The sequence below is a fragment of the Hippichthys cyanospilos genome, chromosome 14 (genome assembly GCF_059441005.1).
Source record: "Hippichthys cyanospilos isolate Australia breed blue-spotted pipefish chromosome 14, RoL_Hcya_1.0, whole genome shotgun sequence".
NCBI classification, from domain to species: domain Eukaryota; kingdom Metazoa; phylum Chordata; class Actinopteri; order Syngnathiformes; family Syngnathidae; genus Hippichthys; species Hippichthys cyanospilos.
This window is the reverse complement of record NC_142382.1, coordinates 5,949,170-6,021,258: the sequence shown is the minus strand read 5'-3', so window position 1 is coordinate 6,021,258 and position 72,089 is coordinate 5,949,170. Positions and strand designations below refer to the sequence as shown.

Here is a 72,089-nt window from a genome sequence, read left to right as displayed (position 1 = left end):
AGAAGGGGGGAGGAGAACAGAAAAAAAAAAGGAGAGGAGTCTCGATAACTAGAAAGCAGAGACGGAAATATGTAGTGACAGAAATGCAAAGAGAAATTATTTGAGACTGGTTCTATTTGGACTGGTTATAATAATAAAGAATGATATACGTACAGTAATACAATAAAGATTACATTGTTGTTTTGATTGGAAATCAGGGAAAAAAATGTATATATTTATAATATGCTCTATGGGTCCCCCCTAGTCTCAGTTCTGTGTTCTGATTACATCAATCATTTCTGAGCCTCCTATACACTGGCATTTGAAAATAAATCAACAAAAAATTGTTAACATTATCAATAAATAAAGGTATCAATAAATAAATTAAAAGGAATGAATGAGGGCTCCCATGTAGGGTGCGGAGGACCCCAGGAAAACGGGTTTGTTTTTGCCATGTGAAGTGTAATTGCAATTAAAAAAATGATTTTTTTAAAAATAGTTTCAGGTACTTTTTTCGATTTTAGACTAAGCTGTAACCCGTATAAACGCCGGGAAAAAAATGAACAGTTGTTGAAAGTTTATTTATATTGCTTTTTTCTTTTGTTAATGTTTAAAAGGATACAGGTTTAGGTAGACACAATTTTTTAGAGGTAATAATCATTTTACAAGTGGGGGCAGGGGGCAAAAAGTTTTCACTTTCCAAGGGGGGGCTTGGCAAAATAGGTCTTTGGGATTGAATGAGTTAATATTGAGTTTGTGGTGTATAAAATAAGTAATATAATCCACCTATATTCATTCAAAACAGCAGGCGACCATTTTGCCATTTTGTCAAGGTACCCGAACCTTGAGCAACTGTGATGATCAATTAATAGTAAGTGTCAAAATGGCCGCCCTGCGAGGTGGGATTTTGTTGGTTCCTTCATACGCCACAAACAATATTAAATCCAAATTTAGACAATTGGTGCAGCACAGAAGACATTATTGTAAAGAATTGTTTTTTACTTGATTTCCTCTTTTAGACCTTTGTAATGATAGTGTTGCATTTAAGGATACCCCTTTAAATTGGGAAGGTTCGAGTTGGGCGAAAAAAGAAATCCAGAATCATATACATATTTATCTATCTTTTTTTATTATTGCATTAATTTAGTGATTCCAAGTGCCTTCCCATAGCACATAATGATTTGTAACGACTACTTTAAAATAAGCCGTTTTCTCGAAGTTCAATAAAATGCATGAAGTGCTCTGGAAATAAGAAATTGCTTCAATTATATAAATAAAGGAAATTATGACATTTTGCTGGAGGTCGAAGTTTGTTGTGATGACCTAGGACCACAAATGCTTTAAGTTCAGAACTGAGGACAATCCAAGTGGGATAAATCTGACCCCACGTTCTTTGAATGCAGCACAAGTGTCCCTTTCAGATGGCAAAATGGCCGCCCCCTTAGATGGACAAAAGCAGGTGGATTTTTCATCTTAATTCATATTCCACAAAGGCAATATTGTTCAGAGTATCGTGTTTAGACCAGTAAGGCCTCAAAGAACATAATTATTATAAAGATTAATTTTTTACTTGATTTCTCCTTTAAATTACTTCATACTGTACAAGATGGCAGCATGGTGCCTCAGTGGTTCCAATGCCTAACAGTTCTTGGTTTGAATCTCACTTCCATCTGTAAAATTATCGGCAAAAAAAATGTGTTTTTGATATGGTTTCTATTTTGCAAATTCTCACTTATCATGGGTCACTCCGGTACACGTACTCAGGTTCACTAAAATGCAAAATAACACAAGCACACACATGCATAACAAGCTACCTTTTGATCACAAGTGACAAGTGTATGGCAGCGAGCCAGAGGGCAGCTAGTCTACATTTACTTGGTGGTCTTACGTGTCAAACGGACCGGCTCCTCAAAGGCACGAATCCCGTCAACCACTCTCAAAATACAACGGAATATTATTTACAAGCGGTTAAAAACTCAAAGTGTGTATTGCCTCGATTTCAATCAAAACTACTGCCAACAAGCACACACTGTGATTTCATTCTCAGCTCTTTAAATGTAAGTAAACAAAACTTGCAGGTAGTTTTCAAGCGAGGTGTGAACATGCAAGTTTGTGGCCCGCCTGGCTCGGCAGGTTGATTGATTTGACAGACAGCGTTGGACTTTCACGATGTCTGTGTTTGTTACGTGCCGGCCCGCTGTCCCTTGCTTGTATTGGTGTTGACATTTATGAGACGTGTTAGAAGGGGCCTCCAGTAGGCCTCACTAATGGGGAGGGGAGGGGGGGGCGTGGTTGGTAGGAGGTAGCGCAGCCTGATACTGCCATCCAGAGGCCCTGCTTGGTAATGCATGATGGGAAACCGCTTTAGTGCTGCATATTTGAGATGACTCTCAAACTGGGGCCCATTGTCGCAAAATCATACCCAGGGGTGTGCAAAAAGGAGTTGCAATAAAAGGTGCAGACCTTCTGTAAATATGATGTAAAAATAAAACAAACATTATGCGTTAATTACTCTTCCTTACCTTAGATTTTAAATCGTTAAAATGGTCTGAGTAGATGAATTAAGCTAAATCGCCAGTCTTTTTTTTACCACAGACACACATGCACCTTACAAAACCTGCACAGTGCAGGAAAGCTGCTAATAATATTTTGTTTACAGTTTTTTCACTCAATCTTCTCCGTAATATGCTCAGAATGTAAGTCTATTCATGTATTAGTGGTTTGTTATTACTTCCCTTATTGCTCTATTACTGTATTTTTTTATGTTTGTTTTATTGCCTACCTTATTATTTGCTCAATTATCGAATGTAGTCTGCTCAGGGAAGTGAACAGAATAAGAATTTCATCGTGTGGTATTACTATGCATATGACAGTAACACTTGAATGTTGAATATTGTTACACCAAATATCTCATCAAACTATGCTTCGCTCACCAAGTTCCATAAGTTATAGTCTGTGTTTGTTGCGATGTTTAATTACCCAGTAATAGAGAGAGATATATAGATACATGTCCTGTTTACTTCCTGCGGCAGCTGAACGCAGATAACTTTTGCAACCAAACTAAGAGGAACGTCATTGGTATAAAGACAAAAATGGTCATTTTGTAAATTTAGCTTAAAAATGTGCTCAAACTCAGCATTTCAGAGAAAAACACTTTGCTCTTTACCTCCACTGGGCCGCACAATTGCTGCTAGTGTAGGCAGAGTTAAACCTCTAAATGAAATGTTTTGAGAATTGTTTAACCCTTGTGCAATATTTTGACCATTTTTTTCTAAAGCAGTATTTTAAGTCAAGGGATGGAACACTCCTGGTAGCGTGGTAGCAAAGGGGAAGTTAACTAAGCCAAGTTAAACTTTGACATGTCGCCATCTGGGTGAAATTTCAGCTCCTTTCAATGCTTTCTCTTTGATGTGAAATGCCTTGAATGTAAAGTTCAAAGTATTGGACAAATGACCACATAAGGGTTAATGAGATGACTAGAACAAAAACTACCTGAGTCCGATTTGATGAAAAAATGTTCAAAAATAGGATTAATCCTGATTAATAATGGAACATTTTGTGATTCGTTTTATTAATCAATAATTTGACAATGCTCATATATATGAATGGGCAAAAATTGGCCAAAAATGTGTCAATATCAAAAAATTATCTGTAAATAACTAGTCAATCATTTTTTTAAAGATATTTTGTCTTTTTTTTGTGGGGATGGGGCTTTCTCAACTGTATGCTTTATTTGACAGTTCCAATCATCCGTTGCCACATTTTTAGGGCTGCCATGTGTAGAATATATTTTTTTTTTTTTTAATGAGAAGCCACAACAGCTCATGTCTTTTTCGCAGCACGCTCCGCTGAAATGTGGTCTGTCGAGATGGGATTTGCCCTTTTTGAAGAACGGAGCCGAGACGCTTTCCTTTGTGTGTATCAAATCAAACCCTAAAACCAAAACACCCATAAGACTAACCTGAAAGGGTTCCAATAGAAAGGGCCCTACGTATATGATGCTTTACACATCCCTCAGCCTTTGTTCCGCCGCACTCCACGCTTGCCGTGATTATGCACGTCTCGCGCGAGGGGCGCTGCCGAGTAGCGTCTGGAGAATGCAAAGTGACGCTCTCAAACGAACAACCTAGGGACAAAACACGGATTCGGCGAGACTGCTCGCCTTGTAGTGGCTCGGCGCAGACGCGCTCGCTATTTAGCGCGCAGGCAACGGGGTCCGGTGGGATGTGTAGCTATGTGTTTATCACAGGATGAGCTTGCTCGTTTTATGTGGCGCCTTTTTCACACCCTGATCCCCCCTTTTCCTGCCCTAGTGTAGTTGAAGGTTCACAAAGTGAGAACTTGGGCTTCTTTTTCTTTGTCTCCAAGCGTTAAAACGAGACATGCTTACAGTAGCGGGAATGTAACTGGGAGGTGATGAAATCATAATCTAAACTGTAGTTTGTCCATGCTTTTAATCTGCACATCAATGGCATTTTACATCAAAGGGAAAAGCATTGAAAGGAGACACTAGGGAGCTGAAATTTCACCCAGATGGTGACAATATGTCAAAGTTCCACACGGCAAGACCACTTAGTTATCACAATACCTGGACTGTGCTATCCCTTGGCTAAAATACTGCAATGATGTGCAAGAAAGTACTGCAGAAGGGTTAACCTTGCAGCAATATGTTGCAAATTATGGTTATTACTTTATTTTTTTAGGATATAAAAGAATGAGCTGAAATCAATCAATTCTAAAAATGATTTTGATTCAAAGTCCAGCCCTTTTTGTTGTTGTTTGTCTATATTTTTACCCGTTCGTGCTACCATAGTAAGTCCGAGTGTGCTCAGTAGAGGACATCCTGGACTTTCTTTCCCTTGATGTCTCTTGTGTTTGGCTGGAATTTAGTTAAATCTGCTGAGACAAAATGGACAAAACAGTGCATACAATTGAAGAAGTTGAGCCACAGAAAAAATAAGTAAACGTGTCCTTTGTTTCTACTACATTGAAGCAAAACACTGTAGTAGTAAATATCTCTATCGTGCTGCAAACCTTGTACAATCCCAACATATCATTGTCACCCTCTAGCGGACACTTGGCAGCATTTCAACGAATTTGGGGCTAAACAAAATCATCTGTGGGAGGAAACTGAAGTCAATCAAATTGAATATCTATTTTTTTTTGTCGCTATACAAGTACTGAAAACAAAAATAGCTTTTCTTATTTATGGTCATGTCAACCTTAAGGTGCTTAATTCCTAAAACAGTCAAGCACAATTTTTCTAAAGAGTTGCTTTGTCTTTAGTCTAAATTCAGTAAGAGGCCCCAAAGGCAAGCTGCGAGTAAAAATAGAATTTAATATTAATAATGAGATGCTTTTGAATAATATTAACTGTAAAAAAAAAAAAAAAAACACAATTTCAGAACTAAAGTATTCCCTTGTTTATCACGGGAGTTATGTTCCCAAAAATACTTGCAGTAACCGGCTTATAAACTTTCCTAATTTCTGGTGACAATATTTTTTTAAATCACAATAATTAATGTGATTTAGAAAACAGATTTTTTTTCCTTGAGGTTAAAATATTTGAGGCAGCGATGCTCCTGTGTTAATGTTCCCAATCAATGCACTTTGATGCAATGTTTTTCTGTTTCAGACTTGTAACCTATATAAACACTATAAATAGTTGACATTTGTTGAAAATTGACTTATATTGCTTTTTTATTTGGTTAATGTTAAAAATGATACAATCTTAAGTATGCTTATACAACTTCTATAGATAATCTTATTTATAATCATCGTAGCGAGTGGCGTGGGGTGCAAAATGTTTTCTCTTTTCTAGGAGTAGTTTAACAAAAAAAAAATTGAAAAGCAAAGTTTTAGGCAACACCAAAAGTATGTAGTCGAAATGCAGTGACTCACCCATCAACAAAAGATATTTTTGAAAACTAAATGAAGTTTGTTTGCAATCATTGGGATGCCAGATGTTGATATTTGGCCAAGAAGCTCTAAACCGCTAGCATTACCGATCATGACGATGGTGTCACACATCTTTGCATTTACACATATAAATAACCTAAGAGCCGACTGTTTATTTTTCCTGCGGGGTGTGTTAAATGACAAATGACGCTGATCCCTCTGCGGTGACGGGATCAACGCTGATCAAAGCGACGGTAACTGGGCAGGCCTGGAGGAGACAAGTCAGTGCGCCGCGTTTTGGGTGGGGTACAACGAAGTTTCCTCAACATCTTTAAACATCTGTTTATCCACGATAAACTCAACTCATTTGCATGTTTGCAGCCATTTTGTCAGTTAAGCCTGTGTGTCATATGGCACTAAAGCATATCCTCGCTAAGTGGATGCTATGAATCAAGCATCACTTGTTGACAGTCAGAAAGGAAAGTAGATTTTGTGTGTGGTGGAGTGTCATATTTACGGTTTGGTGGTTAAATTATTTTTTAGAGGTGGTCATTTTCATTTACAGTCCCATCAGTACATGAGCCCTTTCTGTCGTTTTGTTCTATTGTTTTGGGAAGTTTACCTGAACTGTAATCGTCGGTCTGACAGCCAATTATTACCGGCGCTTCCGTCATCAATTACATCTCCGAAATCACCATCTGCTCAAGAAAAAATGTGGCCAAGAAAATAACAAATCACTATCATCCTAAATCAAAACCTAACCTGATGCAGTCTTCCCTTCAATCACTCAACTACACTTGAATTAGGTACACAAGCTTATAACAATAAACACTAAACACACATCACAATGCCCAGCATGCATCAAAATACTGCAATTACCCAAATATAAGAGGCACTTTTTTCCCAAAAATGTAGGCCAAAAGTATGAATGCATTTAAACAGAAACTTAAGGATTAGATTTTCTTTGTAATTCGACACCATTCCAGAAAGAATGATCTGACAGCTACATAAATCGAGTTTTGACTCACAGATGTGCATTTTTTAATGACCGTATTCTTACTTACAATTACTGTAATGGGACGAGCTAGAGGGCGGACATCATGGGCCGGGAATAGTTGGCTGTAAACTGCAATAGGCAATAACGCCCACTAGGGGGCATACACATCATGGTGCTTGATTGACTTCAAACTATGGAGCAATTTATTCCAAAACCATTTACAACATACACATTTAAACATGTCATCTGTCACATACGCTGCAAGTAAAAAGCAAGATGAGTTTAATTTATTAAATAATGGCTTTTGGGGGGGTCTTGTACAATTAAAGAATGAATGAATGATTCACGAAATTTTGAAGATTTAACTGGGCGATAAAGCATTATAATCGGTGTCAGAAGATAATTATAACAACGATGCATTAGTCAGTCTTATTTTCGAAATGTTTGAATACTGTATCAACCTATAATCGCTTTCCTTTTATTGGGGGGGGGGGGGGGGGGGGTAACAGACATTCGTTTGGTCAACACAAGCACAGGTGTTTTAACTCACCTCGTCATCGAGAATATTCCCCGTCGAGTCTTAAAAGCTTCTTAAAATGGATTAAAATGGTTTGAATATAGTCCTCACGTGCAACTTTGGTCAAGACTAAAAATATTAAAAATATTATACTTATGTGCAACATTGGACATGCGTAACTCCAGTCATTTTACTTTTTCGGTCGGATGTTCAACTGGCCTTTTTGTTTTAACGCCATCTGCTGGCGAGCTGTCGTAATGCTACGGAGAGCTAGGGGGACAAAAATATAAATAAATAAATGATTGGGAAAAAAAAACTAATATATTTAATTGAAGAAACAAATGGATTTAAAACGTATTTATATACTAAGCCATTTCAAAAGAGCAGCTCCGTATTTTAAATAATCAAATGACTATAACTAGGTATAGACTCTCTTGGGACAACTGAAGAAATACATGCTTTTCCTGAACCATTTTGTGTTTAATTAGATAGATAGATAGATAGATAGATAGATAGATAGATAGATAGATAGATAGATAGATAGATAGATAGATAGATAGATAGATAGATAGATAGATAGATAGATAGATAGATAGATAGATAGATAGATAGATAGGGACAGAAAATATCCTCTTATTCTAGCATGACCCACATAGATTGTTTAGTAGTTGTTAGGTTGGATAAATACTGTGCTCATGTAAATTATGTATTGTGTTTTTCATTCTGCGTTAAACGTATCACAACTGAACGGTTCTGGTTGTTTTAAAAGACACATTCGCCACTCGGCTCACCGAGCAGGCTTTTGCAGTTGAAGCATAAGGTTGGGTAAGTCACCACATTATCTTGGGTTCTGGTGTCCTAACTCAATTATTTATACTCCACTTTCCTCCCACCAAAAAGGCAAATACTCCAAAAATACAATAAAAAAAGACAAATTTATTATTGGCTTGTTGATGGTAAAAGTAGAAGTAGTAGTAGTAGTAGCAGCATTACTAGTAGTAGCAGCAGGAGTGGTATTATATTAAAATTTCAGGATTTAATAGGGAGAATTAGTGACCACAAGATGGTGCTGTTTTTTCTCTAGGGAGAATTAGTGACCACAAGATGGTGCTGTTTTTTCTCTAACTGTAGTTCAATCTTCAGCTACAGAGTGTCAGTGCACTCCAACGTAAGAGATTGGCTTATAAGTGATTCAAATTTCTCCTAGCAACATTACTTGCTTGTTCATTCACACTTATCCGTGATTACACGAGATCCTACACGAGCAAATCAATCCACAAGCGCACACAAATATTCTTCTATGCACATGTGTATCACCCGTACTTCAAACATCTTAAACAGTAATACAAGTGAACAAATTAGTTAAGCCATGTAAAAATTCATAATTGATCACCAAGGGGATAATGAGCAGACAAGATGCTGATACGTGTACTGTACCAGCAACAATTTGCCCAAAGAAGCACATATACTCACTGACCTGAAGTCTAACATAATGAGACACAGAGTCATTTTTGTGTGAATTTTTTTTGAGAAGCTAGTCTTGCCTATGCCAGATATCAAAAGGCCATGGCCCAAATCAATTGGCAGTGCAAGTCTCAAGATCGCCATGCAGGAAATTGGCTCTGAATGACAGCACTGTGAGCACGCTATCACTATCTCGTTCTCTGACACGCTTGGAAATCAAGAAAAAGACTGAAAAGAAGTGCTGACCGTCGGGGAAGTTTGTGGAAAGCAGTTTGTGCATTTATTTCATATTCTTCATACTCATCTTAAATTACATGTGAACACGGAATAGGGTAGCATGTGGAACAACTAATAGAATAATTATGAGGGCCAGCTTGTGATGCACTCTCAGAAATACTTATTCATTTTGTATGTGTACAATTGTCCATTTGAATTGAGAAATGACTTCATGGCGCCATTTTATGTGTGTACAATTGGAATCTTGGTGAAATTAATCCTTGTCCTACCAATTTAGATGCGTTGAATTAGCACGCTATGCTAATTTTGGTGTTATGTTAGCTTAAAGAATGCTTTGATTTTATTCTGGAAGCAGGGCTCCTCTCATTGTGTTCACCTTTTTGTTGTGCCAGATTGAATGCATCCTGGTTGATATGATGCAGATACTCAAAGTAAATAATAAAGTCAGTGATGTAACTAATAAGTAAAAGTAGTCTATGATCGTGTTACTTTTTCAAGGTAAGGCTGGTAACACTTGTCACTAGTGATGTTAATAGAGCGTGGTTGCCAACTATTGCAAGCTGTGCTTCACTTGTAACAGGTGGATGTCTTGCTTGTGAAGAAAAAAAATATAATCAAAAATATAACCAAGAATATTGATCAGAATACCGAGATAAGCAGATTAAGGCCTCCTTTTTTTTCTCTTCACTTGTAAGAAAATTCAGCACAATGGTAAGACAGCTAATAGATATGCTGATTTCTTAGTAAAAATGTTGTACTATTGTATGACAATTACTATTTGGACAACTTTGACATACTCGTATGAAATATTACCAGTAGGAAATTTAGTGGTGCCAGTAGTCTAAAGGAGTCTATTAATGGATGACATGTGCCTATTAGTTGCGCGTAGTAGGATTACTAGTGCAACACATTAGTTACCTTGTAAGGTTTCCTTAGTTGGCCAAAAGTAGTACTGGTAAGTGAAAAGATGTTACTATTAAGGCACAGACATTTTACGAGTGCACCTTGCAGCTCCACTGTGCTCAACTGTGTCTGTTGTTTCACTAGCAAGATGGATTTCAAGGATATGGAATAATTGCACAAACGGCTTTCCACAAAATGTGTTACTGGATAAAGCTATTCCCAGTAAAGGAAGCAGGCTTGGATCAATTAAGATTGGAACGTTTGCAAGCATGCATGGTTGGTGAAAGACACATAAACCAGAGAGGGTGAAGCCCCCAGGCTGCCCCCACCCCCCAAGCACGCTTCCTGGGCTCTGTAATTTACTCCGTGCAGATGCCGAGCCGAGCATGGCTAGCGTGTCATACAGACCGCAGCAGAAAAAGAAAAGAACGTCGACACGTTCCTATTTATGTCCGAGTCAAAATTTGTGTGCTTGTTTGTATTGTTTCTAGGGAGCCTGTTGGGTAAATAATAGGGGAGGGAGCATCATCACAATTGCAACTGTGTTTGACGCATGTTAAAATAAAACGAGTCGTGGCATAGCCAAATTTGAACATGTGATGCTGAGTGACTCCAGAGAAGTTGCGATTTCAAAACAAATGGATAGGAAATCAATAAGTGTACTAAATATATTCAAAGATTGTTATGGAATGTCATAAAGAGGGGGAGTCAAGTCGAAAAAGTTTTTCACAATGTTCTATGCACCCCAGGAGCCTAAACATGCCATTCTGATTCATAATTGCATTTGTGGAGTATGAATTAAGCAGCAAGATCCACCTGTGTTTATGGATCTCAAAGGACGGCCATTTTGGTGGTTGTCCACTGAAAATGATAGTTAGGGCTCAGGTAGCACCCATTCATGGCTCATCTGTCCCCTGAGTTTGGTCGTATGAGAAAAGAACTAGTAAAGACTATTTTTTACTGGATTTCTTTAGGTACAGATATTTTTTGTTAGCCATTGTAAGAAAAAATGCAGTCACTTTTTCCCCATGAAATCAAACGTTTTGTGGGTGGATGGTTACAAATGTACGTGTGATTCAAGTTTGGTTCTTAACATATTTGCGTTCACAACCACATCAATTCACCACTACAACTCGTCCGCTCAACCTGAACATAAAAGTTCCCCACACACACATACACACACATACCTGCACACACACGCGGGGGGGACATAGTGGTGGCATCCCATTGGCATGATACATTTCCTAGCCCCTAAGCTTAACCATCACAACAGATTGCCAACGCCTAACCCTTACCCTCCTCTTGACCAAAATCCAATTCAAACCTAGACTCTAAAAGCAAGTATTGATGCTGGAAATAAGTTTGAACTTGTGGAGTCCACCAAAATGGTCTCCAAAGGTGCAAAAGGTTCCCACAAATACAGTAAAACCTGGAATATGGCCCTCACCATACCATACAGCAAAAAAACTAAATCAAACACATAAATCAAACCCCGACAGGAGGTTTTTCGATCGTCATGGGCACACCATCACAGCATATTGCCCTAACCCTAAGCCTCACCCGAACCTCAACCAAAATCCAATCAAACCTATTTTCTAAAAGAGAGTCTTGACTTTGAAAAACAGGTCTGAACTTGTGGAGACCACCAAAATGGTCCCCATAAGTACAAGAGGTCCCCATAAAGATGGTAACGCCCAGGGATTTGGTCCCCACTATGTGAAAAAAAACAATGACACACGCACCTGTGTGTGTGTGTGCGCGTGTGTGCGTGCGCGTGTGTGTGTATGTGTGGATGCGACCAAGCGCACTGGAGAGAAGAAGAAGAAGAATGGGGCCTGGGCCACATTCCAGCCCTGCCTCCCTGGGCGAGAGAAGAAGGTATTCAGCATTCCTGTCCCTGCATATCAGGCCAGGTGCATTCCAGAGTATACACACATATGCACACACACGGTCTATTCAACAAAACCTAGTGAGTAGTTTTTCAAAGGGTACATTCGAATTTCCAAATGGCCCCACAGTTACAAGTTTGATCAAAATACAATAGGGGAAAATGTGTCTTTTAAGGAAAATAAAAGTTTAAGTTCAAGCAATTATCATGCGCAGTGTAAGACTTGCATTTCGAGTAATTTTGGCATTGTATTTCATTCATAAATATGATAACAGTGACTCCTCTGAATGGTTGTAGAAATCAAGTCATTGAATGCATCATCATCAACCTCCTTACTATATTTACTAAATATAACACATAACAGGAAATGGATCGTTTGTATCCAAATATCTGTTCCTTAAGGTTTTTAAACCCACTGGATAGATGCTAACCGTTAGCATGTTTTTACCATTGTCATTAAACATGTGGTGCATTTGGGAAGGTTTTGGATTATTTTCAACCAAATAACAATGGGCAAATCAAACAAACAAAACTTGAAGATCAAATTATTATGACTGCCTAAGGCCATGTGATATGTAAGTACTGCCAACATTTTGAGTAACACTATGGCATTGGATTTCATTCATAAATATTAGAACAGTGACCACTCGTTGTAGAAATTAATTCATTGAATGCATCATCGTATTATAATTATTATCATAATTTTTAGTATACTCGTTCAATTTAATACTAATGTAAGGTTGTTATATACACAAACTTGTCACAAAAAACATTTTAAGCACTTGCTAGCGAAAACACAAATGCTGACGGGTTGCAAAAAAATTCTATTTCTATAGATATCGTTCAACATTTGTGTTCATATACAGTATCTTTTGCTTAAAGCATTCAAAAACAGATGCTAGTTGTTAGCATGTTTTCCATTGTAGGTTAGCATTAAGCTAATGACACCTTTATTTATAGTGTCGTTTCAAATGTGTAATTCTTTGTTATATTAGGTTTGACCGTAAACATCAATCGGGAGTGATATTTCAGATTGTTTGCTGATTTTTTTTTCTTTTTGCTCTCTCATATGTCAAGCTCAACCCCTCTGAGGCAAAATGTTAATCACTCATCCAACATGCTGCCATTTCTATTGTTTCCTTTGGAGAAAATTTAAATCGGAACAGATGTGATGGTGATTTGTCTCTCTGATTTGTGTATGATTGAGTCATTTTCTCAATGCGTGGATTTCATTAGCGCTTGGGCGAAGAGGCCAAGCTATTTAAAGCACGTGGCGTGAATGTACAGCTAGCATTGCTGTGAAGTTTATACGGCGCTTGCGATTTGCTACGGTGAGTCACGCATGACGCAGCGCACGGGGGCGGCGTTATGCATGCTTCCAATCCTAGCATTCTGCTTCTTTTTTTTTTTTTTTTAAATTCATCTATCTGGTACTTCAGGTTCCCTGTAGGTTTGCCATGCTGGGAATCAAATGGGAACGTTAGCGGAGAATAATGGCAGTGGGAATTCCTGTTGATGCTCGCCTTGATTCAAAGTCATCTGTAGGCTTGCATGGCATTGAGAACAAAAGCGCCATTCAGTGTTTATGTGCCGCTTCCCCCTGCACACAAGTTGCCGGTTTCATGCTATTGGACAGGCACGGGACCCCACGCTTGACGAGACCATTCCTCCTTCACCGTTTTGCTCCCGTTCCTCTATTCCCATCGCCGACCTCCCTTTCCCTCCCTTGCTTCCATCTCTGAGAATTTCCCTCAGCCAATTCCCGCTTTTCTTCCACTCTCCTACCTCGGCCCCTCTTCTCTCCCCTGTCCCTGTGGCGACTTTTCATCAGTGAAGTGGCTTCTTGGCCACCCAATGAATGGATGTCGCATTAAGGAGAAAGAGAGAGGACTAACACCATTCTTTCTTCCACCTACAAGTGGCACCACCCCTTTAGATCCGGCAGGAGTGGTACGTTCCATCGTGGAGGACTGCAGAAGTTTGTGAGGCCGCATTGTTTGTCATCGGCCTTTGCAGGGGTCACTTCCTGTGACTCGTGCGTCTCTAGACTAGACCCCACCCTTCTCGGAGTGTCTGTTGGCCCAAAGGCCTATCCCTATCCTCCTTCCCCTCCGTTTGTGTCGGAAAAGCTCTGACATCTGAAAACAATCAAATAATCTAGGCACAATGCGTCTCTTCATGGAGGGGTGCTGCTGGTGGTTCCCAGATGAGCGGGAGAGGATTAGGTGGAGGAGGCCCATGGGGGGAGAGCAGCTGAGGAGGGGTCCAGTGGGATGAGGGGGGCTGTATTGTTCAAAAAAGTGTATGTGCGCCGTTATTTCCTCAAACAGCAGACGCCACTTAGGACACATAAATGCTCACTTCGACCAGAAACTTATTAGGAAAAAACAGATTGTAACTGTAAAGAAAAGTTAACTACTGATACTCTATTGCTAATGAAAACAGCAGCTCCCGTAGATATGAAAAGTCTCTAAGATTAAGTGCGGGGACTGATGTATGCAATATTATGGATGATCATGATTTTAGATGTTGAAACGTGGCAAAATGTGTTCCACTACACTACGTTTGATCTTAGCCAAAAGAAGACGCTGACCGATCAACAAAAAAACGAATAAACTGAAGTTGGAAGTAACTACGACTACATTTTACAAACTCAAACAAAATATAATTTCGGTGAAAATATACCGGTACTTGTTTTTGTCAAATTGTTTCAAAAATAAGTATGTTTATGTTATTTAGTTCATTTATTTATATTAGTAAGGTTGTTTAGCTGAAGGAAGGACAAAAAGTTGGTCATTGTACTTTACTGTTCTTCAACAATACAATACTGACTTAGTGCACATATATTATTAAAATTGATGCTATTAAACAAAGTGTTTACAAAACATAACAAATAAAGACCAACATAAAAAAAGAACAAAAAATGCCAGAGAGCTAACTTTTTTTTTTTTTATCCAAACCCTGACGCTTACAAGTGGTCAATATTCCATTATGTTATAAACTCCTGTTTCACTTGTCATAAGAATAACATGAACAGTAAGCAGTATTAATTGTAGTATTGTGTGTTTTAATGTTTTCATCCCCTAGAGATGCTTTACTTATTTTGGTTTAAACTCCAATTTCACTTCAGGTACATTAAACGTTTGTTTACTATCATTCTAAAAAAAAAAAAACTTTTTGTATGCTCCCATCTAAACAAAAAACGCTATCCCCCATCTGCAGTTGAGTAAATAAACTCCAAACAGTTTGCCTGCAGGGGATTTCCTGTTTGCTTCAACGTATTCCCACGCCTATCCTGACTTTCAGGACATGATGTTGCCACAATATTTTAATACAAATTTGAAAACCTCACAGTCAGTTAATCTAGGATCTGTGAGCCATCAATACAGTCTGTGTTTTCGTTACAATGATAACTGTTGAGCTGGACAAGATTGAGATCGTGATTGTTCCACTCCACAAGAATATGAATTCAAGATCATTATGGATGATTGGCTGCTACATATAATCCTGCTTCTATGCAGCAGCCAATCATATGGATGTGGACCATGTCCTGTCTAGAACTCAAGTAGGATTTGGATTAGTGTCACATTTCATCTGCAGTTTCATCATTACGTTACTAATAATAGCTGTTCAATGGAATAAAGGACATTTGAAAATGAGTATTGTTGTATTGTCGGTGTACATGTTCCTACATGTGTGAATTTCGAATACATTGGTGAAGAAAGTCAGGTTGAATGACTCCACGCTAGACTTCAAGCAAGTCAAGTGATTACTTCGATTCAACAAGTCATGAGTCAAGTCACACAATCTTGCTTGGTTACAGTTTATGTTGGCGCATTAACCGCTTTGTAGTCTTTCAACTTTTTTTTTTTAATGGGCCTAAACCTGTCTTGTGTTTTCAGTTACTTTATCGTGACTCAAGTCCACAATATCTGGTATTAACCAGTTGGAGAAAGACACCATCTTACAATCTGAATTCAGCTCAAGATGTCCTTTTGTATAAGCCACACGGTCACATGTTTTTATTGCAGGGGTCTAGCTCATTAACAGATTGCATTAGTCAGAAAGTTCCCCCCGTTGTCCATGTTCCATCAGAAACATCTGCAAATGCTTTTACACACTGCTGTTCCTTCTCGCCCCCATGAGAATGGTAAACAGTCATCTGCAACTTCCCCTCCAACATATTCATTTATCCCCTCTATCCTGTGGGGTTGGACCATGATTACAGGGAAGCCGAGTGAAGCCGCCCAAATAAACACCCCTCAGGCAGCACCGGGGACCATCCACCTCACCCTAAACACCAGCCTCTCTCGGCCGCATCGGGTTTCAATCAAACCCACGCACAGCATACAAACAATAGGAAGTTGTAAAGATGGGGGCTAGTGACGTTGACTCTATCTGAAGGCAATGCAGTCTTCCAAATGCCTCAGTACAGAACTGTAAATGTTCATTACAGTCAGGCCAGTTTAACCTTGAATGCACACCAATCTAATTTTTCAGAAGCTCACATATTTTACTTTCTGGCTATTTGCAGAACTTAGACCATCCCAAGTATGCGCGTTCCTCAAGGGCTTTTCAACCGTATTGCCCTCCCATCCAAACCGACATCCTTGATCGCTATCACAAGACAAACTTCACCCATGTGCCTACAAAATGAAGACAATGCTGCGTGAAAAACAAAGGCATCTAGTACATCGCACCAAGGAGCACATGATGGTTTTTAGTGGGCACGTTTCGTGGAGAAAACCAGTCACACATGCCTGTAGAGACCTCGCACTTCCTCTTCCTCCAGGCACGATATCGTTACTAATCGCCACCCTGCAATTAGGACACGTAAAAATTGTAGCTTTGTGAGAATGGCAAGCACTCGCATACTAATCAAAGGTACAATATAAGCTGTCAAGTTCAGCTGCTGGGATCAGAAAAACAAAAGCAGCACCTTTTGTTGAAGGCACGCCTCTTGGCACTACCTTCCGTCCACTGACTTATTGAAGTCTCTATAGGAACGGCAGTTGACAGTTAAACAGCCCCAGAATTTGGGATTTGAGCAAAGTTCTCCTCATAAGACATGATTTTAGTGACTTTCCAATTACTATGGCGCTAATGTGATGTAAAATACTACATATGTCAAAACATGCTGTAGTCTGTGACTAAAATACAACATTCATAATATCAAAATGCTATATGTCTGACAGCATGCTTTTTGAGGACAAATAACTATTGGTACTTTATATTTTCAAATATTTGACTCAATCTGTTTGTGCTGTTTGATGAAAAAATGCTGAGAAAATGAAGACAACTACGTTAGCTTGTCATGCTAGCCACCAACAGATTGGATCAGTGTTTCTCAGAGTTTTTAAACAAAGTGCCACCTAAAAAAATTCTTATTTCGACATGTATCAACATCACATTAAAATACAGTTGCGTAATAGCCCAAATCTTCTTAAAACAAATGGACATTTTTTTTCTTCCACCATTGTAACTTTAAGAACAATTTTCAACATTATCGCTGTACTTGAACAGAGAAAAAAAAAACGACTAAAAGTTTGATGTTTGTTTTAAAGGGTAAGTCAAGTGAAAAATGTTCTTCACAATTATATGTTCTAATTATCTAAACACTGAATTCTGATTAAATTTGCATAAATTAAATATGACTTAATTAGTAAAATCCATCTGATTTCCATCTCAGGGCAGCCATTTTGCCGCTTTTTTACACTACCTAAATAAAGGTTCATAAGCAAATCGAATAGGCTTGAAAAAATCAATTAAAATATGCTTGAAATAATTAATCTGAAATACAGAAGTGCTCCAATCGAATTGTTCCCACACGAAGATAATCCTCTACATCATAGGTGTCAAACTCCAGTCCTCGAGGGCCGGCATCCTGCATGTTTTCTGGTTTTCTCTCCCCAGCACACCTGATTCAAACGAATAGCTTATTAGCAAGCTCTGCGGGAGCTTCAAAATGATCCCAATCATTTGAATCTGGTGTTTTTGAGGGAAAAGGTTTGAAAACATGTAGGATACCAGCCCTCGAGGACTGGAGTTTGACACCTGTGCTCTACATCCTTGCTGGCTCCAACATGCTATCATGTTTACTTTCCAAACTTGCATGTGACCGCAACTCTCCACAAAAAACCCATATTTTGAATGCACTGCCTGAAGGGTTTATATCGTTGTCACACAACTCGCCAAATCATTGAACCAGTTTCTGAATTAGTCACATGGTGCAGCCTGGCAGTGAGGCTTTGGAAGTCATCATTTCCGACCCCTCCTCCAAACGAGTCAAGCCTTGACACATGCTTTACGGAAGTGCCCCACTCCACTCAACATGAGCTTTGAAACCCCGGCCTCTCTCGTAACGTTACTGCTTAATATACTTAATACTGTACAGTCCTTCTCAAATAGTGAGCCAGGCCCCCCTGGCGGGGTGTGGATGACCCCAGGGAAAAAGCTTTGTTTTTTACATGTGAAGTGTAATTAACATAAAATAAGTACTGGCATTTTTATTTTTTTTAGGCATTTTGATGCACTTGTTATTCTTTTCTGTTTTAGACTCACCTGTAACCTGTATAAACGTCGTTAACAAAAGTAGTTAACGATTGTTGAAAATTTATTTTACTGGCGTTTTTCTGGCGGCTCGGTGGAGAGGTGAATACCACGTCCGCTTCACAGCTCACAGGTCCCGGTTCAAATCCACTTGGCCCCGGCCTTCCTATATGGAGTTTGCATGTTCTCCCCTAGCCTGTGTGGATTCTCTCCGGGCACTCGGGCTTCCTCCCACTCCCCAAAAACATGCATGGCAAGTGAATTGGACATACTTAGGTGTGATTGGACGCGTGATTGGTCGTTCGTCTCTGTGTGCCCTGCGATTAGCTGGCAACCAGTTCAGGGTGTCCCCCGCCTACTGCCCGAAGCCAGCTGAGATAGGCGCCAGCAAGCCTGCGACCCCCGTGGGGATAAGCGGCTATAGAAAATGGATGGATGGCGTTTTTTTTTTTTTTTTTGTTCAGGTTAAAAAGGATACAGATACGTATATTTGAACAATTTTTAGAGATAGTAATCTTATTCATAGTAGGGTGGCGATTGGGGTGTGTAAAAGATTTTCTCTTTCTTGGGGGGCTTAGCAAAATATATTTGGGACGCACTGATTAATACTTACTGTATGTTATAGTTTTATTTTCCTCTCATCTAGGCTTAAACAAAACAACGACACACTACATGCATGAACATTAAAATAGCGAAATCTGTGATAGTGTTTTTTTTCTTGTTATGCATTCGAAAAATGGTAATGCAGGAAAATCAGATCGCATATTTTGTTTTTGGTGCGTCATTTCTGGATAGGAGCAACATTACTGTACTTTGTTTTGAACACTGGATTTATGAACGGGATCTGATGTAATTCCACGTGTTGTGCCTGTGTGCTGTCTCTCTGTCTACACTATTTCCACGGGGGTGGTGGAATAAAGTGGAGATGGTGAAAAAGAAAAGACTGGAACAAAGATATCAAGTTTAATGACCAAGTTCCTTCCGCTGGGATTATTTTCTACGTCGCGCGCTATCTCGTAGCAATGCGTGATTGAAGGGAAACTTCTTTTTGGGAAAAGCGCCGCCGGGACTACTTTACGTCAACTCCGGAAACACGCGCTTGTCGCGTGTCGTTGATCGCTAACGTGACGCCGTATTAGTCAGATTGAAAGAAAATTCACCAGAAGTAAGATAAACCGAGCAACGGCGCGTTTAAATCGAGCGTTTTTTACCCTGCCGCGGAAGGATTCAATTTTCTGGAGCGAGAGAGGGTCGATACATCCGCCCAGTTTTCCGATGCTTCCCCCTCCCCTTGTTGAAAATGGAGTTCGATTAAAGCAGATGTCCGACAACTTCCGAGGGAGGAAATCAAAAACTCCTTTTTCGTCTCCCTTTTAACGGCTTTTTGTGGACAAAGGCCATTTCGTTGCTCGACTCTTCTCTCCCTCCCTCCCGGGCTTCGTGGTTACCTTGAAGCGGACATTACTCGGACACGTTGGCGGAGCGAGGCTGGCTTTCCAACAGTGGCGTCCCGGAGAGCTCTCAAGTTGGCGAATGGATGCTCGACAGCCAGCCCCGACTATCACGCCGCCCAACGTGATGAGCTTCAACATTTTCTGCGTTTTTTGAGGATATATATTCACAATATACGCGACGAGGACTATTTGTTTTTACATTTTATTCCCCCACCCACCCCCCACCCAACCCACTAAGAACCGGAGCTTGTTTGGAAAGAAGATGGCTAATTTTGTGTCGTGGTCGGATTTTACTTCCAGGGAGGAGAAGGGGAAATTGTCATTCTTCCTCCTTGCAATTTAACGGCTAACGCTAGCTCCACTTCTTTTCTTTTTTCTTTTTTTTTGCTCATTTTTTTAACCCTCACCAAGGGGAAGCATTCTTACGCTTTTTACTGAGCACCCCACCCTTAACAAACACCAAACGAAAGCACAGCTCAGTTGTACGTATGTGGAGGAAAATGGTGAATTTTGTGCTATTTTGTCCCGCCGTCACAGCGCCGTCGATGCTAGTGCTAGGACTCGGATCCCCGTGAGGAAGAAAATGAGTGAAGATTCAACAAATCCAAACAACGAGTGAGTACATTTTTTTCACGCTTAGTATGTTGCTGATACGAGTTCGTGACGTATGGCGCTTCATAAATCCGACACTGGTTCAATCCTGAATGCGTATTTTTGAATGGCGTGTGTGTGTGTCGTCATGACTATAATCCTCAACAACTCACACTCATTTTGGCATGTAATTCGTTTAAAAGCCTCCAGCGAACGCGTACAAATATTTAGACGACAGCAGCAGGGCGAAAAACGCCATTTTTTGTCAGCATTCATACGCGTATGTCAAATCACGAGAATATCGTCGTGGTGAAGAAATGACAATAAAACGCCTTGAAATGTTTCACAAAGCGGAAGATATTTTTTCCTCAATCACGCTCATTTACATATCTCCATTCATAAAAAAACGCAACAAACGCTATCGCTGCGTCGTCGAAGCATGTTGGATAACGTTGTGATTATTTTCGTATCTCGAACCCATTCGGTGTTTTATATATTTATATTTCAAACGGTTTTACACGGCTGATCCCTTGTGCGCGCTTGTTGACAGTCAGTGAGAAATATCTGCTTCGGGAGGTGCTGCGGTCACATGATCCCCTCCATTCATAAAGTACCTGCCAGGCCCCATTCACATTCAACTGTACTGTTTTGCATTGCAGCCACGGTCACACAATGATCACATTTCCTTTTCACGCCGTTTCGGTGTGTGCGTGTGTGTGTGCAACACATCTACACTGTTCTGTCTTTTGATAATGTATTTGTCACAGAGGAAGTCATGTGCTACTGTCTTTTTTTTTCAATTCACCCCCCCACCCCCCCAGCCATTTACACTGTCACGCTTTTAATGTGTCAAACACACCCATGTTCCGAATCGCTCCCTTACAGGCCTTTCAGAAGGCGGGGTGGTGCTACGTTGCATAGATGCTTTTGTCCTTGAACTAAGCGTTTACGTAACGTACCTGAATCTGTGTCTGCGTCGTTTTTTTTTCTCTGGAAATCGAAGGTCGAACGACTTACGAGGTGCGTTTCAAGACTGATGTCACGAAAGATTTCGAACACAAGCTGCATGTATTTTCCCGTTTGCGACAGCAAAATCAACATAACCATCCTTAGGTGTTTGTTTCGTTCAGTGTGCGAAAAGAGGCGAACGTTGTAAGGATACCTTGGGCCTTCTCACAAAGATATCCCACAATGAGCTAAGGTGGTGTGATTTTTGCAAGCTTAAGGGTGCCGTCAAGGCAACTCATTTTGAAAATGTGCATTTGCAGAGAATTCCCAAAGAATGCTTCCGGGAGTGTATGAAGATTTGGCACAGGACTTCCCAGAGGAAAACGTTTAGTTTGTAGTTTAGAGTTGAAATATACTAATTCCCTCTCCACCACACAAGTTACATTGCAGACCATCCCGAGAATAAGTCAAATCCGTGATTTATTGCATTACGGCATTCATGACTTTTGATTTCTATGCTTTTACAGGCATAAAAAATGAAAACATTAAAACACGTATAATTTAATAGAAATGCTATCCTTTTTGATAACACAAAATTGTGTATAGTACAGTGTGAATGGTAATTTTTCCGAGCTATCAAAATGAACATAATACATAAATCATGCACATTATATAATGAGCCCGCTACCATTGCTTTCTGTTGCAGGCAGGATTACAGAGAAGTGAAATTGTCAAAGCTGGGCAATCCGTTGCTAAAGCGACTACTTGCTGACGGAACGCCCACCTTTGAGCGTTTCTTCATTTTGAAAATAAATAAATAACACTACACAGACTTGAGCACCTACTGAAGCAGGTTTATGTTCGTCGATCAGGGTCAATACAGACTGTCTTTCTCAGTTAGTGTATTTTTATGAGGCTTCAAATCATGGTGGATCGTGTGCTGAAGGTGGGCTTTTCGTCAGCTGCACCTTGACTTTGGCAACAGATTGCCCAGCTCTATAAATCTTAAAACTAGGTTATGTGTATGACTTCTGGGCTATATTTCTTCTTTGTTTATCTTATTTCAACTTTACAGTGTCTAATTAAGTTGTGTATTACCATCTAGAGGTCAGGAATAGAATTACACAGATAGTGGGAGTAGCAACGTAATAAGTGGCCAGCATTTTGTAGAATTTTTGACAGACAAATCAGCACATCAAATACCCCCCCCAACGATTACATTTACGAACAAGTTGATTTTTGTATATCACCAATTGCAAAACTGCTTTTGTCACCAATAATCTTCCATCTGTGCTTATTAAGACAAGTTTTTTAGACAGTTGTCAGTGTTTGAAGCACTACACCAATTTTGACAGATCGACCTCAATGTTTGGCCTACGCAAAAGGCTCAATTTGTCATGAATAATGTATTCATATTTCAGAATTCTTTCTGCATTGTACTCAGGTTGAAGTAGCCTTTCTGAACACAATTTGCCTTTTGACCGTTTCATTTTTTTAATGTTGTCACATTGCTAATAGAAGAGTGTTAACTACGGTACAGAAAAAAGTGTAATGGCAAGACCTGACCGGAGTTCACTATATAGATTTAAAAAAAAAAAAAAAAAAATCAAACACCAGTCCTGGAACTTTCCTGACATGCCCTTAAATATGCCCTAAATGTTCTACACAAAGTAGACATTTGCCTGTTGTGCTGCGTGTCAATGCACCTTAGGAGACACGATTTCAGCCATCAAGGGTGAATTCTGCATGCATTTTACCTTTCCCCTTTCTTTTTTTTGCCACATTTTGCTCCAGCAGAGACTCTATCAGTGTCCACTCTGGTCAGCAGTTTAGTGCCAGCCTGTGACTGGCTATAGCATATTCACATTTCTGTGGTGTATTGTTATCTTATATCACGGCAATTAATGTTAAGATGTTACTTAACAGAACACCTGAACTGTTGATAAAGGTTTTATGGCGGCAGTAGTTTGGACTCTGGAGCAAATAGCTTCATAAACAATAGCTTTAAATATCAAATTAAGTTTTGAAAACTTCACCAAATATCATTTTTAACCAAGTGTCGCATTGTTTGTGGTCACAAATGCTCTTTGCCACTGTAGCAATCAAAACATTTTTGGACAAGCGTTCTAAATATATGTGAACATCAACATATGTGAATAGAGGGCCTTTCCTTTTCACCCCCCTGTATTTGTCTGCAATAGTAGAAGCATCCACAGGGCCCGCACGTTGAGAAACACTGCGACGAGGTCTACGTGATGTGCTGTGGTTTGTTCCTCTCTGCGTAATGGCGGCAGCTAAGATGGCGAAGTGATCCAAATATTGTTGCTAGGATTCCACCACCTGTCTTGCTGGGTGTATGATTCATAGAAACGCAGAGAGCAGGATACTCATCGCTGCAGCGCCAGTCTTCATTCGTTTGTCCTTTTTTTTCCTGCATGTGTGTGTCTGTGTTTTTACAAGTTTTGATTAGGTTTGTCCACAAAAATATTGTCACAAGATTCGTGTCATGCCAAGGAATGATGGAAGATAGTCCAAACTAATGTATACAGAAAACTCGGGGGTGAACTCTTTAAGTGGCACTGTCATGGAGTCACTGGTAAATACATTTGTCCTCTCTGATTTCATTTTGTAACAATGTTTCTTTCTAGTGCAAATAGTTTACCTTCCATGCCACTAGTCATCATTTTGTAGTCTGGTTTGTGACAATCACAGCTTAAGAGATCTTTAGGTTTCCAAGAATTTGTTGTCACACCACACTCGGTTGTCATTCTACTTTGTTTTGGGGGTTTTTTTGGGATTGTTTTATATTATGGCCTGCAATCAACGGATGATATTCAACACCATTTTTTTGGTAAACCGATACCTGCACAAGATTTCAACTCCCGCAACTCATTGGCACCAATACTGTGTCATCGATACCACTAATGCTTTACATTCGTAAAATTGGTATGAAGTCAATGACAGATACTTAAAAAAACGATTCCATTTTGACAAACAGCAGAACATTCATTCATATTATTTTCATCGTTGTTTACGACTGACTTAATTTGAAAGTTACAAGCTAGTGTGGGTAGAGGTCAGCTGTACTTGTAAGGCACAATGATTTTGGTGTGTAAAATTGAAATTGGATTGATTTGAAAGTGTGCTGTCCTGCCCTATGATCAAAAAGACGCACTCTTTCATTTCTCCTTGACATCATGATGTATTCCAACAAAGGTTAAGGAAAGGTAGCATATGGGTTAGGAATAGGGCTGCACGGTTGATTCATTAAGCGATTAATTATTTTTCTGATTGATTGATGAACCTGATCAGTTTATATTTCCCTCCCTTTATTCAAAAACAGGGCTGTTCTAATCGGACAGAGCAGATATTGAACAGAGATAAAACACTAGGCAAAAAATCAAACAAAATTAATCAGTCTGCTTTTCTTAAGGACTACAGAAACTGGAATATATTTAATTTGAGAAGCTGAAATTTGGAAAATTTGGACAAATGTAAATCCAAAAAGTATCCAAACCAATCAGTTACCACAATCATCAATGAATTTGATAATCAGTTACTTGTTAACTAATCATTGCACTTCTAGTTAAGAGTCTTGACTGACGGTGATATAACACGTTTTCTCATTAAAGGTTACTGATTGGTTGTCTTTAGTATAAGGCTGATTATTCACAATACCAGTTTTATATATCAGGGAACAAAAGTGTACTTTTGATGCGGCTTTTTGAAGTTCTTCCTGTCATGCATCTGGTTTGCCATGTGTTGTAAAAGCTAATTAGAACTCAAGCTGTTGGATTGCTGTCATTGATGGCCAATAAAGTGTTCCTTCCATTCTTTATGAGCGAGGGGTCATTTGGCCTTGTAGTGAAATGTGCATGTATAGGGTAGGGCCCCCATTGTCTCAAGACCCCCGCTGTGCCATGCTATTGTCTGGTTGCCGGTCAGGTGATCGCTGGCGCTCCCTCTCACTGTGTCCTCTTCCTATCTCAGTGATTGATTTGACAGCTCAGCATTTTTGTCTGCCGTGCGGGTGTTGTGATCTTATCACCTGTGGCTGTTTTGCACTCCCATTCCTGTGGCGGCTCTTTCTAAACGCATTCCTCCCAAACGGCCCTCATCAAGCCATGAAACGACAAAGGGAGACAGCTACTTCAGCTGCCGGGCCTCGTGTTTTACGCGCCTGGGTAATTGCTGAGATCCTGCAGCCCTTATGTTAAGCTAAATAATTTCCTGCATTCTTTTTTTTTTTAAGAATTTCGGAGTCCTTGCCAATGGCTTGTGGTGTCCTTGAACATGCACGTTTTACTAGCTAATCGGAGCTAGATGTGTTTGCCCTTTTCACAAAGACTGCTGAGCTGAGTGAGGATACATTCTTGATTTTGCTTTCGCAACTCTTAGGGAAGTGTGGTGTAACTACGAATGGTGCTTAATTTGTTCAAATGTACACCGGCATTTGTGATGTGTCCTCATGAAGCGCATCGGGCATACCTGGGTGCTTTTTCATGGCCCGATTACTGTCTCAAAATATGGTAATATTGAATATATGCTTTTTGCCCATCTGAATCAAAGCACCAAAACGTTGTGTTTCTAAAATAATAAACATCAATATTCTCTGTGTCCCTTTTGGGTAAATGTGTTACTTTAAGTGCAATACATTTCATCAACCATGAGGCATAGCTATGATATTAAAGCAAAGATTTTAAAATAAATCAAACTAAATACTTGACCTGCATATTGTAAACATACTGCATACTGTCTGATAATAAATAACAATTCTGCCATGCAGACAATTTGATGTATTTACACATTTTATCCATATGTTTTATTACACAGCCAATGGGGTGACGTCTTTAGTAGAACTCTGCACGTTGTCGTCTTTCGTCTCCGTTATTGAAAAGGCTCCATATCCTAAAATATTTTCTACCCCTGCATCCTTCTTCCATAGTTATAAGATTGAAAGACATGCTGGACCATATTACGTAAACACTGTTGCGTGACATTGTCTGTTCTGTCAATCTACGTCCTACTTTTATCCCAATGTGTGTCACATACATGTAGCCCATGGTCACATTTTGGACATTACAATTTGCGTTTGTATTTGTGAACAAGTACACAAAATGATCGGATTTAATGTGACCAGAGTCGCATTATTTCCCATAAATCAGATGCAACATTGTTTGCTGCTGGGTTGAAAAAAAACCTAAGTGTAATATTTTGCATCCCACCATTTATTCTGCGGATTGCAATGAATTCCAGATAGGATTTCGAAATAGCGGTTAATTCCACGATGGCGGAATGGCTGATTCCTGCACTGCCTCCGCTTCCAGCTGAATTTCCTTTTGGTTTTCACACCAAAAAACAAAATGTTCCCTCAAGGGTTCACCTGTCTGTTGTACTCCATCGCCATTAAAATCCAGATGCGTGCAAGTCAAGTTTCCTAACTTGACTTTAAATGGCGCCATTGAACTGGTGTAATTTGAGGAAAGAACATGTCTTTTAGTTGCAAAACAAGATTCATTCAAGCAACAACTTTTTTCTGATAAACTTCATGTCCCAAGACATTTCTGACTATTATTTGACATTGCACATTTTTACTTCAGCCACACTGCTCATGCATTCCTGAAAGATTTGCTCTGGGTGGGAGAGGTTTCCTCAAGTTATTTTGCAGACACAATATTTATGATCCAGTGTCTTCTTGTTCTAGAAGCTGCTGTGTGATTGTTTGGGTGATTAATGGCAGAGGTGCTCTGAGTAACCAGACTGCTCGGACTGCTTGTGACGGAGAGCATGTTCCATTCCCATGGTCTGAATCGGGCCTGGGGTTTGTGAGTTTGAAACGCTGAGCCACTTCCCCTTACATTTTTCATTTCCTCTTTGAGTATTATAAGTGCGTTAAATGTCAGCACTGTTGAGGGCACATTTAAGGACTACAGTATACCTTTTTCGACAAACACCTCTGTGTTTTTAGGCGCCGCCGCCACAACAGCAGAACATCAGAACGTGCTCTTTTTATCTTGGTCACGGAGGGCCTCTGATGTTCACAGACCAGATCTCAATGCCTGTGAGAAGACGCTTTGAGCAATAAGCGTCTCAATCGTGGATATTGTTTGCAGTTGTGCAGCATGTGGAGACCATGAAGGCTGCGCCTTGTTGCGAGCTTTTCGCTCGCAGCTGGCCTGAGATGGTTCTTTCCTGCGAGGCCGCAGACATAAAAGGACACAGATGTAAATCCTAAACCTTGTTTCTTTGATGGAGTTCCCAAAAATCCTTTGAGAACAGGAAGAGGTTTCTGTGTGTTTGTATTTTTCGAGTTTAGATCTTAAATCATTACATTATTTCATAATTTAGTAAATGAGTCATTTTTGTTACTGGAAGTATGTCTTTTTCGTCGGGCAAAATGCTATGCGGTAACTATAACTTGAATTGAACTTAGCAGGCAACTGTGCTTTCAATGGGCGTTTAATACTTTTTTTGAATGGAAAACAATGATACATGATTTGGAAAAGTAGATTTTTTTTGTAGTTACTTCAAAGTGAGTTTAACAAAGACATTTTCTAGCTGTGGCATGCATAGCATTATCATAAATGAAATTAAAGTAGCATTGCCTGTTCACCATGTTAATCACATATACTCAACAAGGACTTGCCATTTGTTGGGAATAACATTTATTTTTATAATTGATCAATTAATGGAAAAAAAGTGCTTTAATATCCATCCATTTACTGAAAAAGAGTCCTGTACATCAGAAAATGGACAAATATAAAATTATGACTAAACTGTAGTCTGTCTTTCATGGAAACCACCCCAAATCTGACACTTTTTACTGTTCATAGCCTGAATTTCTTAGGGTTTTGACCATTGTAAATTAACAAGATCCCTAAACATTGATCAAAAAACTTAACAAAAATATGTATGGGTTAATTTGATCATTGATTTGTTATTAATCAATTCTTGCACCAATGCAGTACATTTATTGTAGCTAGGGATTTTTCATTTGATCAAAAAATTTCTTGATAAATGGCATGGTCCATATTTGATAAATTCCCTTAAAGTTACCTATGACATTGATGTCCCTCAACTTAGTGGATGTCTTGTGGTACTTTGGCAAACCCAGTGAAAATGGTTAAACTACACCTATGCTATCTGCCATCACTTGCAATCCTGCACAGTTAACTAAATTATTTAGTCAGTTGATTATTATGGTTAATCTGCTCACGCTAAAATCAACACTAAAGTTTCTAAAAGCAATACATTATCTTTCGTGACCATCTGTACGGATAGCGATGCTCCAAATTTTTACTGTTAGGTCTGCTATAGTATAGTGGTTTTCTTTTTTTCTAGTTTGACCCGATGCTTAATAAAGAAGCGACAGAGCAACTACAATTAGAATCACGACCCCTTGAGACTGCTTGAACATCAAAGGCGAACATAGATGCTGCGCAACAGTCAAAACTTGTGGTTTCTCTTCTGTTGTTGATTGCCCCGGTAATGTCAGGCGCAAGGTTTTAATATACTGGAATGTGTGGTGTGTTAGCTGACTGATGTTTTTTTTTGTTTGTTTTTGTTTTTTTTAATTTAGGGTTGCAACTTGCACTGATTTTAATAAAAGATTAAACTATTGATTTTTTGTTTAATTAATTAATCTGATAAGGTTTTTATTTCCATTCCTTTACTCGTAAATAAGGACATTACATGTTCCAAATTAACAGTTCAATAACATGAATGACGTAATATTCGGTGACTGGTTAGGTGTGTATTATTGAATATGAGTGCGCGTCTCCCAACCAGATGGCTTTGGGTTCGATCGCCAATTCTGGCGACCATGTCGAAAGCGCCTTGAGCAAGATCCAGAACGCCCAATTGCCCACGATGCTGCGTTTAAGCGCCATATAATCGCCAGATTATATGCCATTTATTTTTGTTTCAACACAAAGATAAAGTCTTCTTACAAGAAAAACAACAAATACTGTATTAGATTATTCATTAATGAGGTGAAAATATCCAGGATTTGGACAATTAAGTCTTGAAACATTACTCTTTGCTAATGTAGCTTGATGGCAATTACCTAATTTGTGAACACATTTTTTTCACAATTTCAACCAAGTGGCTGGAAATTTTTTTTACTTTGCGACAAGAAAGATTTTTTTCATTGTTTAGTGCTGCAGAGTGTTATTTTTTCCTGAGTCAGTTGGTCGCTTCGGCCAAATGTTCTTGTGAGAGAGATGACTCACCAGCAGCCTGGAGGTGTTGCAAGAAGATACGGCAACATTTTTCTTTCACTTCTCCTTCTACAGGCAAAGTATTGGCTTTCAGCGCAGCTAATAAAGCAGGCTTGCAAACACTGCCTCTTTTGTGGGTATTGTCCAATTACGGATTCGGCTTTTATTAATGACTAACATAAAGCACCCCGATGAGCCTCCTCGTTGTGGTCCTCGTGTCATAATTTGCTCTGCAGCCATGTTGGGTCGTGTCATTTTTTTTTAGTGCTGCCCTTCAAGTTTGCTGGTTATTTAGAGCTCTTGAACCGCAGCTAATTAGCTAGCTGGCGACCATGCTGTTGGAATCGGCGGTCGTGGCCCAGATTGCTTTTTGTTGCTTATCTTTTGGTAAACTCTATGCTATGTGTTAAAATCTAACTCGATTTGTTTCAAACCTCGCTTGGCTTTTTCAGGATCCTAACGGGATAAGCTACAGAATCGGATTGGGATAAGAAGCTTGTTTATTCTGCCAATGGCATTTTAATGAATATCTTTCCTCACAAACTCTTATAAAGTCCTTCAAGCCAACTTGTCGAGTGAAGGCGGAAAACGTTTCTCTACTTTTTTGATACAGAAGAGCGATGGGGAGATGGAAAAATTGAGTTTAGAAAGGGGGTGGAGGGGTACTTTTCTCCCCTTTTCTGATGTTAATGAAAGAAGGAATGGTTTTCCAGCTTTTAGCTTGCAGAGTGTGTCTCCCTTGCAGCATGCTCCACTGCCTGGACATTGTGGGAGTACAAAACTCCAGGCCCCGGCATCCAGTAACGTGAAATTTCAGCAGAGAAGCGGCCATTGTGTGGCGAGAGGCAGGCGGGGAGGGGCTTTGGTAGAAAGGGGAGACATAGCGGAGCGAAGGGAGGGCGACTTGGCCGGCTCCCAGGGCTCAGGCCACATCCTTTCTCTCTCCTCTCATTCGTCACTCCTCCTCTTCCTTCTCCTCTTCGTGTCTTTCTTTCAGTACCCCCCCCCCCCCCCCCCCCCCCCCCCCAACCTCCACATTGCCATCCACTCTCCTCCCACCATGGGGATAGGAAGCCAAAGACTGAGAAACAAGCAAAAGCATGATGGCATACTGGAGCCTAGTGAGCCATGGGCCAGAGCGAATAGACAAACGACCACTTGTCCACTTAGGAAATGCTTGTCCCAGGATCCCCCTTCTCCGGCACACACTAGAGCAGTCGGCCTCGAGGCCCAGGCCTGCCTGGTCTGCACGTGCTAAAGCATCACGCCCTCCCTTCACCACAACGTCCTACTTTGTCTTCCTCCTTCCACTCAGAAACTTTTTTTTAAAGCCAAACTCTCTTGCTTTTTGCGATTACGTTTTATAAGAGTTGACGTGGTCTTTCTGATTGTAGTGCGATGGGTTCTTTATATATTCACCAGCAAATCTGTGTGGGGGAAAATTGTCATTTGTAAAGTCATTTACATTATTGGGAAATAAGGTCTTATCTGACATAGACATTTATCGTTAAATCGTCCATTCAAAGGAGAAAGAAGTCCAGATTTTTCTTCATCCAAAAATGTTTTATGCCGTACCGCTAGTCGAAACAAAGTGTCTTGATTACTGTTGTGTTTGTGCAATATGAATGAAACTGCAAACTAGTATACCTTGATCAAGTCTCTTCTTACATTTCACACCAAAAAGTAGAAGCATGTATCATTCCAGCTGGAATGTTGGTATCGTATTGAAAGTGGAAAAGTTGTATCACCCCTATTAAGTCGCAGGATTAAAATATTGTGTCTATATCACTCACTATCCACATGTAGGAAATGAGAGGTCTTCAGCTGATAAATTACAAAATATATTAAATTTCTGAAAAAAAAAAAAAAAACAATATATTCGATGTCATACTACTAGTGTAGACAGAGCATTATTTGTTTGTGTGTGTCACGATACTAATAACGGTACATGCCCATCCCAGCCGACTAATATTGTGTTTGTGGAAGATAAATTAAGAGCAAAATTTACCCTTGCAGTCAACCAAAAATTGTATCACAGTCGCTCAAGTAATGACTAATTACGAAAATGGGCCGCCCACTTTGATGGATAATAAAAGGTGGATTATGCTGCTTATTTCATATTACACAAACACAAAATTAATCATAATTTCGCGTTTAGACTAGTGGAGCGCCATAGAACGTTATTGTAAAAACAATGTCTGACTTGACATCCCTTTTTAAAGGTATCATTCGAGTGAAGTTGCATTATCTTTAGTAGTGTGCAGGGAATCGTTACAACTTGACAGTGCTGTAAAATAGTTCAGAGATATGCTACAGCAGGTGCTGGTGTTTTTCTTAGCAAAGGAGCTAATATTGGCTGGCAAGATGACTCAAGAAACATTTTTGAACAATAGTGTCCATGATCAGAGGTATACAGTTACTACCTGTTTTTTTTTTTTTTCCTTTTGCTTTTTTTTCTCCTGGGTCGGAAAAGGGAGGCGTCTATTTGAGAGGAAACATTTCTAAGTGGGTGACACACCCGGTGACTAATTGGGGCACGGCGTCCATTAAAGGAAATACAGTAGTCAAATATTGCCAATTCCTTTCATGCGAACAACACATTTTTAGAGAGGCGGCGAAAGCCTGCGCACATCCTTTCTGAGAATAGAAAAGGCTCTATTCACGTGCAGTGAGGAGCTATTGACTGTCACCTTAGTCTCCACCCTGTTCCCATTCGCCCCCACCTCCTTCCCCTTACACCCCACCCCAACCCTGTTTTTCTCTACTGATTTTGGTCGGAAATGAAGTCAGTCATCCAGCAGAATAACTTGGAATAATTTGGAATGGGGGGCTCTTTTCTCTCTATTCTACACCCCCCTCCCCCTCCCCCCACTTCCACCATTCAGTGCGACTCACAGGCCCAGGCCAGCTGATGTGCTTCCGCTCTGGGTTGTGTGTCCAGTGGACTGTGTGCTTCCCAGCGAGGGGCGTGGAAGGCAGCCTTTGTCTCCACCAGCTTGCTCTGAATTTCCGTGTGTGTTGCACTCTGAACCACTAACAAGAAAGAAAAGATTAAGCCACATATGTCCTTGCTTTTACTGTTCTTTAACACTGTTCTTCATCTTTGGGCTCTTGTACGAGAACGGGTGTAAGAGAAAAGCACATTAGCTTCCTCTTGGAGTATAGTCTCTCAATCCCCCTCCTCCCTGTGAGTGTCCCTGTGCTGGCATGTGTGAGATGGTACTTCTGAAGGGTCAGGTCCTGGTCATTGTGCCCTGGTCATGGCTGAGCGACACCACCGCCTGCCTTCTGTTCACCCCAGGGACCCCTGCCTGACTGACAGCCCCTCCTGCGCCCATCACCCCCACATCCTTTATTGAAGTTGGGGGGGGTTAACAGCCACTGTATTTTGATCTCTTCCTGCTTGTAAACTGTTCCAAATTGCATTTTTATTGTGATGAAGTCAGAGGTCGTTGTGTAAAGTGGAACACAACCTCATTGGCGTTGTAAAAAGGTGTGACCAGAAAGGGTGTGCCGGGAGCTTGGAAGCAAAGTTGTTGTTCTCTTACCCATACCATGGAGCCAGCATTAGAGGGAGAACACATTTCAATATGAAAACAGACAGGAATTGCATTTAGAAAGAAAAGAGAGTTGAGTGATATGAGCCGAATCATTTTATTCTTCCTAGGGTATGATTGGTATTAACTTGGGTTCAGGCATTTCTACCAGGCATCGTCAAAAGTGGAAAACGGGCACTAAAATACTAAACCGCTGCCAACAACTGTGGGATGGTTTGAAAACAACAACATAATGGAATGACCACAAAATACTATTTATCGGAAATAGTAACGGATTTTGACTGTTGTATTTTTCTTTGTCATGTTTAGTCTACATTTGTCAGAAAACGCTAGCTACTTATATAGTAGCGTATACTCAACTTGCCACCGATTTTGTTGGGTGAATCATCTATCTCAGTGAGTCTCAACCTTTTTTCAATAATGTATCCCCTCTGAAATATTTTTTCTGGTCAAGCACTCCCGAACTAACACAAAGCATTTTTGACTGCAGGATAAAGAATAATTAATAAAAAAAAATAATACTGATAGCTATGATGTGTGTTAGAGGTATTAAACTTTAAAACTGCATTTGTAAAGTTATCTCCAGTTGTATTTTATTCAGCAACTCCAGAAGGAAAATCATGGAATATCTTTTTTTTCTTCTTCTGGCTTGTCTGCACAAAAATGTAGTTATCTATAGTGATGCACATTGGAATAAAACCTAAACGCATAAATGTCTTGTAGAGGATTCACTACAATTGAGTTGCCTTCCTTTATCAACATTTGAGAATCGCTGATATATTTACTGTCATGCATGTCTGTGAAAGGAATTTTGTTCAGTAGTTGTTTGGGTTTTCATTTAGTATACACTTGTACCTGGGAAAGTTCCCACTCTTGTTTGACACATGGAGTATGTGACCAAAGTATTTTAACTCATGAGAGTCATTGGATTTTGTTTCAATATTAATACACACACAATTATAAAAAATGTGAAGAAATCAACAACCTGTCTTTGATATTTGGGCTTCCATCAGTCTAAGAAAACAATTTCTGATTTGCGAAGCAAAATTTTCTGAGGCAACAGATGAATTGGTAACTGATAATCCCAGCAATGATCTTTGCTAAGGGTGTGGAAGCAGGGAGAGCAAAGGTTACCCATGCTGAGTTGACAAGATCCAGAAGGGCAGTTAAAGAGGGTCATGTACCGGAGTACGTTATCTGTCAGTCACTGACTGTTTTTCGAGGTAGCTTTTCTGTAAATCAGTCTTTAACTCATTCACTGCCATTGATGACAAAAAAGATCCAGTTTTCCTAGGCTGGCAGGGAATGGGTTAATGATACAAAACAGCCACGGCATCCAGCCACGTGTCACATTTCCTCCTTGTTTCTGTCTGCTCCTCAAATCTTTAATATGTAACCAGGAGTCGGTGTAAAACGCTGCCCTCAGCACACCCTGACCTTTGTCAGTTCCGGTGGCCTAATGCAGTTTGTTATCTAATCGGCAAACATCTGACTGCAGGTGAAGATGCAGCGAGACTTACAATGCTGGTGAGCCAACAGAAAATATAACAAGAGGCCGGTGGACATACAAGGATTTATGATTAATACTTTTTATTTACTGTTGAGTGACAGACCTGTGCCAGAACCATACAGTGGTCACATGGATTAGCTAAACATGAAGGAAATCCAGAGGTGTTTTTTTTTTTTGGTTGGAAATTTTACGTCACTTGGAAATTTAACAGTGGCGCTTCAACAAATGGTCACTCACTTTCCAGTAGAGTTTAAACATGTTCTCAATTACTGTTTAAATGTAGTGTAGTGGTGGTAGGCTCTGCTAATGGTCTTCGGTTTGGTTCTGTTAATAATTATTTAGCCTTGATATTAACACAGCATGTTGAAGTGTGAAAATGTCCATATTTCAGTATCTGCACAATAATAGCTGTTTATGTTGAAAGGATATTTAGTCATTTGTTTCTCGGCTAGGAGTCAACACGCCATTAAAAACAACAACAAAACATGTTTATTAGGTACTTAGCAGTAGACCTATTACTGGCTGCGGTGATTATCTGATGATTGGCACAGAGATTTGGCATTTTGATTAACTTTGGCGCCTGACTTTATTTTTTTTGAACAATAGTCTGATAGTCAATATTAGATTGATTGCGTTAACTTCGGGCTCAAACAAAGCAAAGTGAAATGTTAAAATCTCTGTTATTTTTAACTTTTGGAGAAGTTACGTCCTGTTGTAGGAGTTTTGGTTGTCATTTGGTTTTCATCTAACTTTTTTAGACACGCTGATAACACTTTTTGTTAGAATTTCACAACCATAGTGTGTGTTTAAAATTGTACAACCATGATGTTGGATGTCTAAAATTCAAACTTACTGTTTATGGGATGCACTACTTTTGCACATACTTTTTGGCCCTCATTTTTTGGGGAAAAAAAGTGTGTCTTATATTTGTGGAATTAGAGCAATTCATGATTGATTTTTTTTTGTTTTGTTTTGTTTTGACTAAATGCTCAAACCTTATATGTGCTTCCTCCCCAGTGACAGTTATGCGCGTGTGAGAGCAGTGGTCATGACGCGGGATGACTCCAGCGGCGGGTGGCTTCCCCTGGGCGGCGGCGGCCTCAGCTGCGTTACCGTCTACAAAGTCAGCCAGGCGGAGGACAGCGGCAGCAGCCACAGCGGCGGCACCCAGGGCAGCACAGGCAACCTCAGCCCTTGCAGCCCCAGCCCGACGCCCAGTCCCAGCCCTAGCCCCAGTCCCACAGCAGTAGAGTTCTACATAAAGGGGGAGCGGCTCAAAGACAAATTGGTAAGGAACACTTGATCTCCTAGTAGCTGGTTAGACCGCCCTTTGGAGACTCCACAGGGCGCTGGAACGTTCCTTTGAGATTTAGGTCAATGTTGACACGGTGCCATCATGCAGCTGCTGTGGATTTGTGGATTCATGGTGTCTCATGTCTACGAGCATCTTATAAAGGAGGAGGGCATTTGTGTTCTGGGCGGCTATAGTTGAGATTTAAGTGTTTTTCTTCAACTTCCAGAACAAATGGCCCTGGTTTGCCTTTGGCCTTGTGGTTAGTTGTTGGTACTAAGGATACCGCTGCAGCAGCTGTTCCTGGTATTCCTCTATGAAATTCTCAGACGAATGAATGTAACCCTCACTTTACTTTATTCATGGTTCACCCACAACGATGCTTGCTTTGGACCTAATCTTTGACTTCCTGCCCGGTTTGACTCAATATATAATTGCTTCAATGATGCAATGGATATGTGATAAACCATTGCTGTTTATATAGTGTGTCTTTGGAGTTCTACCAAAATCTCCTGGAAACATGATCAGAGAAGCTTACCGACAAGTCACATTTTGACCATGCTTTGTGTTGTGAACGCCTTAATAGTTTTGCTTTGTTATAGTTGTATTTGTATCCTGGTTAAGTTCTCATAATACTTGGACTATACATAGTGAGGCCTGGACTTGCACACCAAATCAGCAATTGCTGTTTAATTAACATTTTTCCTTTGAATGTCCAATACATTCAAATCTGACTACCTATACCAAAAAAAATTCCTCCAGTTTGATCATATTTGATAAATGTTGTGCATTTTATCGACAGCAGGGGTCACTAACCTTTTTGAAACTGAGCTACTTTTTTGGTACTGAATAATACGAAGGGCTACCAGATTATGTGAAGACACCCATCATGTTAATGATTTTTAAAAATAATTAAAGAACAGCTTGTAGCAAATCAAGTGTAATATGTAATTTGAATGTAATACATGTACAAATGTATAACTGACAGAGCAAAAATTCCACAAACGTGCTTTTTTTTTTTAAATGATTCATTCTCTGGTTTGGTTAGTAACGTGACCAAATCAGCTAAAGTATGTATCATTACTCTCTAATGTATATGCAGATGTTTGACTGTCTTATTTAGATTCAACAAAGATAAAAAGTCAGCATTCATAGAAGACTACAGGAATCTGGGAAAATTTACTGTCGAAGGGTTGAATTTCTAAAAGTGTGGACAATGTTTGGTCTCTAAACAATTAATCGATAATCAAAAAAAACATTGACTAATTTGGTTAGCATTTCGGGATATTACATTCTTACTTACCCTAAAGAAAGTTTAATTTTATGATCAATTAATTTACCTTGCGGTACTTTCAAAAGGAAAAAAAAAATCAAATTGAATTGTGAGTTAAAAAAAAAATTACGCTCCATGTATGCTATTTGACCTACACATACTCCCTGTTCAGTCATTCACCCTTTTTCATGCTCACTCAAATATAAAAATCCCAAAGAGTGAGTCTCATTGGAATGACATCACCACATCCCCCGTGTTTCTGTCACTCTCTAAGGCACTCGCCCAGGAAGTGTTTTCAACTTGCCTCTGTGGCGCAGGTATCTGAAAATAGGAGCAAACTGCGTGATGCTGTGATGCATCATTACGTCATCCGTGAGAAGGGCAGATTACTCAGGAGCAGAGAATGATGGATGCAGGATGTGGGAAACCTACTTAGCTCAAAGGATGAAATATATCATGGAAACATATGCTCATCCTTGTAATTAGTACCAAACAAATAAAGTGCCTGAAAATTTGCTAACTTGTGATGTCACTTATAGACGTGACACAAATGTATTCCCAAAAAAACGTGACAGTCACTCTCTGGTGAGCTTTGGAGTGTGAGATAGTATTGTGACGTTCCGAGACAGACGTGTGGCATTGAAACGCAACAACATCGGCATCCAAAGTGAGCTTTCCCGCTGTTTCAGTCGATGGCAATGATAGGCTGTCTATCCCTACTATTGTTCATTGATATCACAGTCTTACTCGTAGCATTTTTGGGGTAAAACTGCGTTTTGGCGGCCATTCATTCAAGCATCAGAAGGTTTTGTCAACTGACGCTCTAGCCCTCCTAACACTAACAATTCCAGGATCAGAACGAGCGATATAAACCGTCACTTGTCTCATTGTTTCGATTACAATTATGACAACAATTCCACTCAATAATCATGATGTGTCACATCCATTTTTACATTACTTGGGTCTAGTAGCTCATTAATTGGCCAATTATGGCCCCTCATAAGGGGCAAAAACAGATTTAAACTTTACAGCAGTTGTATACAAGTAACACTGGTGTCATTCACCAGTCACAAGTTAACGTTTCTTTAAAATAAATACATAAGAAACAAACATAATGCAACATAAATCAAGCATAAATGTATTAAATGTGATACTACAAGTTACACAAACGCATACGGCAAATATTAGTTTACTTATATCTTCATTAATTGAATTCATTGTGCCATGCAATGCATTCTGGGAACTATAAACACCTATTTATTTATTAATTTATGTATTTATCAAGGAGCAATATGTACCACGCCAGCCACAAATAGTGAAATTCTGCATGTTATTTACGACCTTTGAAATACATTGGAAACGAGTAAAATTAATCAATATAAATATCAATATATTATCAACATACCTGCTTTAAATTGGCATTGGTGTAAAAAAGCTCCATATCAGTCTGGTTTTAACAGTGTGGTTTTGTTTTGATCGGGGATTACAAGCCGTCAGAATCAAGCTAAAATGAACAGAAAACTTTGGCCATACTAGAAATAAACAGAGTAGGTTTAGCTTATTAGAAGTTTGAACAAAAGAAAGACATTGAAGTGGCACAGTACAGTAAATCAAAGGTACTGTATTTAAAAAAAAAAAAAAAAAAAAAAAAAAAAAAAAGCTCCGGGGAAATCTTAAAAATCACTTGATGGTTGATTATGTCGCACCGCAACACTTTGATTATATGCTGAATTCCAGCACCCTAATCCGAACCAACAGTCCACATTCATGCATATCATTACACACACAAGCGGTATCAGGGAAAATAAAATTTGTGAGATGACTTTAACATTGCATTCCACGTTGGTACCTTTTGTAAAGAACACACGGACAGTAACTTACCAAACAACACATGAAAATTTGACTTTTATTGACAGTGTTACAGGGACTCGCTATTCCGCCAAGTTTGAATACAATAATAGTCTGTTCTTGCGCATAACGACCTGGCGTTGCCTGGAAATTCTTTGTTTCGCTTGTTCGCTAGTGGACTTGTTTGTTTTTTGTATCTTTTTTTTAATTTAGTACCACACCCAACACTTCTGATTTTAGATCACATTCCATTCCCGCACATTGTCTCTTTCCTTCTTCCCTCCAATCAATGTAATAGCATCTCTGTCTTAATCTTTAAGGCTTTAGCCCTTGTGACCTTCTTCTCCCAAGAGCTGTGTGGTAAATGTAAAAGTGATGGAGAAAATGCTGTAGGATAATCCAGACTCTGGTAATGAAAGTGTGAAAGTGATGTCAGAAGGTTGTGGCAAACACAGTGACGCAGAGGCTCTGGTGGCCTTTTAATGCTTCGACATTGGCGGCTGGTAGGCTGCCCAGCATCTGAATCGCCTTTGACTGGGAACATTTTATGTGTTTTGTGTTCAAGGCCTCTAAGTGCATTACTATGTACTATGTGTGTGTGGCACAGGAAAGGGTGTGACGGGAATGCTTTCGTACAGGCCGGGGCATACACATGGCTCAGAGACCCCGGCGACTGTTCTGGGAAGTGGTAAAACACCCCGCTTGCCGCCAGCATCTACCCCAGTCACCACAACAAACAGGCAGCCATATGTAGGTCTGTCAGGATGCCACCCAGTGCCGGGGTGCCTGGCATGGGCCGCGGCTCTGCCGACTGTTTGAGGGCATAGGCACGACAACGAGTCCAAGAAAAACAGCCACCACAGACAAAGCCACAGACGACTAATGTTAGTCATGCAAGACGGCAAGGCGTGACATTATCTGTTCCTCTTACCGCAGTATTGTTTGAAACCATCAGCGACTTGACTGCAGAAGTTATTGACGTACTGTAATTAGCTCCACCAAGCCGGATGCGTTTTCATCTGTGCGGCTTAGTCGGTGTTTGTTTGCTGGTTTTTAACTTCCTGGTTACAGTTTTTTAAATAAATCCAGTAGAAATGAAGGCTCATTAAAAAAAAAAAAAAAAAAAGGACAAATTAAAATTACAAATAATAGCAAATAGAATAACAAAACAAAAAAAAAACATGTACAGTTTAATTGGGCGATATACCCTCCCCTCAAAGAAAATGTTTTCAGTCTTTATGAATGATTACCATTTTAATCGAATAAGCACTAGACACATTTATGTAAAAGAGTTTGATTTATTCAAAATGCTGTGCAAAATTTTGAGAATAACGTACAAGGATTTCTTTTATTTTTTTTGTCTGAATAACCTGATTTCATGGCTACTGAGTCCTTGGGCATCCCTAATTCATACACATATAATTATATATATATATATATATATATATATATATATATATATATATATATATATATATATATATATATATATATATATATATGTGTGTGAATTAGCTATTGTAATATAGCCTACCATTGCTAGTTAGAGTGCCCAAATGTTGTTTCTAGTAATTCATTTTCTCAGTTTGGTGATTTTTAAATAAACCAACCCTAAACAAGTTTAACTGTAGCCACTGTATGCCCAGAGAGGTGATTACTCCTAGTAAAAAATTGCTGCGTTCTCACTGTTCGGTTGCTCTTTAATCTTAGTTTGTTGTGTCTGAACAAAGTTAAGGTCATTTTTGGAGGGTAGAAAGGGTTATCAAGTTGTTCCCAACTCTGATTGTAACTCTAAATAACTTGAGAAGAACACTGGCGGGTTAAATGGACCGGCGTGATACTGGTGGTGTTGTCAGGGGTGCATGAGCGGTATCCAGGTGAAATGCCAAATTCTGTCAAAACTTTGTAATCCTAGGCGGAGCTTTACAGAATAAGAAAAGGTGGTAGGAATATGACTGTGATGCGCAGTGATGCGGCACAGAGTGTACTGGTGATGACTCAGCTGGCTCTCCATATAGCTACCAATCTCTCTCTCCTCTCTTCCATCACTGTCTCTTAAAAAAAAAAAACATGCAACCTAATTGGTTGACGAGTTCTTACGACACCGGCTCTCGGATTTGTGTCAGATCTCGAGCTGAGCTTACTGCCTCGCTCATCTCAGCCTCCCTTGGATTGCTCACAGCTGTGATGGTGGCGCCTTACTGGCTCATCAAAATTAGCTTTCCTTTTGGTCAAGGGTTCTCTTTCTTTCTTTCTCCCTCTCTCTCTGTCTGTCTCTGTCTCAAAATACATGCATCTTGCTTGTTTGTTGAGTTTTGCCAGCCAAAAGCACTTTATTATCTGCAAGACTATCGGTGTCACCAAGCGTGTAAATTGCAAGTGCCAAAGATGTTGCATATGTGACTAGCTTGTGACTCTGTGAGCACACTAAATGGTGACAGTGTTTTATGCAGTTTAATGTGTGCCTTGCTGTAATTCTTGAATACAATAAATAAATAAAACTCACTGTCAGTTGCTACAATCATATTTTAGTCACCTGTGAATGGAAAAACACAATTTACAAGAAATAAATGTTTATATTTTTTTATGTTTCTATTTATTACTGTATATGTTTATTTAATGCCTTCACGTGACGGCAGGATTTGTACAAGTTACAATATTAAGTCAGATATATGACGATAAGACATTCCTTTATTTAGATTAAGGAAATTATGAAAGAAGGATTTTAAAATGTGTTGTGATGAACCATAACAACCAATGCATCAGAATCAATCATTCTTGTTTACATTCGCCTCGAACGCTTTAAGGTCAGAATTTGGACAATCCTAGTGGTATAAATCTGACTCTACACCTTCCTCAAATTCAGCAGTGCGTCAGAACATTATCAAGCTCAAGTTTCTTTTCAGTCATGTTTCTGAGCCAGTTTTCAGAGCATAGAGTCCAGTTTCCAATGCCCGCTTTGGTTACGTTGGATATTTGTGTAGAAAGACTTTCTTCTTTTTCACTTCCGTGCGGTCTGCTTCTGGGTTCAAATCCTCCTCCTCCTTACATGACAGAAAAATTCTTAATTTTTACTGAATTTATTAGAGAAAATCCCGTCGCATTCCCACGTTCTGTAACTAGACTTTTCCTGTTATTTTCAAGCTCTTCACAAACTCTGTGTCTGCTTTCCGGCTCACCTCATCTCTGGCTCTCTCTCTCTCTTGCTCTTCGTTTAACATCGCCCACCCTGTCACCTCCAAACCCAGTTTGTGGAATGCGGCGTTGAGCATTGTCCTTTCTTGCAACATGCGATACTTCCTATATTGTCTGCGCAGGCCTCACTCTGTGGCGCTCATCTTACCTGCTTCGGCTCCATTCAGTCTCACCCTCCACAATAAGCCCCAGAGGCAGAGACACCCCATCCTCTTCCCTTTCATCACCTGATCCCTCACAAAACCTCCTAAGTGTCCATCCCTCTCCTCTTCACCCCTTCGGCATAACCCTTGGTCCATCTTTTCTTTGGAAGGCGAGAAAAACATTTTGCGAGACACTTGTAATGGCATAGGACAGGGGTGTCCAAACCTGGCCCAAGGGCCATTTATGATCCTACATCCACATTTCTGGGCTCGTGGAATACACTAAAAATCCATTTTGACATGACCAGCAATATAATTTAGAAGAGCAATAACATGTTTGATGGTAGACAGTATTAGAAGTGGGAGAAATCATTCCTAATATATATATAATATTTATATTCTCATGATCACTTCCTGATCCCTGCCTAATGCGTACATGGACAAAATGTAAAGGATCTAGGGTTAAGATAGGCCCTAGATTAATCAGTGTTGAATAATTTACAGGTTGAACTACAGTGACTCTAAATGATCCAACATGAATGACCTAGCAAATCATTTAAACCAATGGACAAACATTTCAAGACTTATTCCAAAACTGTAGAAAGTCACCTGCCACATTTCCACCCACCAATAGAGTTCAGTTTCGTACCGATCAAGACTGCGTGTGATTCTCCAATTAAACACATTATATATTAGGGCTGGGTGACTAAGTCGGCTAAGTTGACGGCAAATATTGGTTGACAATAAAAGCAAGATGGCTGCCTTTGGCTTATCTTCTCACAACTGCAAGTAACTGTTACTCCAGGCTTTTATATGCATCCTTGGAAGCATACTTAATGATATCTGAGATTTGGAGTCACACCTGTCACAAGCATACCATTGTGACCCAACATTATAACAAAGGGTGCTTGATAGTGGGATTGTTCTGTAATTTGGGGTTCCTTTACAGTGGAAATATTAGAATGGAAACTTACTACTTGGTGTTAAGTAGTTGTCACAGCTACAGTATACTTTTTATCACGTGATCCATACAGCAAAAAACTAGCCCCTGACCTATCCCCCCGTTTTTTAATGTTTATTTTATTTTTTATTACTTTGTGACTCATCCCCACCCACGAGGAGGAATTTGCACCACGCAAGCGCAGGCTTTGGGTCACGGATGGTTTTCAGCGCGCCAAGCTTGCATGCCGGCCGCCACACATACGCACCCCGTTAAGCCACTTTCGTGCACGTTAGTCAAAACCTCAAAGACTGTAATGGCTGTCTCTCATTTCACTTAATCTGCCCTAAAGGAAGGCCAGGAGGTGGCTCAGTAGCCCTGATTAATAATAGGCTTTGGAAATACAGTGTCTCACCACCACAGACTTTTGACTGTCTGCCTCGAACAACCCGCTCAAAACCTCTTCTTCCCCCATTCTTGCAATCGTATGGAATTTAGTTTGGACGATTGCGTTTCAAAGAAGATGTTGGGTCGAGGAATATATTATTTACATTAATAAGCTGTAAACTCCACAACTAATTAATATTGTTTTTGTGTAATATGTATCCAGCAGCAAAATTCACCCATTTTATCCATCTCAATTGGGCGGACATTTTGCCCCTTGCTGTTGACTGAAAATGACATCACAGTTGCTCAGGTTAGCGACTAATCAGGGTTCACCAGTTTTCTGAATTTGGTCATGTGGCATTCCCAAGCTGAATTTAATGGTCAATTCCAGCCAAGATAAAACAACAACAAAACAAATGTATTTAACTAGGTAAGCACTAAGTGACAAAGGAACAATGCCACTTTTTTTTTTCTTTCAAACTTGTACCAGGATGAGTACTCAACTCATGAGTACTCACCCTTAGCCAGTACCAATACCACCGGTACTTAAAAATATATTAAAAAAAAAAATGCCAATAATAGATCACATTAAGGACCTCTGTATCCTATTTTTCGTTTTTCTTTCAAGTAACACATGATTAATAGCAATTTTCTATTCTTTTTCTATTTCTATACTTACAGAAATTGCATCTTAATGGGCATATGTCTGACATATGTCTTATTGTTTATGATCATAAAACATCTACAAGAGCACAGATACAAGTATCCTCCACCCTCGAGAGTACCATTAACTAGAGCCGAGTTAGGACCCGCCCATACCTATACTGTACCGCTGGTAAAGGTAGTAGTACTGATTCTTTTCAAGTCAAAAGTACAGACTGAAATGTACTTAACTATGAGAGTACAAAGTTCAAAAAAGTAGTTACACCTGTTCTTGAGCAGGAATACAGATAAGACTGGTAAAAGTAGACGTATGGCATCTCCTTAAGTGAAAAAGTACAGACTGAAATGTACGTTTTACCGTCTCAGTTTTAGGTTACAAAAAAATGTTAATCGAAATTTTTTTCTTCTTCTTATTGCATTGAAAAGTATTCAAGGCACAAATGACCTGATCTTCAATTGCTTTTTTTTTTGCTTTTTTTTTCTAGGTGGTGCTAGAGTGTGTCCTGCAGGAGGGCCTCATCTACAACAAGGTCACCCCCATCTTTCACCACTGGAGGATCAATGACAAAAAGTTCGGGCTGACTTTTCAGAGCCCAGCCGACGCTCGCGCCTTCGATCGCGGCATTCGCAGGGCCATCGAGGACATCAGCCAAGGTGGGCACCTGCTTTGGACATGTGCATGTTGGCATGTGCTCCGTGTGCGATACAGTGAGCTGATTAGCGATTAAGGATGTCTCGGAATGCTAAGCACGACCCCTCCTGTGTTTATCTTGTTAGCGCCAGCTGCCCATACAAACTCCACACATCCTTTCGAAAAACCTAAGGTCAATTTTCATTGAGTCTGCAATCACCAACCAGTCAAAACATGATGTAAAATCAGTCCAACTTAACAATTGAAAGTATTTTCTGCTGTACCATACACCTGCGCAGAAAACACTTAAACCCTTACGAATGTCAGCTGCAGCAAAAAAAGAACGGGTTTCTCTTTCTATATTTCCTCCGTTCTCCTCTGTGTCCTGGCATCCTCTGTATTCTGTCACTGTTGTGTAATGCCTCTCCCATCAGCGCACACGCGCGCACACACAGACAGGTCCTTCTGTATTCCTATCACATCGCTCCGCTGCCAGTCGCTCCGCTTCGTCAATGTGTGCGGGCAAGGGTGGCGGAGGAGGAGGGTCAAAGGGGTGGGGGCGGCCCATGTTGTGTTGCGGAGGCGAGAGAATATGCTGCGCCCCTGTGAACGCGCGGGCACATGCGTGTATATCGGTCTTGCAGTCTTCTGTTGCCATGGCAACGGCGGGCACATGGCTCAGGCAGCTTCCACAGCCGAGTCGTGCCGCACTCGCTGTCTCTCGCTCTCTCTTGCTTCCTCTCCAGCATTGAAGAAATGTGCACACAACTTCTCCATGTGATTGAGACAAGTCCTCTGTCATCTTTTGCAGGAATAATAGTATCTCCCTTCATGCCAATGGAATTGTTGTAAATGGTCATTTTGTGCATGACACTGGCTAAGTTTTCTCACGTCTTAAGAACGCTAGTTTTTCTTTTGTCAGACAGTCGGGCTGTGTGTTCTCTTGCTGAAGCCATTCAAATCACATTGTCAGTTATGTAAGGTGTATGTGCCAATTATATCAACTAGCTTTCAAGACTTTGACCATTAAAGCTGCCATTTACCGCACACCAATGTGAATCGAGGCCGCGCAAGTACTGTATGAGGTTAAACAGAGTTTAAACAGAGTTTTCATTTAGGATGTTTGATACTTCTTATTTCAGAATGGTACTGCAAGTACTGATGGCTATTTATGGTACTGCCTGTGTACCAGGATATTTGTTTAGTCAGATTTAACACCTAACAATCTTTTATGCTGCTTTGTTGGTTTGAAAGCAATTATCACTGTCTGACTGTGTGGATAAAGAGCAAAAGTGGTTAAATGCCAGGCCTTCAGTTATAGCTGCTGGATTTAGTCTTGAGAAAATACTTTGAATATGCTTATTGTCAGGTTTTGGTTGGATCATACTCTGGGTTATGCATCATCCTGCAGAGAAGACAGATAACACTGAGGCTTGGTGAGTCATAAGACTCAAGAATAAAGTGTTCTGTACACTTGTGACTGATATATATTGCGGTCCAGCTCTGTTGGAATTAAATAATACTGTAATTCATGTGTTTCTTTTTGAGAACTATCCAGGGCAAAATATGTCAGTGCAGCTTGTCCGCCATTCTTGTGGTGTTTGTTGTGGCAGTACAAGTGTTTTGCTTTGGGGGTTTGCGGATGCTGCAACCGCCTCCCGCCCCCTCATACTTTTTATTTTTCTTGCAAAAAAATTCTCGTGACAACAACTTGAATGTAGGTCACTTACAACAAGAAAATAAATTGATTTGTACAGGAAGGAAAAAGTTGCCTAAGGCTAGTTGATTTGCTCTTTGACTGACGGGCTAAGACTACCATATTTTTGGGGCGCATCACGATTGCTGATCAGTGTTTTAAAATTTAACGAACCGAACGTTAAGTGAACAGTTTGTCTATTTAAATAACTTGTTTATTTACGTACTGCACATACTTGAACAGTCATTATAGCGTATCAACAAAAATATAAAGTAATTACGAAATGGCATTCAAGAAGTGGTCAGTCATAAAATGAAAGTTAAGTCAAACAAAAATAACTTGATGGAAATAATGGATGTACTTACATTAATTAACTATGTCGTAATGAAATTACAGCACCAAGTACAATGAATACGGAACAGATGCCGCAGCAAATTCTTATAATTTGCGTCTCGATCAACAGCGTTATTGATTTCTTGGCAAAATATGACCTTATAATCAGTCACCAATTTTGCATAAAGTGCCGAATTTTGTCCAACCTCGAGGATGTCAAACCAGATAAGCATAATGTCGAGTTGCACAGTAGAAAATGAATCCTTTACAAATGCTGACTTCAAAGTGACATTGTCAGTATTTTAGCAGAAAAAAGCTCCTTTTTTTTTTCTTTTTTCAAAGTTTAATGACTTCTGCGCAGTTTATATCATCCACAATTAAGTCGAAACACGGTCACCCTGATACCTGAAATGCAAGCTGCCAGTCTTCTGGCATCTGCAGACGAGGTGTTTTTTGGGAGGCGGGAGTGGATGTGGAAATGGCACATGGCGTTTTAGCAGAGGTCGGGTTACATTATTCGTGGCATGCATATTTCATGAGCTTCCATGTGCCCCACTGACACAAAGCAGCTTTCATTTCCCCATTTAGGCTGCACTCGGATGGAGGCACGAGTCTCGTCTCATTCTGGCTTGAATGGAGGAGAATACATCTGTTTGCTTCTGCTTGCGAAATAAGGCACCCTTTTGACAGTCAAACTGCTTTGTCAAATAACTAAGTTTATTTCAACTCTGTAAATAAAGTTGGCCCTTAATTGTTTTGAACAGGAGTGTTTTTTAAATTCATTTCAATAACTTTGTGTTTTCTTCTACTCTTCTAGGCTGTCGACCTTTTGGTGAAGGAGATACTCCGGAGGACAGACTACCAGTGAGTGTTGTTCTTGGGCCACTTTGTTTAAAAAAAAATAATAATAATAATAATAATAAAATTAGAACAATTACACAACGGATACATCTTTCATCGTTGTAACATTTAAATGAGCGCAAATTCAATTTGTGTTGGCTTTTATGGTATTATCTAAAACTACATAAGAACGTACACACACTGACACACACACTGGCTAAAATGCTCTGAAATAGCTGTTCATATGAAGGCATGATGAGGAATGCAGTTGCAGCAAGTCACTCAGGGTAAAGAGTTATTTAAAACAAGAACAGCTCACACATTACAAAGACTGATAGTGATTTGCAACCACTAATTGGTGAGTTTTTTCATTCATTCAAAATAATGAACTAACATCGTAAAAATGGCCATTTTTTTTTTTGTAAATGCATTCTCTCAATAGCAATCTTACTTTCATCAGCAAAAAATGTTAATATTTTGGTCTGTAAATTTGACAACTTCTGTTATTTCTCACTTCCAATCAATATCTTTAAAAATGCATTTTGCCTGTTGCTTTCAACTGAAAATGACAACTGTAACTGTCATTCACTGGATGGTGTTTGCAAGCTAAGCTGTGATTGGTTGTTACCGGAGCCTTGAGCATATTTGGTGTTATTTTTAGTTGACAGCCCATGGCAAAATGTGTTTTTAAGGTAAAATTTGTACCAGTAAAAGAACGAATAATTATTTCTATCCTTCTGAGACCCTGCTTATTCATTTGTGTCCACAGTTGTGGGCATATGTTTTTGACCTTTAGCGTTTGACTCTTTTGAGCTACTTGACTAAGTCCCCATGTACTCAGTAGAGGACATCATGGCCTTTCCATTCATGTGTTTAGGTGGGATGCAATGAAATTTCGTGTCTTGCTGAGACATCATCATGAGCTTTTGTGTGCTATGATGCTATTTCACTCAGTCAAGTATATTGGTGGGTTGAACGGAAATGTGTCATGTGACTTTTGGCCAATAGGTAGCTTATTGTTCAGACGTTCTATGGCATACCATCATTTATGTTTTGGCTTCATGCTGTACCTCTCATAACTCATTAGAGCTCAGCTACATGGTTCATCACTCATGGCAGCCCCAAACCTTCCACCCCCGCCCCTCAATATCTCAAAAAGTGGGGTGAGGGAGGGAGCTGCGTTCTTGTTCCTGTGGCAAAGTTCCTCTTTAAGGGATCAGGCCGAACACACAGGAAATCCAATGGCACTGTTGTTGCTAGGCAGCAAGGGTGGTGGTGGGGTGGGGGGTGCAACGGGAAAGTGGGGTGGGTGTTCACAAGGTTCAGCGCGTGAGCCACCGAGGGTGTCACCATGGTGATTTGGCATCCGAATGTTGCGGTCGCAGACCTGGCCTGCGGAGAAAGAGAAGTGAACCACTCGCAAGTTCTGCAAGCGGAGACCTAGCAAATAGCAAAGCATCGGGCTTCAACAAGTCATGGGACAGTTTGGACTTAAGTCCAGTGCAGGATAGCTGGATGCAAATAGCATTGGTGGGTGTGTGATTTAGCCTTGTGAACACCGCAATGGTGACTATATGACCCCATTTACTTCTTAAAGACGGCGTTCTCAATCCACTTCCTGTCCGCTCATTCGGCGTAACTACACACAAATGAGCTGTATTAACCATGAAGAACAAATGCACAACTCTGCCAAGACTGACGCGGCACTTCCAAATCAACAAATTATTCACCATGCCCCCCCCCCCCCCCCCCCCCCCCCAAAAAAAAAAGCACTTCTGTACTTAATTTAGAATGAATAGGAGGTTGTAATTCACCATTTCAGAAAGGTTATGCTGACTGCTTGGCTTCAGAACCGACAGAATTCCAGGCTGTCAACTGGAAATTTTCTCAGATGTCTTTAGTCCTGTATGAAAGCAAACGGATTACCATTGTTCTGAAACAAAATAAGACAGCTACACACATCTGTTACATTGGAACAATGATGAACATTTTTGCCCCCTTTTTTTGGACCAAACATGCAACCAACTCATAAAAAAAGACTTTTTGGCAAGATCACTTTTGAAAAAAAAAGTCATGTTTTAAATTAAAGGAAGGAAATTAAAACATTTTTAAAACCCATTATGCATTGACAAAATAATCAATGATCGAATTCAATTGTTAGTTGTTGACCTAATCAAAAGATGACACTCTCAATTGCTACTTTGCATTGCTGACAATGTTTGTCTCAGCAAGACAACAATTTGAATTGCATCGCATCCAAACACATGAGGCATCATTGCATCACTGCTCCAGTGAAGCAAATTATATAGACCAAAAACTAATGTCCATCACAGTGGACACAAATGATTAGACTTGGTCTCAGGAGGATATGTGCAGGATGACACAGCTTTTTGTCTCATGAAGTGGACTTTTATCATTCATGAAGCTGTTTACTGTTTAACTCATCGTGCGCCAACGAGATGATTCAGTCTTTCTGTTGCGAAGCCGTGTGATGACGGAAGTACGCGGGATGTTCCTTGGTGTTCGTCCGAGGCCAGGTTGCTTCACTTAAACCCCTTTCCTCCCAACCTCTGTCCTTCCTCCCTCCAGTCCTCCCTTCCTCTCCTCCCTCACCCCCGGCCACATCTCTGGGGTCAGATCAGCTCCAGATTGGCCCCCACGCATGCCTTTGAATGGCGGGGCTTAGGCAAGCGCTTCAAAAAGGAAGCCAGAGTCTGTTTCTCATTTTGATCCCCCCCCCCCCCCCCCCCCCCCCAATCCTTTGCTCCTTTCTGTCTTCCTCTCACATACACATACAGCTGTCATCTGGCTTTTTAAGTTCTCTGCTGCATTTCTCCAGCTGGAGCTAGTTTATGACATTCTCTTTGCAGACTTTCTGGCCTCTCTTTCCCTCTTTCTATTTTACTTGCACACACACATGAATTCAAACTTGAATGCAATGCGAAGTCACTTTTTCCTGCTCTGTTGTCCCGCTTTGCTACTTCCGCCATCTTCTCCTCCTCACGTAAACACTTGGTATGTTTGAAGGCATCCTGCGCACACACAGATGCACGCACATACTTTGTACATACAGCTCAAGGGGGAGACTGGGGGTGAAAGTTGAAGGGGGTGGGGTAGTAGAGAAGAGGGGGGTTTGGAGTCAAAGGAAACATCTCTTAGCAACCGCAGGACAGTAATTACTGTTGCAGCAGCTGGGACCAAACCAGATTTCCGCTGTGCGTTAAAGCACTGGCGTGGGCTCCTTTACACACGGCACTGACTAACCAGAGCCAGCAGCCTCCCCCACACGCCACTGAGAGGAAGATAGAGTACTAACCCAGCCTTGATGAGGTCGGGGCAAAGGAGTTGTGAGGGTGAGTTTGAATTGGGGTTAAACTTTGAAGGTGCGTGTGCCTTTAAAAAGTGGAGCAACTTTCAAAACACTTTTGTGAGCTTAGCGATACCAAAAGCCCTACAGCGAAAAGCATTCGAGCTCCGAAAAAAGGGCCTCAAAAGTTGCAGAAGTACTATAAATGGTTCAGCAAGCTTCCGATCATTCACTCTACTTATTTCTTTGGCTTTTTGTGACTCAAGAAGTGCCAGTGTCAATACGCTGTCTTAAAGGGATAGTACACCGTTCTACGCGGTGAACAGCTAATGTTTTTATTCTTAAATTGATAACTAAGTTATTTTTCATGTGCCTCTAAAAACACGTCTTTTTAAAGAAACGAACTGTACATAAAAATATGTATCAAATTAATATGACCCTCCTGAGATCCAGCCTATTAATTTGTGTCCACTGTAGTGGCATTTGTTTTTTGATCTCAAGCCTTTGCTTCATTCAGTTTACCATAAGTCCTTGCATCTTCAGTAGAGGACATCCTGGCCTTTCCAATAATGTTTTGTGTGTTTGGCTAGGATGCCATGAACTTTATTGTCGTGCTGGGACAAAATGGACACAAATTAATAGGCAGGATCTCAAGAAGAACGACAAAATATAAACCTTTAGATAAGTAAACTAGCCATTTGACACCCAATTTGAGTCATGTCCTTTTTGAATAGGGTATTGCAAAAGTTGTAGAAAATAGTCATCAAGTGAACTAGAAACAAAATGAAAATGACTAGATAAGCATACAATCACTGTATGTGAAGAAATTCCAGGCTAACTCCTAACTTTGAAAAAGAATGTGAAAAACATTAAGTACATGGGATTGAAGGTCTGGACTTTAAAAAAAAAAAAAAACCTCAATATATGTTTTGGGGATTGAATGAGTTAAAAAGCATTCATAACTGACATTTAACCCTGGAGCAGATCATTATTTCTTTTAGAAGTATCTTTCGAATCCAAAAAGAATAGAGTTTGGCCAGTATCCAGGCACAGCGAGTCCTCTACCTTGGTTGGTTTTCTGCTGTAGTTCATTTTCGACAGACAAAGCAGCGGCGCATATGAATCAACCGTAAGCCGGTCGATAAATTGAATTCAACTTTGACACGTCTTTGCATCCTTGATAGTTTGGTGCGTGGATGAGCTGGGGGGGGGCACTCGGATGCTTGTGCTGACATAATGTTGGCTCCTGATGTAATATCCTCCCCCATCTCTCCGTTTCTACAGCACCTCTGCATTCATGAATCATGAAATAGCAGTCACATTAGTTGCCATGAGTACTGAAGTCTTGGCACTATTTCTTATCGGAGCCTGTTTATAATCTACTGTGCACAAGCCTGAAATGTATATTCCCCACACAGCGCATATGTCCCTATGCGATGCAGTCTGCGGCATTCACAAGATGCTATTTTTAGAAAGTTCAGCCTGATTGTTGTCAATGGTGAGATCCATTTCATTAGGAGATGTTGTGGAACCGAAGCTGAAAGACTGTGCTTCGGTTCGTTTGAAAAGAAAAGTGGCCTTTTTATTTTTAGCCATGTGTTTGTAGCTTTTTCATCAGTTTAGTGTGAATGCTGGAGGAAGGGCTGTTGGGAACTCTGATTTCCCACACAGAAGTGCCTTCAGTCATTGCTGCAGCGCCCTTTGACAAGCATTGGTGCATGATACCCTCTGGTGGTTACATTTGGAAAGCAACCAAAGCGCAGGAAAAGAAAGATTATTTTGTTGTTTATGTCGACTAAAATGGTGGTTTAAAATATCGGCGTATTTTCCTTCCATGTGTGCAGGCGTGTGAAGAGCCTCCTTCCATCTGTACGCCTATGAAGGAGCCTTTCTCCCCCCTGAACAACGTGGTGTCCACGGAGCCCTTCAGGGGCTGCTATGTACGTGCTCAACCCTTTGATGAGTTCCCCTCAAGCAACCGACGCTACCTGCCGCCACAGGTATGATTTTCATGCCACATCAATAATTGGGTATTTGTATCCAGGAATTTTGAGAGGTCAATTTTCTTGAATCTTTCGACTTTAACTCATTTAACCCCAAAGACGTATTTTTCAGTTTTTCCCATCAAGACATTGAATCCAAGGTACTGTTTATTGATTGATTTAAAACTTTAGCACTTAACTTGGCGGTGAAGAAATGTGGACACAGCTAGTGTGAGAAATTAGATTACTAAAGTAATTGATGACTTTAGTACTCACCTAAAAACATGATTAGTGGTTCCTCATCCATTTAGTACCATCCAATTTTAAAGTCTTCTTTACCCAAATATCTGCAAAAAAATAAATAAAATCAATGTAAGTACTTGGGACTGAATGTCCTAAACATCAAACTACATCTTTGGGATTGAATGGGACAAAGGGATATAAAAAATATTTAGTTATGCTTTCCAGCTATCATAACGTTACTTCACCTAGCGGTGGATAAAGTAACTACACCTGCATTGTCTCGAGCATTTGGAATGCAGAATTAAAAACCTTTAATTGAACTAGCTTTCTTGAAAATTGTGTTGAAAAATTATTACAAGTTATATTAGTGAAAAAAACACATTTTGACAAACGCTATAAAGTATTTATATCCTGACATTTCACTCATTCAATCCCTGTCAAGATGTGTTTATACATCTTTGCAGTTCAGCATTCATTGTACAGTATTACAAAAGTAATTAATTACATTTTATCCTTTAGTACTAAAGTAATTAAGTACGTACAAATATGTAATCACTTAGGTATTGTAGTACCAGAAGTAATCAATAACTTTAGCGCTAAATTATAAATGACCAGTTCAAATTTGGAACTGAGTTTAGCAAGGGTTACAGAAATTATGTGATTTGCTTTGGCGGGCCACATCAAATGAGGCGGCGGGCCTTGAGTTTGACGCCCGGGAGTTAAACTGGTGTCTCTGCGGTTTTGGTCCTCAAGGTGTCATTCAAATCGAGCCGCCATGTCAGCTTTCACATGGACGAGGAGGAGATCGTCCGCATCAATCCGCGCAAGGACGTCCTCATCCGCGGCTACGAGGACTACCGCCACCCGGTCATGTGGAAACAGGAGGCGGAGCGCGAGGATCTGGACTTTCCGGCCGCCTTCCCCAAACTGGACAGTAAGAAGTGCGAGTACCTCTTCACCGACGGCCCCGGCGGGGACCACCACTCGGGCCCCGGCCTGGGCATGGGCACGGGCGTGGGCCTCGGCCTGGGCAAGGGCACGGCCATCAAGACTCAGCCCTCGCCGCTGCTCAAGTCCAAAAAAGGGCGGCGGCGGCGGGAGGACGGCGAGCGCTCGCGCTGCATTTACTGCCGCGAGATGTTCAACCACGAGGACAACTGGCGGGGGCAGTGCCAAGACGCCCCGGACCCCATCAAGCAGTGCATCTACAAAGTCAGCTGCATGCTGTGCGCCGAGAGCATGCTCTACCACTGCATGTCCGACTCGGAGGGCGACTTCTCGGACCCGTGCTCGTGCGACACGTCCGACGAGCAGTTCTGCCTGCGCTGGCTCGCCCTGGTGGCGCTTTCCTTCATCGCCCCCTGTATGTGCTGCTACCTGCCGCTGCGCGCCTGCCACCACTGCGGCGAGGCGTGCCGCTGCTGCGGAGGCAAGCACAAGGCGGCCGGGTGACCCCACGCCGCCCCATTGGGACCTCCTCAAAGCTAGCTAACACAGGATCACAGCGGATCAATTCAACGCCGGCATCCTTTTTTTCCACCCCCACCGCCCGGGGTGGTGTTGTTGATCGCCAGCTCTGAGGGCTTTTGGAGATTTCGGTTTGCGTTTGTCGCCGACGAGCTGCAGCGGAGGACAAAAGTTTAGCTTTGCGTCGAGCTAAGTCCGGACGAGGAGACGAGGACATTGAGATTAACAGACTCGGAGATGTTACTAAATGCACCACGCGCGCGCAAACATGCATTGACGTACACCTGGCCGAACTCTACGACAAGAAACGTGTAACTTTATGAAGGAAGTGTGTCTTTTTGTACAGAGGCAACAACAAAACACACCTATTCAGAAAAATAACTTGCTGTTTGAGTATGCTAAAAGGGATACATATGTTCTTATGCTTATTTTGTGTGACGTTGCAGTTGGGTAACAGTGGCCTTTCCTTCCCTTCATCAGTGTAATTAGACAGGAAAAAAAAAGTGCGCTCGACGTGACATCGCCCCTTTTTGCACACATTTCAACATCAACGTGGTGCAGTACATGCCCGTTATATTCCCGTAGGCAACTGCCTCACGTCCGCCATTTTGATTGCATTCCAAAATAAAGGGACTCATTCCATTCGTCACAAGGGAAAATGGTAACTTTCTACCATGCTAACTTTCCCTCTATAAGCCCCCGAAATGTTGTGAAAGACGACATCCTTACAATTTCAAAGCTCCACTTATTTACTGCAGTTTTTTTTTTTTCCTTGCTCACCTTCTGAATCAAAGCTAAAGTTTTGCTCAACCAGCAAGTTTTGTTTCGGTGAGTGAGGGGTGACTGTCCTTCTATTTTCTTGTATTCTAATATGTTTTTACAAAAACAACCAGGCACTTAAAACACGGCTTACTCTTGGACTGAGACGCCCTTCTCCGATTTGTCAGGAAAAAAAAGCACTGCTCTTCGAGCTTTTGGTTGCAGCATCCCTCCACCTTCAAAAAGTCCCATGTTTGTCCCTCACTTGTATTTTTATTTTGATGTTCTCCTTCGCGCCCCTCCTCATGTCACCAGTCCACTCCTTCGTGTGTCTTCGTTTTAATAAGCCCTGGATGAATGAGCGCATTTTTTCAGGAATGTTGAGTATCTCAGCAATTAAGTACATACGGATGGAGTGTGTGTGTGTGCGTGTGTGTGTGAGCGCGCACGTACGTCGGCCTTCACATGCACTGCTAACGTCCCGACTAACGACTCATTCCACATTAAAGCTAAAGATTTTTTTTTTTTTTTTTTACAAAATCCCAGACTTCTCTCACACAAGTAATGTTTATATTTTATTTTTTTTAGGATTGGAATAATTTGCAAAAAAAAGTGAGTTGGTTAAACAAAAATTACACAATTCCCTGTGGTGCAGTGCTGATGCTTTTTTTTCCTTCATGGAGCTTAAAACACCAGCAAAAGAAACATGATAACAGAAAGCTTGCCCCCCTCCCCATCTTAATGTTTGCGTGGATTAAAATATCAAACGCAGTGTGATATTTTTTTTCTTTTTTTTTAATCGAAATCTAATACAGGGACTCATTCTTAGCGGCAGCACAACCTGAATTTGTTTAGTCTTATCACCATTTTTTTTCAATAGCGTAGTCCTACCATTAACTTTAAGTGTAAAGTCAAAAAAACAAATATTTTTATCATACAGTTAGTACGGTGTTGACCGGCTTATAATGTGCGATTGCGTATTCTTATGCCGTACAGTTTTAAACGTTTAATCGAGGACCTCAGAAATTTAATTTTGTGCTGCCTTCAAGACCACAGGGAAATTTGATTTAGCCATCTTCGCGCTCCAGTCAAATTAAACGCATTTTCTTTTTGAATATGACTGACCAGTAACACCACCACGAACGATAAGCTAACATTTGCTTCATTGGTTAAAATATTTGCTTCATACAGAGATGATCTTGCAATATGTCTACCTGCCAATTTCTACATAAATCTAATTTATATAACTCTGGGGGAAAAAGTAGACCTGCAAAATGATCAGTATCTGATTTTGCTATTTATGGTACTAGTATACTACTGAAAACTTAACCTCCAAATTTCAAATATAAATTTTGAAAGCAGAAAATGCAAAAATAGTCAAATGATTGTACCCAAAAAGGTGCAATGTATGTCAGATTTTAAAGTCGTTTTACTTTCACGGGATCGTTGCGTTATCGCTGATTTTTGCATCGATCTCACAGTTTGAAAATAGCAGACAATTGAAAGTTGGATTTGAAAGTCCTGCTTTTGGTGAATGGAAGGCGAATGAATTAGAACTGTTGGGACTTAGTATGGCAATTTTACAGGACTTCTGTATGTGAATCGAGGTTTTCAATTTAAAGTTCCCATCATCACAATTAATGAAGTAGACATCGACAACTTAAATGTAACCTTTTTTTTTTTTCTTGTAACATCAAACCGGTGCCATGCCTTCCAAATTCACACTCGATTGCTCAAGAGAATTTTTACAAGTTCATCAACCTTTTGTTTAATATGTGATAGACAGAAACGATGGTTAGCACAAAACCATAACTAGAAATATTCTGTTTTTATTTTCAGACTTTTATTTTTTATCTTTCTATGCAAACCTACGACACAAGACGCATACTTAAGACTGATGGGACACTTTTTTTTTTTTTTTTTCCCCCCAGACCTTTGTCGGTTGTAGTAATAGTAAACGAGCCTCCTCCTTTGGTACCAAACACCTGTAAATATGTAACACTGTATTTAAGTACTGATCATAATAATAATAATAATAACTCTGGCTTGTTTTGTCTTTTTAAAGATAGAGCTGTATTTATCGTGGCTGTCAGCATTATCTACGGTAGCTTCTATTGACAGCATACTTGTACATAGGTCCACCTTTTGTAGTATTATTTCACATTGAAAAGTAGAGGGCATTTGCAACGGGTTGGGGCTAAACAAAACAAAATGACTATTGAGCTTCTCATAAAAGTTTCTCGCTAGTTTTGTACGGTAGACGGAAGGATAGCGCTAACGGTACAGGAGTAGCACTCCGCTCGCTTTGGAAATTTTATACATGAATATAAATATATAAATATATATCTATAAATACGTGAATTTAAGGCTGCTAGATACAATCACTAATTTTATTGTGCTGACAGAAAATTAGCTATGAACGACTGTTAAACCCTAATTCTCCAACAGCCATCAAGATTTTTTTTTTTTTTTTGGTGCGAAATGTGTGTTTTGAGTGTGTGCGTTTGGGTCTGCGTTTACTGTCGTCAAGCTGAACCAAGGTTGGATGAAGCTGATTTAAAAACTTGCTGGCTGACAAAATGTAGGATGTGCATTTTTTTTTTCTATACAAAGGAAATGGACAAACAAAAACTAACACTTTTGTCATTCTGCATTAACCAGCACAGTGCTACTTCCTGTCATGTACTGTATTATATATGCAACAAACATCTGTCCGCTTTAATATACAGTGTGTGTGTTTATATATATATATATATATATATATATATATATATATATATATATATATATATATATATATATATATATATATATTCCGTTTTAACCACTTTGCTGCTAGTCTTTTATCCTGTTTCAAACTTGGAAATTAAGAAAAATACTTGTGCATAATGTTTGAAATGCATACAAATGTACATTGACATTGTGTAGAATGGTTATCTATATATATATATATATATATATATATATATATATATATACTGTATATATATATATATATATATATATATATATATACTGTATATATATATATATAGAAATATATATATATATATATATATATATATATATATATATATATATATATATATATATATATATATATATATATATATATATATATATATATATATATATAGAAATAAACCCTGTATCCTTTTCAGTGCTTTTTTTTTTCTCCCAAAAGAATAACAAAATTGTTTACTTTTCACAGCAGTTTTTCTGGAGTGTTTTTGTTCGGGTTCTCCAGCAAGGCTTCGGTGCACTGATACTACTCGATGTATGCTTTTTTTGACATCTTACGGCGCTTGATGTAACATTTATGTGATTAGTTCTGAAATAGTGGAAGACATTTTTGTGTTTTTTGGAAAAAAACTTGCAGTATAAATGGTACTATTAACTATTCTGTAAACACTGCTTGTTCATTTTCCCCCCTTTCCACTTCTTTCCTTGTGCATATTCTCATTTTGTTAATTTATGTTCTTTAGTGCCATCCTGACGACCTCAAACACAACGACGACAAAAGAAGTGCCTCGTGTCCATCTTAGTCTCCATCAGTTTAACATCTGTCTGTTCTGGTTCTACCGGTTTCTTATGTTTTGTTGATTGGAGAATACCAAGTATATGATGTAAAATTGATAGTCTCAGTAACTCCCATGGCATAGTTGTATTTTCTTTATACAGATGTAGCTTGTTACTTTTCCTAAATATATAATGTAAATATGCATACATATGTTTGTAACTGTTTTTATGTTACATCATACACTTGTAATTTGACATATCAAATAACATTATCATAATAAAATTGTGAGTTTTAACTCTTGCCTGTGTATATTTTGGATATTGTTGAACTCAAAGGCACACATCCAAAAATCATTACAAATGTATGACGAGCAAATACCAACATGTTGCGTGTGCACTTATGCGTCTCAGTCATTTTTAAGCAATAATCAAGTTTTAGACATTGACAGTTAACATTCATTTTCCTACAAATACAATTTAGACTAAAATATCTGTATATAATATGATTTATTTGATTCGCAATGAACATGAATAATGATTTAAGTTTTTGTGTAAATATCCTTTATATATTTACTTATAACTTTTTGGGTTTACGTTTCACTTTGCTTCTTAGTTATTGCTAAGTTAACAAATTCATCAAAACATTCTAACATAGAAATATTTTTTTATAAGTAACCTATATTATATGCAAATATTTGGACATAGTGTTTACTTTTATATTGTAATCAGTGCATGTATTATTTTTACATGTAAGTAGTAGTTGGTTTCAATTAAATATACTTTCATAAATATAGGGTTTTTTTGGGTTTTTTTTTTACAAGAATGATGTTCTATTGCTGCGTTGCACCACTTAACTGAGAATATCTTAAATATCGAACGATAAAGAAAATTTGAAAAAAAAATCGAGTAACTGGATATAGGCGGAACTATTATTTGGCTTGAAAAGTGCTGGTTTCCTATCGGTCTATGTTCACATCCGGAACAGCATGCTAAGAGGACCGCTGTGTGTTTTCGAATTCATGCAGCTAAAATAAATAAATGGACAAGCTTTTTCCCCACAAACACACACCTACACTTAAACTTTATCATGTTATGATGTTCAAATAATAGAATACGTGATGGAGTGTGATATTTTGGACTCTTTGGAGCAACTCGGGTGAGTTAGTAACCTGCTAGCTAACATGCTAACACCTAGCCTTGCAATGTTAGTCTCCCGCTATGTTGACTTCGACTTGAAATCGGCTCTAAAACATCTATTAAAAATATTTCTCCCGCTCAGTTATGACGGTCCCCTGACGGAAGAGGTGGCCTTGCGCCAAGCCGCGCAAGGCGGCCTGTCGTCCGCGGAATATGTGGACTTGTGCCGGTGGTTGGTGTCACGTTTGAATCCGCTATGTGACCTGGAGGAGAGCATCACAACCGGTCCAGGTGAATCCAAAATAAATCTAACCAACCTTTTTTTCTGAGCTCTTGGGAAAATAATAACCACAAATTAAACAAACTGCACATACAATAAAATTGAAGCATTACAGAACCGAGGATTAAAACTTTTGACTGGCATTGTTAATTCATTTTCCCACGACTGCGTTGAAATATTTTTTTTATCGAAGCCACGTGTCCCCGCAGAGGACATGGACAGCCTGGAGGTGGACATGAGGGGCCTGCTGAAAGAGCTTTGCTGCCCGTTTGAAGTTTCAGCAATACTGAAGGGAAATGCCAAAGACCATCTCAAGTTTGTCCGTAAGTCGCCGCTCAAACTCAACATGCAGCGAAAACCAGTCCAATGAACCAGATTTTTTTTTTTAAAGAATCCACCCACACTTTTGGCTTTTTCTTTTGCTAATTTGTGTGTTTTTTTTTTTTTTATTATATGAAGAGCAAAAATGATTTTGTGAGTTTTTTTTAAGTTGATGTCAAATATAAAATGTACATAATAATATTTTCTATACGGCCTCAGTAGTCCTGATATGTTTTTTTTTTTTTTTATTATTGTGTTTATGGAATATAAATTACAGCAAAATCTACACTTTCTGTTGCCTGAAAATGTCATCACAGTTGAAGTAACATCCAATCGCTGCTCAGCTTGCAAATATCACAGGAAACAAAAAGTAGCTGAGCCGTGATTGGTTATTACCTGTGCTCAATAAGACTGCATGTACAATTATGAAATTTGCAGACTCAGGAACAAGTCAAACTCATATTTTGCATTTCCCATAGAAAAAAAAAACTTTGTTACCTGGGGCCTGAGGAACTGCGGTCTGAGATGGACAATCCAAAGTCGATTTTGCTGCTTAAGTCGTATTTCACAAATACAATATTAATCCTAATGCTGTGATACACTCATAATTACAAATAGAACATATTATTGGGGAGAAAAGATTTGTTTCAACCATGCTTATGGCTTGCTCAGAACAATGTTTATGCATCCTCCGACCTAAGTGGACTGTAATATTTTTGCAGTCTGTTATCTTTTTTTCCACCTAAAATCCATTAAATTTGGAGTGTTTGAAGTTTACAGGATGTGGCAAATTTTATAAACTCAACTCAGCTGATTGCTATTTTGTGATTTGATTCCTGTGTAGTGTTTTTAAGCTCCGAGCTTCAGGCGGCACAGATTGCCATCAGCAGACGGGGCGGCGGTCGAGAACAAAACGTAGACTCGGCGTCTCGGGATCTGCGGGAAATTTGCCAGACCTTGAACGTTCCGCTGTGTAAGGGACACCACGCCGCAGATGTGCTCTCGCTCATCCAAAACAAGGTGAAACTCACTCTTGGTCCACTTTGCGACATTTGAAGTGGTTAAAAAAAAGTCATTAATTAAACTGAGGCTAAATGTGTAAACTGCAGGTGAATCCTCTTGTTGAGAAGTCCTCCAATGGCATCGTGGGAAAGCCGGCTTTGAAGAAGGCCCTCAGTAGTGAACAGTGGGTATGTGATCCTATTGTATTAGATTGTATTCTATATTTATTCTGATAACTATTTTTTCGTATACAGTAACACCATTAAAACAAATGTTGCCACTTTCTGTCAACTAATAAGGACGTTACATGCGATCTGGGCTCAGGCGTCAACCAATCACAAACACACAAATGTCACATGATCAAACCCAGAAATATGAGGAGCCGGGACTGGTCGTTACCTGAGCCTTGAGGACATGTGACAACATTTTCAGTTGATAACAAGTTGCAAAGTGTGTTTTTAAAGGTATTACTTGTGCATAAATAATTGAGTAAATTAATTAAAAACAAAATATGAAAATAAATGTAAACGTTTTACTACTATAAATTGATAAGTAAGTTCAATATTCCTTAAACCAGCAGTGTACTATGATTTTGGTGGGCATTTTATAATTGCAGTGTAAAGATAAATACCAATTTTAACGTTATAGTGTTTGGTAACTCAAGGAATATGCCAAATTTTTATTTCCTCAAAAGCATTGATTTGTTGATATGTACCAAAAAGATAATGTTTCACAACAATATTTAAATTTGACATATGAGGATTTTTGGTGGTTTAAAAACTACTGTTTTGTTCTTCACATTTATTTTAGGAGCGATTCTAGTTTTGTCCGCTAGATGGTGGCCTACTGTAATGTTAGACATTGCTCTGTTTTTTGATAGACTGAAGTTTTTAAATGTGATTCTAATACTGTATTTTCAAAGTGTGTTAAAAACCTAAAAATAATTATGTAAATGCGCTAAAGATGCGTGGGGTTGATATTGTCGTTTTCCGTTGATAATCTCTTGCCTGGTGACACGCGATGATTGGGAATATACTATTGTATGCCGTATGGTACTTTGTGAATGACAGTGTCCTCTTGCGTGTCTTCCCACAGGAGAAACTCCACAGCATGAACGCAGTGATGTCATCAGAATACGAGTGCCGGCGCAGGATGCTCATCAAGAGACTGGATGTCACCATTCAGTCGTTTGGGTGGTCTGACAGGGCCAAGGCATGTTGGATGGGGTTTTTTAAGCTAATTTACTGTTCAAATTACTTTAAATTTATGTGAATGGTTGGCTGGGTGGACTTTATATTCAGTTGAGTTGAGCTTTAATTAGAATTCAGTATCTAATATATTTTGTTGTGTTGCCATATAGTTTATTTTGTACAACAGGAACATTTTTGAAAAAGTATATTTGAGATCTTCCTTGTGTTCTACATTCAGGCCAAGGTGGACAGCATGGCGAAAGCGTACCAGCCCAAGAGACACGCGCTGAGCGCCGAAACCACGGTGGATGCCGCCGCCCTGCTGGCCGCCAGAGAGGACGTCTGCAACGTGGTCAAGACCAGCAGCGGGACCAGCAGAGAGAACACCGCCTGTGCAATCAACAAGGTACCCGTGCTAACTCTTTTCTATGGATTGGATTTCTGTTTTGAATTCTTTTTATACATTTGTCATACAATTAATATTAAGTGTATTTTTTTTCTTCTGCATGCCCCTTCTCACATTTGTCGTTTGTGCGTGTTCGCCAGGTCCAAATGGGAAGAGTTCCTGACCGAGGTGGACGGCCCTCAGAGATAGACGCCCCGCCCCCTGAGATGCCCCCTTGGCAGAAAAGGCAAGATGGAGGAGGATGGCGGGGAGGAGGAGGAGGGGGGTGGCGAGGAGGAGGAGGGAGAGGAGGAGGTGGTGGTTGGCGGGGAGGAGGAGATGCTGGAGGAGGAGGAGGATGGCGGGAAGGTGGAGGTGGTTGGGGAAAAGGAGGAGGGGGTAGCGGAGGTTGGCGTGGTGGGAGACAAAACCACGAGGGTTACGGTGGAAAGCGAGGACGATACCAGTAATGGTTTCTTGTTTTCTTTTTATTGCCAAAACTGAATTTAAACCTTTGAATGATTTAAACTATAAAAAAAAAAGTCAGTCTGTTATGGGTTATTGTAGAACAGACTATTTTTTTTTATTTTTTACCAGCGAACATCAACTTCAGTAACCTATTATATTGAATAAATATCTTATTCCTTTTGTAAACTTTTTCTCATGGAATAGCATGTTTATTCCATCACCACAGCTTGGTTGAAGGACAGATAAACAATTGAAAAAAAATGTGGCTCCTGATGTTTTTAATATTTTGAGGTTCCTCCTATTTTAATTAATGGCAAATGACTGCATTGACGGCAACCAGCCTAAAGCTAATGGCTCCCTCAAAAAAAAAAAAAAAAAAAAATCACAATATATTAAAAACTACCTGTATGCAGTCATGAAACTCTTTTGCTCACCAAAATGATTTACCATGATTCTTACGAGTAAGGTACGAGTAACTCGAGGTCCATAAAGATGCTTCGGGTGGTACGTAAGATTGTAATTATTCCTACAGGTATCAGCATATTTAATATGATGTGACCTGGATTCTTTCTTTTTAAACTAAGAGCAAATTAATTAGAACTAAATCAACTCAATTGTTGAATTGAATTATAGTGACTCCTTAACACCTTGCTGAGTTAAATATGCCTAGAGACACCGCTACAAATGTAGTTCTGAAGTTTTATAAATCGGGATGGCACAGCACTCTAAGTCTTTTTTTGAGGAACACTAGTCCAGAAGACTGATGTGGTCACTCCTCAACGGTTATGTCTATGTTTATATTTACATTTTGTTTTAAGTTTGATTCAGGGGTCACCAACGTATTGCCCATGTGCACCGGGCAGCCCCTAACTTCCCTGACTAGCATGTCTCACCAGTGTTTGGATATTGTGATTTCCCTGAAACGGTGTAAATGTGATTTATATAAATAAAGTTATGGTATTTGTGTTATTTGTTTTTTTTGTTTGTTTTTTTGCAGGTCAAGGAAATTTATAGATTTCAAGGGATGCTTTACTTGTTTAGCCATTTTCAGCATTAAAAAAAAAGTTAATATTTTGTCAATAATTAATTTCAACATTCTCTGCTATTTTTCATGTATAACGGAAACGAAATGCGTGTTTTGCCGCTTAATATTAACTAAAAATGACCGCATTTGCTCAGGGTTCAAGTAACAACCAATCGCGACTCATTTTTCTGGGTGTGATCATGTGACATTTGTTAACTGAGTCATGATTGGTTGAAGCTTGAGCACTGATGTCATTTTTCGTCCACGTCATCTGGCAAATGAATTTTGAAGGTATTAATTGTAAATTAAAAATAATTAACTCAGTTATTGAACACATACGAACTAAAATGGCTTAATAAAATATACAAATACAATATAAACAGACACGAAGTTTTTCAATTGACAAATATTTCTACAGTGCTGTGAATTTGACCTGTAATTTGCCGCAAAAAGAATGCGACTGCGGTGGGATATGTTGCAGACAAACGTCGGTATTCTTGCGTATTGCGATTTTTAGCGTGCGCGAAAAAAAACGGTCAGCCGGAGGTACAAGTAAGGTAAACATGGAGGTCAGTGGCCAGTCGGTCCAGGCAGCAGACGGGCAGCTGTCCCATTTGGAGAATTCTCACCACTCGGCATTCCAGCTTTCTGAGGTCACGGCTCCCCCGAAAATCTCCGTGTATCCCTCCGCGACGGGGCTTCTAATTCATATTTTTCGGGCCTAGTTTACGAATTTAATGTTGGTTTCATTTTTCACTACAAACAAAAAATGTTCTAATTGCTTTTTATTTTTTGGGGTGGGCATTAATTGATTAATAAAAACAGAAATACGGAAGTTGTAGATCCGCGGATGTAGACACTTGTTGCGCTTCCAATCCCAGGAAGCAAAACACGCTTGGAAGCTGAGTGATGCGGGACGCAGACACACAGAACGCCCACTTACGGCGATTAATTGAGTTGTTTTAAACTAACTTTTTAAATATAATCATTAAAGAAAAACAAGTGATTTCTGACGACGCGATACCTGGAACTCAAGCCACCTTCGGACCTTTAAACTTTCTCTGGCGGCTCAGCGGTAATGTCAAGCGGTTCCGGCCAAAATATTTACCGGCGACGTCAGCTACTCGGTGGGTGTCGTCTATTTGCTGGCCGCGTGTTAGCAAGCTAGCGCTAAAGCAGCAGATTTTTGCTTATGAAAACTTACGCGTGCGTTTACCGAGATGGGAATTAAGTACCGTGTCGGGCGCTTTGAGGTTCCGATCTCTTTGGTATAATTAATGGGTACTTAGTGCATAGTTTGGCGTTAGTTCAAGCGAAGCTTGGCTAAGTTGAAGAGGGCAGGGATTTAGCTTCATATCCGTAGTTGGGAGTGTTTGGATCCGACTAAAGTCTGGAGGATAAGTCACTTTGGCAAATAAAGTTCAAAACTGCTCAATGGAAACCATTTGAAGTTCTTAGTTAATTTTATTGTTTTCCCTATTTTATTTATATATTAGTAAGTCAAACTAATAACAGTTGGCTGGCTACATGATGTTGTGGATTTAGCAATAATGACTTTACAAAGGTATAACGAGAAAGTCAGATCTAATTGTTTGAGGTTTTTAATTAATTGACGCTGCTCTGCAGCTAATCTAAAACAATAATCCTCATCGTCTCAAAATAATAACCTATTTGCCTTTTTTGCCTGAAAAACCGCTTGATTGTGGCATCATCCAAGAGTGAGCTGTAATTTAAGTTCAATAAGAAAAAATGAGGGAAATGTTGACCCAACTTGGGCTTTTTGGTGTTTGTGATATGTGATATCAAAGGAAAAGCATACAAAAACACTAGAAATTTAAAATATTTCATAGATTGTTAAAACATGCCACGCTGCCGTCCCTTCAAAATGCTTGGAAACAGAAGGTCGAGAGGTACACCCTGCACATATCAAATTTAGCCCATGTCGGTCTCATTTCCTGCCGTTAAAAATTGAAAATGTTGTCATTTTTTTTTGACGTATTGAACACCTGATGTTTTGTCATGCATTTCCCCCGATTTTCGCATTAATCCTTTAAGCGGCAACTCGCAAACGAGGCGCGGTAGAATTATTTTTGTGGACACTCCAAAACCACCGGGTGGCGCTAGCAGCCAACTGAAGACATTAGCAAGCCTTTCAATGACTTCAATGAATGGCTTAGCCTGGACTCCCATAATGCAAAAGCATGACTTGTATGTATCGTATTGTATTGTATGACTTGTGACCCTATAATAATATATTTTGTATCACATTTTCAGGTCTGCGTGACAATGAGCCCCTTGACCTATACCATTCATAAGGTCTTATCAGAAGGGACGGCAAGGCGAGTCATTTGCGAGGATTAGGCACGAAGGATCCGCACCGGCGTGAATCATGCCCTTGCCTTTCGGCTTGAAGCTCAAGCGCACAAGAAGGTACACCGTTTCCAGCAAGAGCTGCCTGGTCACTCGCATCCAGCAGCTCAATGGCGAGTTTGTGGAGTTCACGCTGTCAGTCGAAAGCACGGGCCAGGAATGTTTGGAGGCAGTCGCCCAGAGACTGGAGTTAAGAGAGGTATGTCAGCAATAGACTCCTTTGCTTGTTCTTTTTCCATATTAGGTTTGTCAGTGAGAAAATGACAAGGATTAAATCGTTGAAGAGACAGGATACGGTTTGTTAAGATTTTACTGACCAAAACACAAAACCGTCACAAAGAAATGCGGCTTAAAGGGATAATCCACTTATTTAGTCATCTTTAGCAGTAAGCAAAAAAAGTTAATATTTTGTCTATAATTAATTCGACCACTGAATTATTTGTTTACATAAACTCAATGCTTTTGATAAAACTAAATCAACAGTTGACTGCCATCAATAGCTGCAAGGATTTAGCAGCTAAATTGCTGCCAACACGCAATAAATATTTTATGTTGTGTAATGGTTACTTTTCTGTGTCATTTATCATTCGCGCCTTTTCCATGCCCTAGATAACATTCTTCAGTTTATGGTACCTGAACAAGCAGAACCAGCAGAGGTGGATCGACCTGGAGAAGCCGCTGAAGAAGCAGCTGGACAAGTATGGCCTGGAGCCTACTGTCTACTTTGGAGTGGTGTTCTACATCCCCAGTGTTGCCCAGCTTCAACAAGAAATCACAAGGTTTTTTTGTTTGTTTTTGAAGTTCAAAACGGATTAAAATAAAGACGACGTGCTTAGAGAAACTGCCTGAATGCCGAGAAGCACCACATGGTAAAAGAGCAGAAATGATAAAGGTCAAGAAAACAATTTTAAGGCTAGAGTGAGCATGCTTATATTGGCAGGACAATTCTATACAATACTTGTCTCCCTTTTATTTTTGACCTCTGATCCATGATGTGTGTACTAATGAGCAGGTCTCTTCTCACAGATATCAGTATTATCTACAGTTGAAGAAGGATGTGCTGGAGGGCCGCATCTCATGCACTTTAGAACAAGCCATCTGCTTGGCAAGTCTAGCTGTACAAGGTAACCTGAATGTTTTGTGGAACTGCTTTTATCACCTGCTGTCTCAGACAAAGTAAATACTGGCACGACAAATGCTACTTATCCATGAGACGCGATATCAAAAACAACGCGCGAGTAGTTCCTAGTATCGTGCCCTGGGGTGTCTCTTTGCGTCATTGCAAAGAGGAACAGTCATGAGGCGCATACTTAAAAATATTCTCTGTCTTTCTGGTAGACAACTTGCTTCATATATTTTACCAGTCGTTAAACACCTCAAAATGACACATTACCCCCATCTTTCCTAAAAAAATAAATAAATATATATTTAAAATATATTTCACTTGAATTGGTGCCGTTCATAGTTGCCGTTGTTCACACTTGGATTATAAAGATTCAACTACTGAGCTTGCTTGAAATCTCTTGCTAAATAAAACAGCAGCACCAATGCATTCTAAGTCTGAAAGAAAAAAAAAAGGTGTGTAGTAGTTTGTTTGCCTCCTTTTTGACAGTTACCTGAGTTTCTTTATAAAAAAAAATATTCGACCGGTAATATTGTTTAAACATAGTTAAAACATTGTTTGCCCCCACCACCACATGCACACACAGATACACACACGCTGAATTGTGAACGTGTGTGTCAGTACTGCGAGACCGAAGCTCTGACATGTCCTACCAACCTTTTTGGCCTGCCAGAAGAATCTCAAACACTGCTGGCAAAGTTATATCAGGCTCTGCCGCTTGTGCCCCTCAACTTAAGCACAGCCATTGCACAGATTTTCACAGTCTTTCACCATTTGCATATTTCTGTCAGCTTCCACCAGTGTTTATTCAATTTCTTAGAAAAAAAATGCAAATTGTGCGGAAATGAAATGGCGTAACTCACATTTTGGTGTCCCGGACGGGGGCTCTGGAGTGAAGGGCGTGCTTTTGAACTTTGCTGATGCCAAGGATAGCGAACATAGTTGTGAGTGTTGCCAGCAGTCAGACTGGCGCTTCAGCAGTTGTGTTGACGTTACTTGACTGTTTCACTTCTGAAATAAAGTCAATTTACTGTACTTCATTCATTCTTGGTGTATCCCATCTTCTTTCCGCAGCTGACTTTGGAGATTTCAATCGCTATGATTCCCAGGAGTTCCTCCAGAAGTTTGCGCTTTTCCCTATCGTAAGCCAGTTTCTGATTTTCTGCTGCACACATGTGGAGAAATGACATCTTGCCGATTGGCGGCATCACCTTGCATCATTTTGGGGTTCTCATTGCAGGACTGGATCCAAGATGAGCGCGTGCTGGAGGAGGCCACTCAGAAAGTGGCTCTTCTCTATCAGTCTTACAGGTGAGCGCCATCGGCACACTGTCGGTAGTCCCTGTTGTCATCAGATGAATGATTTGAAAAATGCATGCGCCTCCTCTCTTATTTGCATTGAATTGTATCATTCCAGGGGGTTGTCCTCCCCAGAGGCCGAGATGTTGTACATGCAAGAGGTAGAGAAAATGGAAGGCTATGGCCACGAGAGCTACCAAGCCAAGGTCTGTTCGAGCTGGCTTGCCATCAAATGTCGTCCCTTTACCAATCGTGTTGCTTCTCTCTTGTCGTCCAAACAGGACAACACGGGCACAGATGTGATGTTGGGCTCTTGCCTGGATGGCATCTTTGTCAAACACAAAAATGGCAGGCTTCTTCATTTATTCAGGTAATTAGGTGGTTTTCAAGTGGTCTCTAACGCCTTTCATTTGGCCTTGAACCAAGTCAGCTCCAAAAACATTGTCTCACTCTTGTGCCTGCTTAGTGGCGCAAATACTAGACTTGCTCTCCCATGCGTGTCGTTTCTATGGAGCATTTTGCTGCGACTGCAATGACATCATGTGTTCTCCTTGTTTTTTTTTGTTTTTTTTTTTGCTTGAATTGGCCGTGCAGGTGGAATGAAATTAACAACATGAGTCACAACAGGTCTTTCTTTGCCTTGGAGTTGCTCAACAGAGAGGAGAGTGTCCAGTTCCAGACCGTAAGTCCCTTTCGCTCTCTCTCATTGGAATTAGCTTTTGCCAGTCAGAACAATGTGCCTGTGTTGTTGTCTGGCTAGCGCCCATTAAAGTCATAGAACGTCAACCGAAAGTGTGGGAATGCATTTTCAGCTCCATATCTCTCTCTGTCACTATCTTTTTCACCCCTCCTTGTTTTTCTTTTGTACCACAGGAAGACATGGAAACTTCCAAATACGTGTGTCGCATGTGTCTGGCCAGACTCAAGTTTTATAAGATCAACAAGAGCAGCCTGTGAGTTTCACACGTCTATCCCACTTCCTGGCTCCTTTGTCGCTTGTCTTCTCGAGCACTTCTCCTGGAAGGCTCACTTCTGACCACCACCTCCTACCGTCCTCCCTCCTCCTCAGGGAGGAGTGTGACCCCTTGCCTCCCGAGGGCTCCCAGAAGTCCCTCCTCACCCTAGCCTTTCCTCGTTTTCCAATGCTATCTCGTCCCTCTCCGCCTTCAAATAAGGGGTGAGCAGCACAGTTGGCCAAATAGCACGAAATAAATGCCGATTATTTGCCTTACAAATTTACTCATGACGATTGATTTAACGTATTCACTGCCATTGACGAATAGACATTTTAAGATCCCTTTAAATTGAGCTGGCAGTGAATGAGTTAATAAGTTTATTATTGTGTTTATGGTACTCATTATATTGATGACTTTTACTTTTTGCACATTTTTAACCCCTGCCACCACAAACCTATATATTAACAATAATTTTGACCTTTGTATTGTCACTAATTCATAGCTTCTTATAATCCCTGAATGTCATTTGATTGCAGTGACTCTAATATTTGACTCTTACAACTCTTTCACTGCCAGTGACAGGTTTCAAGGGTGCATGGGAACTGGGAGGAATGGCAGTGAATGAGTTACAAGGTCGCTTACAGTAAATGCATGTAATGCACACGTGTGCCATCCTAATGTTAGGAATGAACAATGAAAGTCTACTAATAAGTCAGATATGATATTGCCTTTGTGAAAATTGTATTAGCTTTAATGATAGTGCTGTACTATTTTCAAGTAACGTTATCTTTTTTTTATTATTATTGATTGACTTGTTTTTTTAACCAGACAAACACAGTCCACTGTTGTCAACCCGGTTAGACGTAGATCGTCAACAAGATTGTCCCTGGTGAGTTCGATGCACTTTCTTGTGTTTATTTTGTTCCCACCCGACAGTTTGATTGGTCAAGACTTTGCTTTGCACATCTTTGAGTTTTACGTGTTTAAATCAACAGTTAATGGTTATCTAGCTTGGGTAAAAGAATTACAAGAACTCCCCCCCCGCCCCCCCCCTTCTAAACAGCAGCCAAAGCCTCAGGGCTACATGATGCCCCCGCCACAAATGCACTACAACGGCCACTTCACAGAGCCGTACACGTCATCGCAAGGTAACTTGAAATTCATTGCGTCAGCGTTCTTCGTCGACACTCATCCCTGACACGTTTTTTCCATAGACAACCTGTATATGAACAGCCAGAACGGTTACTACTACCACTCCCAGACTAGTCTGGACTGCCCACCTCTGGAGTTCAGCAGTGGCGGGCGC

The 72,089-nt window shown here is 40.0% G+C and overlaps 3 protein-coding genes across 6 annotated transcripts in view; all 3 read left to right on the top strand.

Moving 5' to 3' along the window:
- Positions 1-19,746: 19,746 nt before the first annotated feature.
- spred1 (sprouty related EVH1 domain containing 1) lies at positions 19,747-58,494 on the top strand. The gene is made up of 6 exons (XM_088433886.1): positions 19,747-20,501; positions 35,729-35,999; positions 44,937-45,105; positions 47,929-47,975; positions 53,103-53,258; positions 54,237-58,494. The coding sequence occupies exons 1-6, from the start codon at positions 20,470-20,472 to the stop codon at positions 54,933-54,935; spliced, it is 1,374 nt and encodes a 457-aa protein (XP_088290012.1). The 5' UTR covers positions 19,747-20,469; the 3' UTR covers positions 54,936-58,494.
- Positions 58,495-60,202: 1,708 nt separating this feature from the next.
- Positions 60,203-64,980, top strand: tslig3b (tRNA splicing ligase complex subunit 3B). Its single transcript, XM_088433259.1, has 8 exons — positions 60,203-60,384; positions 60,508-60,656; positions 60,855-60,968; positions 61,811-61,986; positions 62,076-62,156; positions 63,064-63,180; positions 63,397-63,564; positions 63,705-64,980. The coding sequence occupies exons 1-8, from the start codon at positions 60,347-60,349 to the stop codon at positions 64,011-64,013; spliced, it is 1,152 nt and encodes a 383-aa protein (XP_088289385.1). The 5' UTR covers positions 60,203-60,346; the 3' UTR covers positions 64,014-64,980.
- Positions 64,981-65,938: 958 nt separating this feature from the next.
- ptpn21 (protein tyrosine phosphatase non-receptor type 21) overlaps positions 65,939-72,089 on the top strand; it is a 12,601-nt gene continuing 6,450 nt past the window's right edge. Inside the window, exons 1-14 of one of the 4 annotated variants that reach the window (XM_088433012.1) lie at positions 65,939-66,162; positions 67,310-67,604; positions 68,015-68,184; positions 68,432-68,529; positions 69,603-69,670; positions 69,769-69,839; positions 69,946-70,033; positions 70,109-70,197; positions 70,422-70,509; positions 70,701-70,780; positions 70,897-71,004; positions 71,612-71,672; positions 71,850-71,931; positions 71,998-72,089. The exon at positions 71,998-72,089 is cut by the window's right edge and continues 1,419 nt beyond it. In XM_088433012.1, the coding sequence (XP_088289138.1) occupies positions 67,425-67,604; positions 68,015-68,184; positions 68,432-68,529; positions 69,603-69,670; positions 69,769-69,839; positions 69,946-70,033; positions 70,109-70,197; positions 70,422-70,509; positions 70,701-70,780; positions 70,897-71,004; positions 71,612-71,672; positions 71,850-71,931; positions 71,998-72,089 (1,275 nt within the window). In that variant the 5' untranslated portion in view covers positions 65,939-66,162; positions 67,310-67,424. Of the gene's footprint in view, positions 66,163-67,309; positions 67,605-68,014; positions 68,185-68,431; positions 68,530-69,602; positions 69,671-69,768; positions 69,840-69,945; positions 70,034-70,108; positions 70,198-70,421; positions 70,510-70,700; positions 70,781-70,896; positions 71,005-71,611; positions 71,673-71,846; positions 71,932-71,997 lie in introns of all 4 variants that reach the window. The other 3 variants (XM_088433011.1, XM_088433014.1, XM_088433013.1) reach the window with 3 other exon arrangements.

Excerpts from the sequence above, each read along its gene's own strand:
- spred1 (XM_088433886.1), top strand. The coding sequence starts at position 20,470 with ATGAGTGAAGATTCAACAAATCCAAACAACGA. Across the intron at positions 45,106-47,928 it reads CATCGAGGACATCAGCCAAG|GCTGTCGACCTTTTGGTGAA; the intron begins GTGGGCACCTGC and ends CTACTCTTCTAG. Across the intron at positions 47,976-53,102 it reads CTCCGGAGGACAGACTACCA|GCGTGTGAAGAGCCTCCTTC; the intron begins GTGAGTGTTGTT and ends CCATGTGTGCAG.
- tslig3b (XM_088433259.1), top strand. The coding sequence starts at position 60,347 with ATGGAGTGTGATATTTTGGACTCTTTGGAGCAACTCGG. Across the intron at positions 60,969-61,810 it reads AGACCATCTCAAGTTTGTCC|TGTTTTTAAGCTCCGAGCTT; the intron begins GTAAGTCGCCGC and ends ATTCCTGTGTAG. Across the intron at positions 63,181-63,396 it reads GGTGGTCTGACAGGGCCAAG|GCCAAGGTGGACAGCATGGC; the intron begins GCATGTTGGATG and ends TTCTACATTCAG.